This window comes from Oenanthe melanoleuca, chromosome 25, assembly GCF_029582105.1.
Source record: "Oenanthe melanoleuca isolate GR-GAL-2019-014 chromosome 25, OMel1.0, whole genome shotgun sequence".
Lineage (NCBI taxonomy): Eukaryota > Metazoa > Chordata > Aves > Passeriformes > Muscicapidae > Oenanthe > Oenanthe melanoleuca.
The window spans coordinates 8,795,515-8,865,002 of NC_079358.1; the positions used below are offsets into that span (position 1 = coordinate 8,795,515).

At 53.4% G+C, this 69,488-nt stretch overlaps 5 protein-coding genes across 5 annotated transcripts in view; 1 reads left to right on the forward strand and 4 right to left on the reverse strand.

Moving 5' to 3' along the window:
• Window positions 1–8,000: 8,000 nt before the first annotated feature.
• LOC130263096 (EVI5-like protein) lies at window positions 8,001–35,619 on the reverse strand. The gene is made up of 21 exons (XM_056510576.1): window positions 35,508–35,619; window positions 32,826–32,980; window positions 30,802–30,991; window positions 28,145–28,369; window positions 26,452–26,526; window positions 25,504–25,629; window positions 22,539–22,682; window positions 21,241–21,330; window positions 19,646–19,743; window positions 18,771–18,831; window positions 18,464–18,517; window positions 17,925–17,957; window positions 16,799–16,930; window positions 14,963–15,091; window positions 12,791–12,883; window positions 12,558–12,677; window positions 11,687–11,833; window positions 10,720–10,815; window positions 10,001–10,096; window positions 8,318–8,937; window positions 8,001–8,093 (listed from the first exon to the last, which is right to left on the reverse strand). The coding sequence occupies exons 2-20, from the start codon at window positions 32,966–32,968 to the stop codon at window positions 8,749–8,751; spliced, it is 2,241 nt and encodes a 746-aa protein (XP_056366551.1). The 5' UTR covers window positions 32,969–32,980; window positions 35,508–35,619; the 3' UTR covers window positions 8,001–8,093; window positions 8,318–8,748.
• A 1,304-nt stretch (window positions 35,620–36,923) lies between these two features.
• LOC130263084 (asialoglycoprotein receptor 2-like) lies at window positions 36,924–39,420 on the reverse strand. The gene is made up of 3 exons (XM_056510561.1): window positions 39,134–39,420; window positions 37,566–37,672; window positions 36,924–37,258 (listed from the first exon to the last, which is right to left on the reverse strand). The coding sequence occupies exons 1-3, from the start codon at window positions 39,404–39,406 to the stop codon at window positions 37,123–37,125; spliced, it is 516 nt and encodes a 171-aa protein (XP_056366536.1). The 5' UTR covers window positions 39,407–39,420; the 3' UTR covers window positions 36,924–37,122.
• Window positions 39,421–39,708: 288 nt separating this feature from the next.
• On the reverse strand, window positions 39,709–48,342 carry LOC130262647 (uncharacterized; the record flags this gene model as incomplete). The annotated part of the gene is made up of 8 exons (XM_056509964.1): window positions 48,220–48,342; window positions 47,978–48,077; window positions 46,943–46,993; window positions 44,257–44,331; window positions 43,188–43,433; window positions 41,349–41,411; window positions 40,610–40,678; window positions 39,709–39,800 (listed from the first exon to the last, which is right to left on the reverse strand). Coding segments are annotated over exons 2-8 (657 nt in total), but the record flags the coding sequence as incomplete, so codon positions are not given.
• Window positions 48,343–52,681: 4,339 nt separating this feature from the next.
• LOC130262648 (uncharacterized) lies at window positions 52,682–60,824 on the forward strand (the record flags this gene model as incomplete). The annotated part of the gene is made up of 11 exons (XM_056509965.1): window positions 52,682–52,887; window positions 53,589–54,341; window positions 54,637–55,227; window positions 55,282–55,335; window positions 55,426–55,776; window positions 56,633–57,063; window positions 57,992–58,118; window positions 58,845–58,996; window positions 59,421–59,678; window positions 59,709–59,994; window positions 60,205–60,824. Coding segments are annotated over exons 1-11 (3,711 nt in total), but the record flags the coding sequence as incomplete, so codon positions are not given.
• Window positions 60,825–62,360: 1,536 nt separating this feature from the next.
• ILVBL (ilvB acetolactate synthase like) overlaps window positions 62,361–69,488 on the reverse strand; it is a 21,352-nt gene continuing 14,224 nt past the window's right edge. Inside the window, 9 exon segments of the mRNA XM_056510488.1 lie at window positions 62,361–62,494; window positions 62,835–63,019; window positions 63,050–63,321; window positions 64,120–64,225; window positions 65,367–65,438; window positions 65,701–65,771; window positions 66,815–66,956; window positions 66,958–66,985; window positions 69,139–69,253. Of these exon segments, the coding sequence (XP_056366463.1) occupies window positions 63,077–63,321; window positions 64,120–64,225; window positions 65,367–65,438; window positions 65,701–65,771; window positions 66,815–66,956; window positions 66,958–66,985; window positions 69,139–69,253 (779 nt within the window). The 3' untranslated portion in view covers window positions 62,361–62,494; window positions 62,835–63,019; window positions 63,050–63,076.

Here is a 69,488-nt window from a genome sequence, read left to right on the forward strand (position 1 = left end):
CCCCGTGTCCCGCAGGCTCCGGCTCGTTCCTGCTCTACAACCAGCAGCACTCGGGCTGCGTGCAGCCCTGGGGCTCGTGGCTCACCGTGGCCGCCTGCGCCCCGTCCTCGCCGGCCCAGCGCTTCCAGTGGCTGCCGGGCGGGCTCCTGCGCCACGTGGCGAGCGGGCAGTGCCTGGAGGCGACCGCGGAGGCTCCGCTGGCGCTGGTGCGGCCGCGGCCGTGCCGGGCGGAGTCGCGGCTGCAGCGCTGGGAGTGCGGCGAGGGCGCGCTGCTGGCGCTGGCGGGCACCGCGCTGCACTTCAACTTCGGCCACGAGCGCCGGCGCCGCGTCGTGCTGTGCCGGGGCCGCGGCGACTGGAGCCGCTGGCGGCCGCTGGGCGGCGCGGGGGACGTCTGCTCGCGGCAGCGTGAGTGTGTTCTCGGGGTTTCCCAAAAAGTGCCTCAGTTTCCCCAAATTGTCCCAAAAATTCCTGATTTTTCCCCATTTTTTCCCAATTATTTCCCATTTTTCCCCCCATTTTTTTCCCAATTTTTTCTCATTTTTTTCCCAATTTTCCCCCAATTTGTTGTGATTTTCCCCCCAATTTTTCCTAATTATTTTCCAATTTTTCCCCAATTTTTTCCCATTTTTCCCCATTTTTCCCCATTTTTCCCCTAATTTTTCCCCAATTTCCCCCCAATTTTTTCCCATTTTTCCCCAATCTTTCCCCATTTTTCCCCAAAATTTCCCCCATTTTTTCCCAATTTTTTCCCCAATTATTTTCCAATTTTTCCCCAATTTTTCCCCAATTTTTCCCCATTTTTTCCCAATTTTCCCCCAATTTGTTGTGATTTTTCCCCCAATTTTTCCTCCAATATTTTCCCCAATTTTTTCCCAATTTTTCCCCATTTTTTCCCCTAATTTTTCCCCAATTTCCCCCCAATTTTTTCCCATTTTTTCCCCAATCTTTCCCCATTTTTCCCCAAAATTTCCCCCATTTTTTCCCAATTTTTCCCAATTATTTTCCAATTTTTCCCCAATTTTTCACCAATTTTTTCCCATTCTTTCCCCATTTTTTCCCCAATTTTACCCCATTTTTCCCCCAATCTTTCTCTAATTTTTCCCCAAGTTCCCCCAATTTTTCCCCATTTTCCCCCTAAGTTTTTCCCAAATTTCCCCCAATTTTTCCCCATTTTTTCCCCAATCTTTCCCCATTTTCCCCCAAAATTTCCCCATTTTTTTCCCATTTTTTCCCCAGTCTTTCCCCATTTTCCCCCATTTTTTCCCCAATTTTTTCCCATTTTTTTCCCCAATTTTCCCCCAAAATTTCCCCAATTTTTCCCCATTTTCCCCCAACTTTCCCCGCTGTTCCCATTTCCCGGCGCTGCTGGCGCTGGCGGGCACCGCGCTGCACTTCAGCTTCGGCCACGAGCGCCGGCGCCGCGTCGTGCTGTGCCGGGGCCGCGGCGACTGGAGCCGCTGGCGGCCGCTGGGCGGCGCGGGGGACGTCTGCTCGCGGCCGCGTGAGTGTGTTCTCGGGGTTTCCCAAAAAGTGCCTCAGTTTCCCCAAATTTGCCCAAAAATTCTGATTTTTCCCCATTTTTTCCCAATTATTTTCCAATTTTTCCCCCAATTTTTCCCCAATTTTTTCCCATTTTTTCCCCAATTTGTTGTGATTTTCCCCCCAATTTTTCCCAATTGTTTTCCAATTTTCCCCAATTTTTCACCAATTTTTTCCCCATTTTTCCCCCATTTTTTCCCCAATTTTTCCCAATTTTCCCCCAATTTGTTGTGATTTCCCCCCCAATTTTTCCCAATTATTTTCCAATTTTCCCCAATTTTACCCCATTTTTCCCCCAATCTTTCCCTAATTTTTCCCCAGTTTCCCCCAATTTTTCCCCCAATTTTCCCCATTTTTTCCCCAATTTTTCCCCATTTTTTTCCCAATTTTCCCCCAATTTGTTGTGATTTCCCCCCCAATTTTTCCCAATTATTTTCTAATTTTTTCCCAATTTTTCACCAATTTTTTCCCATTTTTTCCCCAATTTTTCCCCAATATTTCCCCATTTTCTCTCCAATTTTACCCCATTTTTTCCCCAATTTTTCCCCAATTTTTCCCCCATTTTCCCCCAACTTTCCCCGACATTCCCATTTCCCGGGTGCTCTCACCATTACCCAAAAATTTCCTGAGTTTCCCCAAATCTTCCCAAAAATTCCTGATTTTTTCCCCATTTTTTTTCCTAATTTTTTCCAATTTTTGCCCAATTTTACCCAATTTTTTGCCCATTTTTTTCCCAATTTTTCCCAATTTGTTACGATTTTCCCCCCAAGTTTTCCCAATTACTTTCCAATTTTTCCTAATTTTTTCCCAATTTTTCCCAATTTTTTTCCTAATTTTTTCCCATTTTTTTGCGATTTTTCCCAATTTTTTCCCCATTTTTTCACTAATTTTTTCCCAATTTTACCCAATTTTTCCCAATTATTTCCCATTTTTTCCCCATTTTTTTCCCCATTTTTTCCCAATTTTTCCCCCATTTTTTTCCTTTTTCCTAATTTTTTCCCAATTTTTCACAATTTTTCCCCAATTATTTTCTAATGATTTCCCTAATTTTTTCCCAATTTTTCCCCATTTCCCCCAAACTTTTCCCAATTTTTCCCCATTTCCCCCAAAAAATTTCCCCAAATTTTCCCCAGTTTTTCCTGAATATTCCCAAATTTCCCCAAATCTTTGGGATTTTCCCCATTCCCAACCCCAAATCTTTGGGATTCCCCCAATCCTGACCCCGAATTTTTGGGATTTTTCCCAGATTTCCCCCCCTGCTCCAAGGGTTGGGTTTTTTTCCGGAATTCCTGTTATTTCTTCTCCAAATTCGCCGCTTCCTGGGAGAATTCCCAAATTTTCTGCTCAGCTTTGGGGTCGCAGCTGCTCGAGGTCGACGATGCCGAGGAAAAGGTGAGATCCCAAATCCCAAAACAATCCCCAAAAAAATCCCCAAAAAATTCAAAAAATCCCAAAAAAATCGAAAAAAAAATCCCCAAAAAATCCCAAGAAAATCCAAAAAAAATCCCCCAAAAAATCCCAAAAAAATCCCCCAAAAAACCCCCAAAAAATCCCCCAAAAAAATCCCCAATTCTCCCAAAACCCCATAAATCCTGGAATTCCCATAAATCCTGGAAATCCCATAAATCCCAAATCCCATAAACCCCAAATCCCATAAACCCTAAATCCCATAAATCCCAAAATTCCATGAACCCCAAATCCCATAAATTCCCCAAATTTCCCAAAATCCCATAAATTCCCCTCAAATTCCCCCCAAATCCCTGAAATCCTGTAAATCCTATAAATCCCAGGGGGCCTTACTGGTTTATACTGGTCCACACTGGTCCATACTTGTCCATACTTGTCCGTACTGGTTTAAACTGGTCTGTACTGGTCCATACTGGTTTACACTGATCCATACTAGTTCATACTGGTTTATACCAGTCTATACTGGTTTATACTGGTTTATACTGGTCTATACTGGTTTATACTGCTCCATACTGGTCCACATTTGTTCGTACTGGTTTACACTGGTCCGTACTGGTCCATACTGGTTTATACCAGTCTGTACTGGTTTATACTGGTCCATACCGGTTTACACTGGTTTATACTGGTCCATACTAGCCCATACTGGTCCGTACTGCTTTGCCCATACTGGTTTATACTGGTCCATACTGGTTTATACTGGTCCGTTCTGGTTTATACTGGTCCATACTGGTTTATACTGGTTTGTACTGGTCCATACTGGTCCATACTGGTTTATACCAGTCTGTACTGGTTTATACTGGTCCATACTGGTTTACACTGGTTTATACTGGTTTACACTGGTTTATACTGGTCCATACTGGTTTACACTGGTTGATACTGATTTATATGGGTCCATACTGGTTTGTACTGGTTTATACTGGTTCATACTGGTTTATACTGGTCCATACTGGTTTATACTGGTCTGGTTTATACTGGTCCATACTGGTTTACACTGGTTGATACTGGTCCATACTGGTTTGTACTGGTTTATACTGGTCCATACTGGTTTATACTGGTTTACACTGGTTGATACTGGTCCATACTGGTTTGTACTGGTTTGTACTGGTTTATACTGGTCCATACTGGTTTATACTGGTTTACACTGGTTGATACTGGTCCATACTGGTTTGTACTGGTCCGTACTGGTTTACACTGGTCCATACTGGTTTATACTGGTCCATACTGGTTTACACTGGTCCATACTGGTCCATACTGGTTTACACTGGTTTATACTGGTTTACACTGGTTTATACTGGTCCATACTGGTTTACACTGGTTGATACTGGTCCATACTGGTTTGTACTGGTCCGTACTGGTTTACACTGGTCCATACTGGTTTATACTGGTCCATACTGGTTTCCCCCAGCACCACGTGCAGTCCCAGCTCCGTTCCCCGTCCTGGCTCGGGATCCGGGACCGGGAGCGGGAGGGGAGCTGGACCCGCGGGGACGGGACGGCGCTGAGCCCCAACAGCAGGTGGGACTGGGGTTTTTTATGGGGTTTGGGGTTTTTATGGGATTTTGGGATCATTTTTGGGTTTTGGGATGATTTTTGGGGTTTTGGACCCACGGGGACGGGACGGCGCTGACCCCGAACAGCAGGTGGGATTGGGGATAATTTATGGGGTTTTGGGATATTTATGGGATTTGGGATATTTATGGGATTTGGGATAATTTATGGGATTTTTTGAATCATTTATGGGATTTTTGGAATCATTTATGGGATTTTGGGATTGTTTTTGGGGTTTTGGACCCGCGGGGACGGGACGGCGCTGACCCCAACAGCAGGTGGGATTGGGGTAATTTATGGGTTTTTTTATGGGGTTTTGGGATATTTATGGGATTGGGGATAATTTATGGGGTTTTGGGATATTTATGGGATTGTGGATAATTTATGGGGTTCTTGGGATCCTTTATGGGGTTTTGGGATATTTATGGGGTTCTTGGGATCGTTTTTGGGTTTTGGGATATTTATGGGATTTTGGGATCTTTATGGGATTTTGGGAATGTTTTTGGGGTTTTGGACCCAGTGGGACGGGACTGAGCTGACCCCCAACAGCAGGTGGGGATTGGGGTTTGGGGTTTTTTATGGGGTTTTGGGATAATTTATGGGATTTTGGGATATTTATGGGATTTTTGGGATCCTTTATGGGGTTTTGGGATTGTTTTTGGGTTTTGGGATATTTATGGGATTTTGGGAATGTTTTTGGGGTTTTGGACCCAGTGGGACGGGACTGAGCTGACCCCCAACAGCAGGTGGGATTTGGGGTTTTGGGAATTTGGGGTAATTTATGGGATTTTGGGATATTTATGGGGTTTTGGGATAATTTATGGGTTTTGGGATAATTTATGGGTTTTTGGGGACTTATAAAATTTGGGGGAATTTATGGGATTTGGGGACAGTGCCATCCTCACCCCAAATAACAGCTGGGGATTTTCGAGGTGATTTATGGGAATTTTGGGATTATTCTTAAAATTTGGGGATTTATGGGATTTGGGAGACTTAAGAAATTCAGATAATTTAAGAAGGGTGGATTTTTTTAGACTTGAAGGAAATTTGGTGGAGATTTGGGTGGGATTTTCAGGATTTATGGGATTTGAGTGGAACTCAGGGCGGGATTTTTGGGATTTTTTGGGATACCAATCCCGATTTTTTTGGTTTTTTTTGGGATCAGTTGGTGGCACCGGGACGAGCCCAACGGGGGATCCCTGGAGAATTGTGCAGCCGTGGGGCTGGACGGGCTCTGGGCCGATTATCCCTGTGGGACAGCCCTGCCCTGGGTGTGCGAGGGACCCCCCTGACCCCAAAACCCCAAAAATTCACCCCAAAATCCCGGGAATTGGGAAAAAATCACAATAAATGTGTGTGTGCACTGGGATCCAACTGGGATTAAACTGGGATCAAACTGGGATCAAACTGGGGTTATCCCTGTGGGACAGCCCTGCCCTGGGTGTGCGAGGGACCCCCTGACCCCAAAACTCCAAAAATTCACCCCAAAATCCCGGGAATTGGGAAAAAATCACAATAAATGTGTGTGTGCACTGGGATCCAACTGGGATCAAACTGGGATTGAACTGGGAGCTGTGGGATCATCCTTGTGGTTCTCCCCATGGCCTGGGTGTGCGAGGGACCCCCCTGACCCCAAAACCCCAAAAATTCACCCCAAAATCCTGAAAACTGGGAAAAAAATCACAATAAATGTGTGTGTGCACTGGGATCCAACTGGGATTGAACTGGGATCAAACTGGGATTATCCCTGTGGGACAGCCCTGCCCTGGGTGGGCAAGGGACCCCCTGACCCCAAAACCCCAAAAATTCACCCCAAAATCCTGAAAACTGGGAAAAAAATCACAATAAATGTGTGTGCACTGGGATCAAACTGGGATTGAACTGGGATGCATTGGGATTGAACTGGGAGGGACTCAGATGGACTGGGAATGGGACTGGGATGAACTGGGATGCACTGGGAACGGGACACCCAAGGAGTTTCGGGGTCGGTTCGAGGCTTTTTGGGATCCTGTATTTCTGTACAGTGGGGGAGGGGAGGGCAGGGGTGTCCCCTCAGTGTCCCAGCCCGGGGGATCCATCTGGGATCCAGGATCCATCTGGGATCCATCTGGGATCTGGGATCCATCTGGGATCCAGGATCCATCCAGAACAGTCCAAGATCCGTTTAGGGGATCCATGATCCGTATGGGGGAGGTCCAGAGGAATCCAGGATCAATTTGGCAGCTCTGGGATCCATTTGGGGATCTGGGATCCACCCAGAAGAGTTCAGGATCCTTTTGGGGGATCCAGGATCCATTTGGGGGGGTCCTGAGGGGTCAGGGATCAGTTTTAAAGATCCAGGATCCACTGAGAAGAGTCCAGAAGAGTTCCCAATCCATTTGGTGCTCAGGGACCCTTTTTGGGATCTGGGATCCATCCAGAAGAGTCTGGGATCCATTTGGGGGATCCAGGATCCATCCAGAGGGTTCCAGGATCCATTTGGGGATCTGGGATCTGTTCAGTCTGGGATCCAGCCGGGGGGTCCTGAGGGATCTGGGATCCAGCTGTGTCCGTGTGTGTTCCAGGATCCATCTGGGGGGTCCCACAGAATCCAGGAGGGTGTCAGGGCTGGGATCCACCCAGGGGTCCGGCCGTGTCCAGCGCTGTCCTGGGACTGTCCCTGTCCCCATCCCAGGTGTGTCCCTGTCCCTGTCCCCATCCCAGGTGTGTCCCCATCCTGTCCCCATCCCAGGTGTGTTCCTGTCCTGTCCCCATCCCAGGTGTGTCCCTGTCCCCATCCCAGCTGTGTCCCCATCCCAGGTGTGTCCCCGTCCTGTCCCAGTCCCAGGTGTGTCCCTGTCCTGTCCCCATCCCAGGTGTGTCCCTGTCCCTGTCCCAGGTGTGTTCCTGTCCCCATCCCAGGTGTGTTCCTGTCCTGTCCCCATCCCAGGTGTGTCCCTGTCCTGTCCCCATCCCAGGTGTGTTCCTGTCCCTGTCCCTGTCCCAGGTGTGTCCCTGTCCTGTCCCCATCCCAGGTGTGTCCCTGTCCCTGTCCCAGTCCCAGGTGTGTCCCCATCCTGTCCCCAGTCCCAGGTGTGTCCCCATCCTGTCCCCAGTCCCAGTGTGTCCCTGTCCTGTCCCCATCCCAGGTGTGTCCCTGTCCTGTCCCAGGTGTGTCCCCATCCTGTCCCCATCCCAGGTGTGTCCCTGTCCTGTCCCATCCCAGGTGTGTCCCTGTCCTGTCCCCATCCCAGGTGTGTCCCTGTCCTGTCCCAGGTGTGTCCCCATCCTGTCCCTGTCCCAGGTGTGTCCCTGTCCTGTCCCCATCCCAGGTGTGTCCCTGTCCTGTCCCAGGTGTGTCCCCATCCTGTCCCTGTCCCAGGTGTGTCCCCGTCCTGTCCCCATCCCAGGTGTGTTCCTGTCCCTGTCCCAGATCCAGCTGTGCCCTGGGATGTCAGCTGTCCCACATGTGTCCCTGTCCCTGTCCCCATCCTGGGATCTCTCCATGTGTGGGATCAGCCAGGCCAGGCCTGTCCCTCGGTGTCACCTGCGTGTCCCTTGGTGTCCCCTAGATGTCCCAGGCATCTCTCAGTATCCCCTGGGTGTCCCTCATTGTCCCCTGAGTGTCCCTCACTGTCCCTTGGTGTCCCTCAGTGTCCCCTGGAGCTCTCTGGGTGCCCCCTGAATGTCCCTTTGCGTCCCTCAATGCCACCCAGAGTTCCCAGAATGTCCCCTGCTTGTCACCAGTGTCCCCTCAGTGTCCCCAAAATGCCACAGGGACCTGGCATGTCCCTGGGTGTCTCATTGTCCCCTGGCCTGTCCCCAAAGACCCCTGGGGTGGCCCCTGAGCCTGTCCCCAGTGTCCCCCGATGTCCCCATGGGTCATGGTGCCCCTTCAGGCTCGGTGTCATCATTGTCCCCAATGTCCCTGTGGGTCTCTGAGGTGTCACCTCAGGCTGTCCCCAGTGTCACAGTGCCGCTGATGCCACCTCAGGCTCGCTGTCACTGCTGTCCCCAGTGTCCCCAGTGTCACGGTGCCGCCGGTGCCACCTCAGGCTTGCTGTCACTGCTGTCCCCAGTGTCCCCAGTGTCACGGTGCCGCCGGTGCCACCTCGGGCTCGCTGTGACTGCTGTCCCCCGTGTCCCCAGTGTCACGGTGCCGCCGGTGCCACCTCAGGCTCACTGTCACTGCTGTCCCCAGTGTCCCCAGTGTCACGGTGCTGCTGGTGCCACCTCGGGCTCGCTGTCACTGCTGTCCCCCGTGTCCCCGATGTCCCCCGGGCTCAGGGCGAAGGGCGGGGGCAGCTCCTCGTCCGAGGAGCCCAGCGAGTCCTCGTCCCCCAGGCAGCGCGAGCCCAGCGGCACCGAGCCCAGCGACAGCGGCGCCCGCAGCAGCCGCAGCTGGGGACAGGGAAGGGACAGGGAGGGGACAGAGGGACAGGGACAGGGACAGGGAGGGGACAGAGGGAGAGGGACAGGGAGGACAGGGACAGGGGGACAGGGAGGGGACAGGGAGGGGACAGAGGGACAGGGACAGGGACAAAGGGGACAGGGACAGGGGGGACAAAAGAGACAGAGACAGAGAGGGGGGACAGAGAGGGGACAGAGACGGGATAGGGACAGGGATGCAGGAACAGAGAGGGGGGGACAGAGAGGGAACAGAGACAGAGGGGGACAGGGACAGAGGGACAGGGACAGGGACAGAGGGACAGGGGGACAGCGACAGGGACAGGGACAGAGAGGGGACAGAGAGGGGACAGGGACAGAGAGGGGACAGAGAGGGGACAGGGACAGGGACAGGGACAGAGAGGGGACAGGGACAGGGACAGGGAGGAGAGGGGACAGGGACAGAGACAGAGGGGACAGGGACAGAGGGACAGGGACAGAGAGGAAAATGGACAGTGAAGGAACAGAGAGGGGACGGAGGGGACAAAGGCCAACAGGGAAGGGCAGGAGGGAGGGGATATAGGAACACATTGTCACCAGCTGTCCCCAGGCCACGTGGCACTGAGGGGACATCACTGGTGGCACTGGGGCCAGCCCGGGGGCCCCCCAGCAACTCTGGGTGCCACTCATGTGTCCCCAACCCCAACCCCTGTCACCTCCCCCCGTGCCCCTGGATGCCACCCACATGTCCCCCAATATCCCCAGTGTCCCCAACGTCCTCGATGTCCCTGATGACCCCAATTCCCCCAATGTCCCAATGTCTCCAATGTCCCTGATGTCCTCAATGTCCCCAACAACACCAATGTCCCCATGATCCCCACTGTCCCCAACATCCCCCATGTCCCCCCAGTGCCCCCAATGACCCCAACACACACATACACAACATCCCCAGTGTCTCCAACATCCCCAACGCTCCCGCTGTCCCCATGTCCCCCCAGTGTCCCCATGTCCCCCCATGTCCCCATGTCCCCCCACTGTCCCCATGTCCCCCCACTGTCCCCATGTCCCCAAGTCCCACCTCGGCCTTCAGCTCCCGGATGTGTCCCCTCAGGTGCCGGATGTACTGCGCAGCGTCCGAGTGCTCCAGCTGCCCCTGCAGCCGCCCCTCCTCCCGCTGGGGACACGGGGACACGGGGACATGGGGACACGGGGACACCAGGGGACACGGGGACACAGGGGACATGGGGACACAGGGGACATGGGGACACAGGGGACATGGGGACACAGGGACACCAGGGGACATGGGGACACAGGGGACATGGGGACACCAGGGCACACTGCAGCCACCTGGCCCCTCCTGTGTCCCCGTGTCCCCTTCACATCCCCATGTCCCCCATCCCTTCCATGTCCCTGATGTCCCCATGTCCATGTGTCCCCTCCGTGTTCCCTCAATGTTCCCAATGTCCCTGCATGTCCCCCATGTCCCCAACGTCTGCAACATCCCCCCAATGTCCCCAGTGTCCCCATGTTTCCATTGTCCCCAATGTCCCCATGTCTCCACTGTTCCCAGTGTCCCCATGTTTCCATTGTCCCCAATGTCCCCATGTCTCCACTGTTCCCAGTGTCCCCCCAGTGTCCCCCATGTCCCCAGAGTCCCCATGTCTCCATTGTCCCCGATGTCCCCCCAATGTCCCCATGTCTCCACTGTCCCCATGTCCCCTCAATGTCCCCCATCTCCTCAGTATCCCCAATGTCCCCCCAGTGTCCCCACTGTCCCCAGTGTCCCCATGCCCGTACCTGGATCTCCAGCTCGGCCACGCGCTGCCGCATCTCTGCCAGGGCGGCCATGCTGTCGGCCTCGCGCAGCCGCACGGCCATCACCTCCTCCTTGCTCTGGGGACAGCGCTGTCACCGCGGGGACACCGGGGACAGCATGGGGACACCCGGGGACACCCAGGGACAGCACGGGGAGAGCCCAGGGACAGCATGGGGAGAGCCCAGGGACAGCCCAGGGACACCTGGGGACAGCATGGGGACACCCGGGGACACCCAGGGACAGCACGGGGAGAGCCCAGGGACAGCATGGGGAGAGCCCAGGGACAGCCCGGGGACAGCATGGGGAGAGCCCAGGGACATCATGGGGAGAGCGCAGGGACAGCCCAGGGACCGCCCAGCGACACCGGGGACAGCATGGGGACAGCCCGGGGACAGCCCAGGGACAGCACGGGGAGAGCCCAGGGACAGCATGGGGAGAGCCCAGGGACACCCAGGGACACCTGGGGACAGCATGGGGACAGCCCAGGGACACCTGGGGACAGCATGGGGACATCCCAGGGACACCCGGGGACAGCATGGGGAGAGCCCGGGGACAGCATGGGGAGAGCACAGGGACACCCAGGGACACACGGGGACAGCATGGGGACACCCACTGGACACCCCAAGGGACACCCCCAGGACAGCCCTGTCACCAGGGACAGAGTGGGGACACCCCAGGGTACCTCACAAACATCTTGGGGACACAACAGGCACAGCCAGGGACACCCTGGGGACACCCCATGGATGCTGGGGACATCCTGGGGACACTCCAGGGGCACCCCAGGACACTGTCCAAGACAATCCCAATTGCTGATATCCCAAATGTTCCCAGTGTCCCCAAAGTCCCTGATGTCCCCGAGTGTCCCCAGTATTTGCAATGTCCCCACTGTCCCTCCTGCTCCCAAGGTGTCCCCAGAGTGTCCCTGCTGTCCCCAGTGTCCCCTGTCACCTTGCACTGTGCCTCGGTGTGTTTGCGGTGGCTCTCGCTGAGCTGTGCCTGCAGCCCCTGGCTCTGCGCGGCGGCGGCGCGGAGCTGCTCCCTGAGCCCGGCACAGGTCTGCTCTGCCCGGCCTAGGACTGAGCGCTGGATCCGGCCCTGGAGCGGGATTAAACTGGGATTAACCCGGGATAAACCTGGGATTGAACTGGGGTTAAACTGGGATTGAACTGGGATAAACCCAGGCCCTGCTCCCTGAGCCCGGTGCAAGTCTGCTCTGCCCGGCCTAGGACTGAGCGCTGGATACGGCCCTGGAGGGGGATAAACCCGGGATTAACCTGGGATAAAACTGGGATAAACCTGGGATAAACCCGGGATTAACCTGGGATTAACCTGGGATTGAACTGGGGTTAAACTGGGATTGAACCAGGCCCTGCTCGCTGAGCCCGGCACAGGTCTGCTCTGCCCGGCCTAGGACTGAGCGCTGGATCCGGCCCTGGAGGGGGATAAACCCGGGATTAACCCAGGATAAAGCTGGGATTAACCCGGGATAAAACTGGAATAAACCCGGGATTAACATGGGATAAACCCAGTCCATCCCAGTCTGTCACCTGTGTCTCCAGCTGCAGCACCCTCTCTCTCAGCGCTCTCAGCTCCGTTCCCAGTCCCTCCCAGTTCAATCCCAGTGCTCCCAGTCTGTACCTGTGTCTCCAGCTGCAGCACCCTCTCTCTCAGCGCTCTCAGCTCCATTCCCAGTCCCTCCCAGTTCAATCCCAGTGCTCCCAGTCTGTACCTGTGTCTCCAGCTGCAGCACCCTCTCTCCAGCGCTCTCAGCTCCATTCCCAGTCCCTCCCAGTTCAATCCCAGTGCTCCCAGTCTGTACCTGTGTCTCCAGCTGCAGCACCCTCTCTCTCAGCGCTCTCAGCTCCTGGCTCTGGCTCTCCCGCAGCTGCACCCCCAGCACCTCGCGCAGCGCCCGCGGCTCCTGCCAGCGCCCGCACACCTGGCGGGGACACGGGGTCAGTGGGGGACACCTGGGACACACCCTAGGGACACACCTGGTGACAAAACAGGTGTCCCCCAGGTCACTCAGGTGTCCCCAGTGTCCCCTCTCACCTGCCAGGTGTCCCCCAGGTCACTCAGTGCCAGCTCCTGCAGCTCCTCCTGCAGCCGAACCACGCTGGAGTCATCGGGGAGCAACGGCTGGCGCTGGGGACAGGGACAGGGACAGGGACAGAGGGACAGAGGGACAGAGGGACAGGGACACAGGGACAGGGACAGGGACATGGGGACAGGGACAGAGGGACAGGGATAGAGGGACAGAGGGACAGAGGGACAGGGACAGAGGGACACAGGGACAGAGGGACAGAGGGACAGAGGGACAGGGAACAGGGACAGGGATGGGGACAGAGGGACAGGGACAGGGACAGGGATAGGGACATGGGGACAGAGGGACAAGGGACAGGGACAGGGGTATAGGGACAGGGACATGGGGACAGGGTACAGGGGACATGGGGACAGGGAGACATCAGTGGGGGACCTTCCCAGTCCTTGTCCCCAGAGCCACCCATGGGACCCTCCCTGTCCCCAGTGTCCCAGTGTCACCTGCTCCATGTGCAGGACCTTGTCCCTCATCTCTTTGAGCGCTCCCTGTCCCCAGTGTCCCCAGTGTCCCCCCAGTGTCACCTGCTCCATGTGCAGGACCTTGTCCCTCATCTCTTTGAGCGCTCCCTGTCCCCAGTGTCCCAGTGTCACCCCAGTGTCCCCAGTGTCACCTGCTCCATGTGCAGGACCTCGTCCCTCATCTCTTTGAGCGCTCCCTGTCCCCAGTGTCCCAGTGTCACCCCAGTGTCCCCAGTGTCACCTGCTCCATGTGCAGGACCTTGTCCCTCATCTCTTTGAGCGCTCCCTGTCCCCAGTGTCCCAGTGTCACCCCAGTGTCCCAGTGTCACCTGCTCCATGTGCAGGACCTTGTCCCTCATCTCTTTGAGCGCTCCCTGTCCCCAGTGTCCCCAGTGTCACCCCAGTGTCCCCAGTGTCCCCAGTGTCACCTGCTCCATGTGCAGGACCTTGTCCCTCATCTCTTTGAGCGCTCCCTGTCCCCAGTGTCCCCAGTGTCACCCCAGTGTCCCAGTGTCACCTGCTCCATGTGCAGGACCTTGTCCCTCATCTCTTTGAGCGCTCCCTGTCCCCAGTGTCCCAGTGTCACCCCAGTGTCCCCAGTGTCCCCAGTGTCCCAGTGTCACCTGCTCCATGTGCAGGACCTTGTCCCTCATCTCTCTGAGCGCTCCCTGTCCCCAGTGTCACCCCAGTGCCACCCCAGTGTCACCTGCTCCATGTGCAGGACCTTGTCCCTCATCTCTCTGAGCGCTCCCTGTCCCCAGTGTCCCCAGTGTCACCCCAGTGTCCCCAGTGTCCCAGTGTCACCCCAGTGTCACCTGCTCCATGTGCAGGACCTTGTCCCTCATCTCTTTGAGCGCTCCCTGTCCCCAGTGTCCCCAGTGTCACCCCAGTGTCCCCAGTGTCCCCAGTGTCCCCAGTGTCACCTGCTCCATGTGCAGGACCTTGTCCCTCATCTCTTTGAGCGCTCCCTGTCCCCAGTGTCACCCCAGTGTCCCCAGTGTCCCAGTGTCACCTGCTCCATGTGCAGGACCTTGTCCCTCATCTCTTTGAGCGCTCCCTGTCCCCAGTGTCCCAGTGTCACCCCAGTGTCCCCAGTGTCACCTGCTCCATGTGCAGGACCTTGTCCCTCATCTCTTTGAGCGCTCCCTGTCCCCAGTGTCCCCAGTGTCACCCCAGTGTCCCCAGTGTCCCAGTGTCACCTGCTCCATGTGCAGGACCTTGTCCCTCATCTCTTTGAGCGCTCCCTGTCCCCAGTGTCACCCCAGTGTCCCCAGTGTCCCAGTGTCACCTGCTCCATGTGCAGGACCTTGTCCCTCATCTCTTTGAGCGCTCCCTGTCCCCAGTGTCCCAGTGTCACCCCAGTGTCCCCAGTGTCACCTGCTCCATGTGCAGGACCTTGTCCCTCATCTCTTTGAGCGCTCCCTGTCCCCAGTGTCCCCAGTGTCACCCCAGTGTCCCCAGTGTCCCAGTGTCACCTGCTCCATGTGCAGGACCTTGTCCCTCATCTCTTTGAGCGCTCCCTGTCCCCAGTGTCCCCAGTGTCCCCAGTGTCACCCCAGTGTCCCAGTGTCACCTGCTCCATGTGCAGGACCTTGTCCCTCATCTCTTTGAGCGCTCCCTGTCCCCAGTGTCACCCCAGTGTCCCCAGTGTCACCCCAGTGTCACCTGCTCCATGTGCAGGACCTTGTCCCTCATCTCTTTGAGTGCTCCCAGCGTTTCGCTCTCGCGCAGCCGCGAGCGCTCCAGCTCCGTCTCCAGGTGCGCCACGAACTCCTCGGTCAGCCGGGGGTTACCCTGTCACCGATGGCACCAAGTGTCACCAAATGTCACCAGGTGTCACCAAATGTCACCAAACATCATCAGCCACGAACTCCTCGGTCAGCCGGGGGTTACCCTGTCACCGATGACACCAAGTGTCACCAAATGTCACCAGGTGTCACCAAATGTCATCAAACATCATCCCCCATCAGCCATGACCTCCTTGGTCAGCCGGGGGTTACCCTGTCACAATGGCACCAAGTGTCACCAAATGTCACCAGGTGTCACCATCTGCAGGCTCTGGGATTGTGCTCTGTGCCACTCAGGTGACAGTGTCACACAGTGACAGTGACACACACAGTGACAGTGTCACACACACAGTGACACACACAGTGACACACAGTGACAGTGACACACACAGACAGTGACAGTCTCACACACAGTGACACACACAGAGTGACACACAGTAACACACAGTGACAGTGACACACACTGACAGACAGTGACAGTGTCACACACAGTGACACACACAGAGTGACACACAGTGACACACAGTGACAGTGACACACACTGACAGACAGTGACAGTGTCACACACACAGTGACACACAGTGACACACACAGAGTGACACACAGTGACACACAGTGACACACAGTGACAGTGACACACACTGACAGACAGTGACAGTGTCACACACACAGTGACACACAGTGACACACACAGAGTGACACACAGTGACAGTGACACACACTGACAGACAGTGACAGTGTCACACACACAGTGACACACAGTGACACACAGAGTGACACACAGTGACACAGTGACACACAGTGACAGTGACACACACTGACAGACAGTGATAGTGTCACACACAGTGACACACACAGAGTGACACACAGTGACAGTGACACACATTGACAGACAGTGACAGTGTCACACACACAGTGACACACAGTGACACACACAGAGTGACACACAGTGACAGTGACACACATTGACAGACAGTGACAGTGTCACACATACAGTGACACACAGTGACACACACAGAGTGACATACAGTGACACACAGAGTGACACACAGTGACAGTGACACACACTGACAGACAGTGACAGTGTCACACACACAGTGACACACAGTGACACACAGAGTGACACACAGTGACACAGTGACACACAGTGACACACAGTGACACACACTGACAGACAGTGATAGTGTCACACACAGTGACACACACAGAGTGACACACAGTGACAGTGACACACACTGACAGTGACAGTGTCACACACACAGTGACACACAGTGACACACACAGAGTGACACACAGTGACAGTGACACACATTGACAGACAGTGACAGTGTCACACACACAGTGACACACAGTGACACACACAGAGTGACACACAGTGACACACAGTGACACACAGTGACAGTGACACACACTGACAGACAGTGATAGTGTCACACACACAGTGACACACAGTGACACACAGTGACAGTGACACACCTGCAGCTCTCTGATGGTGCTCTGTGCCACCCTCAGGCTCTCGGTGGCCGCGCTCCAGCGCTGTCACACAGTGACACACAGTGACACACACAGTGACAGTGTCACAGTGTCACACAGTGACAGTGACACACCTGCAGCTCTCTGATGCCACCCTCAGGCTCTCGGTGGCCGCGCTCCAGCGCTGTCACACAGTGACACACACACAGTGACACACACACACACAGTGACAGTGACACACCTGCAGCTCTCTGATGGTGCTCTGTGCCACCCTCAGGCTCTCGGTGGCCGCGCTCCAGCGCTGTCTCACCAGCGCCAGCTCCCGCCGGATCACGTCGTTCTCCTCGGCCTCCTGCGCCCGCGTCACCTGGCCCTGGGGACATTGGGGACACTGGGACACTGGGGACATTGGGGACACTGGGGACATTGGGGACACTGCTAACATTGGGGACATTGGGGACACTGGGGACATTGGGGACATGGGGACAGTATCACCTCCTGCGCCCGCGTCACCTGGCCCTGGGGACAGTGGGGACACTGGGGACACTGAGGACATTGGGGACACTGGGGACACTGGGGACATTGGGGACATTGGGGACATGGGGACAGTATCACCTCCTGTGCCTGTGTCACATGGCCCTGGGGACAGTGGGGACAGTGGGGACAGTGGGGACATGGGGACAGTATCAGCTCCTGTGCCTGTGTCACCTGGCCCTGGGGACAGCAGGGACATTGGAGACACTGGGGATATGGGGACAATAGGGACATTTGGGGACATTTGGGACAGTGTCACCTCCTGTGCCTGTGTCACCTGGCCCTGGGGACATTGGAGTCATCGGGGACCAAAGAGACATCTGGGATATTGGGGACATTGGGGACTTTGAGGACAATGGGGACACTGGGGGGTACTGGGGGCAGTGTCACCTCCTGCCACCATGGCAGAGCCAGCAGGGCTGTGGAGAAATTCAGGGGACAGGGAGGTGACACTGGGGGACAGGGAGGTGACACTGGGGACAGGGAGGTGACATTGAGGTGACACTGGGGACAGGGAGGTGTCACCACCCCCGTGGGAACCTCCAGAGCCATTTTTCCTTTCCCCCATCCCAAATTCCATCCAAACTCCTCCAATCGCTGCTTTTCACCCAAATTTACCCAAAATCCCCCAAATCCCAAAATTTCCCAAATTCCCCCCAGTTCCCGCCCCCAGGTGCTCGGGAGCCTCTGGAAAAGCAGGAAAAAAAAGGTGGAAAAAGGGAAAATTCACCCCAAAAATGAGGCTGGGGGAGGGGAGGAAAAGGAGGAATAGAAAATGGGGGGAAAAAGGGGAAAATTGGGAAAAATGAGGGAAACGGGAGAAGGGGCAGTACCTGGATGAGGCGATCGGCCAGGGCCGCGCTCTCCTGGGGGGGAGGGGACAGAGGCAGAGCCGGGTCAGGGACAGCGACAGCGACAGCGGCGACAGCGACAGCAGCGACAGCGAGAGAGGCAGCGAGCCCCGCCCCCACCCGGCACCGAGCCCCGCCCCCAGCCCCGGAATTCCCGAAATTCCCAAAGATTCGGGCACGGACAGAGGGTGTGGTCGGAAAATGTGAGATTTTGGCTCAAAATCGTGAGATTTTACATCAAAAATGAGGGATTTGAGCCCAAAATTTGGGGATTTTGTCCCTGAATGGGGAGATTTTACTTCAAAATGAGGGATTTTGGTTCAAAATGAGATTTTGTCCCTAAATGGGGAGATTTTGTCCAAAAGAGGGGGAGAGGATTTTTGGGTTGGTTTTTTTTTTTCTTTACAGCTTTTTTAGGGTTCCATGCATTTTTAAATTTTTTTTTTTTAATACATTTTGGGTTCCACGCAGAGTTTTGGGTTTTTTTTGGGGTCCCCCCGGGGGTTTTTTGGGGTCCTCACCTTCTCCAGGGTCTCGATTCGCTGCTTCAGCAAACGATTCTCTGAACGGAGACGCTGCGGGGACAGAGGGACAGGGAGGGGACAGAGGGACAGGGACGGGACAGAGGGACAGGGAGGAGACAGAGGGACAGGGAGGAGACAGAGGGAGATTAGCCCAGGAAAGGGGAGGGGATGTCCCCAAGTGTCACTGACTTTGGGGACAGCTGGGGACAATCTGGGGACAGCCAGGGTGGCTCAAGTGACCCTGGGGTGGCCCAAAGTGTCCCCAAGGTGCCCTGCATGTCCCCAGGTGTCCCCAGGGTCTCACCTTGATCTCGATCTGTTCCTCCATCTCTTTGCTCTTGAGGGCGGCGTATTCCTTCTCCAGCCTGGGGATGGGGACAGGTGGGGACAGGGATGGGGACAGGTGGGGACAGGGACATGGTAACAGGGAGGTGACACAGGAAGGTGTCCCCTGGTGTCCCCCGGTGTGCCCTGACCTTTTCATCTTTTTGGGGTTGTACTTGACCTGGCAGGCGCGCAGGGATGGTGACAGTGATACAGTGACAATGACACAGTGACACAGGGAGGTGATACAGTGACACAGTGACACAGGGAGGTGATACAGTGACACAATGACACAGGGAAGTGACACAGTGACACAGGGAAGTGCCCCCTGACCTTTTCATCTTCCTGGGGTTGTACTTGACCTGGCAGGCGCGCAGGGATGGTGACAGTGATACAGTGACACAGTGACACAGGGATGGTGACACTGACATGGTGACAGTGACAATGACACAGGGATGGTGACACTGACCTTTTCATCTTCCTGGGGTTGTACTTGACCTGGCAGGCGCGAAGGGATGGTGACAGTGACATAGTGACACAGGGAGGTGACAGTGACATGGTGACAGTGACACAGGGAGGAGACAGTGACATGGTGACAGTGACTGACACAGGAAGGTGCCCCCTGACCTTTTCATCTTCCTGGGGTTGTACTTGACCTGGCAGGCGCGCAGGGATGGTGACAGTGATACAGTGACAATGACACAGTGACACAGGGAGGTGATACAGTGACACAGTGACACAGGCAGGTGATACAGTGACACAATGACACAGGGAAGTGACACAGTGACACAGTGACACAGGGAGGTGACACTGACATGGTGACAGTGACAATGACACAGGGATGGTGACACTGACCTTTTCATCTTCCTGGGGTTGTACTTGACCTGGCAGGCGCGCAGGATCAGCGTGTCGGGGCAGGAGTCGAACTGGTGCGGGATCACCTTCTGGAAATACTGCGGGAGCAAAGGCGGGTCACACGGACTGGGGACAGTCACACCAACAGCTGGGGACAGCCACACCCAGCTCAGCAACAGCTGGGGACAGCCACACCCAGTTCAGAAACAGCTGGGTACAGCCACACCCAGTTCAGCAACAGCTGGGGACAGCCACACCCAGTTCAGAAACAGCTGGGGACAATCACACCCAGTTCAGCAACAGCTGGGGACAGTCACACCCAGTTCAGAAACAGCTGGACAGCCACACCCAGTTCAGAAACAGCTGGGTATAGCCACACCCAGTTCAGCAACAGCTGGGGACAGTCACACCCAGTTCAGCAACAGCTGGACAGCCACACCCAGTTCAGAAACAGCTGGGGACAGTCACACCCAGTTCAGAAACAGCTGGGGACAGCCACACCCAGTTCAGAAACAGCTGGGGACAGCCACACCAAATTCAGCAACAGCTGGGGACAGCCACACCCAGTTCAGAAACAGCTGGGGACAGCCACACCCAGTTCACACAAAATCGGGGAAAATTAGCTCAAACTGGGGAAAATTCACGCCAAATTGGGGAAATTTGCACCAAATTCACCCTGAATTGGGGAAATTCGCATCAAACCGTCCCAAAACCGTCCCACTGGCCAAATTCACCCCAAATCCATCCCACTGAATAAATCCACCCCAAATCCATCCCACTGACCAAACCCATCCCAAAATCCTTCCCATTGATCAAACCCATCCCAACCCCACACCAATCCCACCCCAGCCTGGTTGCCCGTGGCCAGCCCAGCCCATCCCTGTGGCCAGCCCAGCCCATCCCTGTGGCCAGCCCAGCCTATCCCCATGGCCAGCCCATCCCCATGGCCAGCCCATCCCCATGGCCAGCCCATCCCCGTGGCCAGCCCAGCCCATCCCCATGGCCAGCCCAGCCTATCCCCATGGCCAGCCCATCCCCGTGGCCAGCCCATCCCTGTGGCCAGCCCAGCCCATCCCATCCCCATGGCCAGCCCATCCCCGTGGCCAGCCCAGCCCATCCCCATGGCCAGCCCAGCCTATCCCCATGGCCAGCCCATCCCCGTGGCCAGCCCATCCCCATGGCCAGCCCAGCCCATCCCCATGGCCAGCCCATCCCATCCCCATGGCCAGCCCATCCCCGTGGCCAGCCCATCCCACCCCTGTGTCCAGCCCAGCCCATCCCTGTGTCCAGCCCAGCCCATCCCTGTGTCCAGCCCAGCCCATCCCCGTGGCCAGCCCATCCCACCCCTGTGTCCAGCCCAGCCCATCCCTGTGTCCAGCCCAGCCCATCCCCGTGGCCAGCCCAGCCCATCCCTGTGTCCAGCCCATCCCCATGGCCAGCCCAGCCCATCCCTGTGTCCAGCCCAGCCCATCCCCATGGCCAGCCCAGCCCATCCCTGTGTCCAGCCCAGCCCATCCCCGTGTCCAGCCCATCCCATCCCTGTGTCCAGCCCAGCCCATCCCCGTGTCCAGCCCAGCCCAGCCCCGTGGCCGTACCTGGGACATGCCCTCCATGTCCAGCTGCACCAGCTCGGCCTGGTTGAACTGCAGCAGCGCCATCCCCACGCGGAACACGATCTCCAGCCCCTGCCGGTCAGCGCCCGTCAGCGTGGCCACCAGGGGGCCACCGTGGCCACCACAGGCCAGCTTGGCCACCAGGGGGCCACCATAGTCACCATGGCCACCACAGAGCCACCACAGGCCACCATGGCCACCACAGAGCCACCATGGCCACCAGGGGGCCACCATGGCCACCACAGGGTCACCATGGCCACCACAGAACCACCACAGGCCACCATGGTCACCATGGGGCCACCATGGCCACCACAGGGCCAGCTTGGCCACCAGGGAGCCACCATGGTCAGCACAGGGCCACCACGGGACCACCATGGCCACCACAGGGCCACCATGGCCACCACAGGGCCAGCTTGGCCACCAGGGAGCCACCATGGTCAGCACAGGGCCACCACGGGACCACCATGGCCACCACAGGGCCACCATGGCCACCACAGGACCAGCTTGGCCACCAGGGGACCACCATGGCCACCACAGAGCCACCACAGGCCACCATGGCCACCAGGGAGCCACCATGGTCAGCACAGGGCCACCACGGGACCACCATGGCCACCACAGGGCCACCATGGCCACCACAGGACCAGCTTGGCCACCATGGGGCCATCATGGTCAGCACAGGGCCACCATGGCCACCACATGGCCAGCTTGGCCACCATGGCCACCACAGGGCCACCGTGGTCACCACGGGGCCACCTCAGGTCATCCTGGGGTCACCTGACTCATCCCCAGGGCTGCTTTTTAGATTTGGGTCCACCCCAAAATTTGAGGGATTTGGTTCCCACCCCAAACCCATTTCTGAGGGATTTGGTCAAACACCAAATTTTGAATTATTTGTTTCTCTCCAAGCCCCAAAGTTTGAGGAATTTGGTTCCATCCCAAATTTTTAGGAATTTGGTCAAACCCAAATCCATTTTTGAGGTATTTGATTCCCCCCAAACCCCAAATTTTGAGTGACTTGATTAAGCCCAAACTCATTTTTGAGGGATTTGCTCAAACCCAACCCAATTTCTGAAGAATTTCATCCATCCCAACCCCAAATTTTGATGATTTTGATCCATCCCAATCCCAGATGTTGGGGTACCTCGTACACGAAGACGTCGAGGACGATTTCACCCCAAACTCAATTTTTGAGGGATTTACTTAAACCCAAACCCATTTCTGAGGGATTTTGACCCCCCCAGCCCCAGATTTTGGGGTGAGAGAGGCCAATTTTGGGGTACCTCGTACATGAAGATGTCGAAGACGCGCGTGGCCACGGGCAGGGGGAAGGTGGTGAGGAACAGGGTGAGGAACCAGGAGGAGGCGTACATGGAGGTGAGGAAACTCTGCGAGCGGAAATGCACGTTCAGCTCGGGCAGCTGCTCCTGAAAACGGGGAAGAAATGGGAATTTGGGGAAAAAATGGGGGTTTGGGGAAAAAAACATGGATGTGGGGGGAAAAATGGGAATTTGGGGGAAAAAAATGGGGATTTGGGGGCCATGGAGGTGAGGAAACGCTCGAGCGGAAATGCACGTTCAGCTCGGGGAGCTGCTCCCAAAAATGGGAAAGAAATGGGAATTTGGGGGAAAAATGGGAATTTGGGATAAAAAACATGGATTTGGGGGTAAAAATGGGAATTTGGGGGAGAAAAATGGGGATTTGGGGGCCATGGAGGTGAGGAAACGCTCGAGCGGAAATGCACGTTCAGCTCGGGGAGCTGCTCCCAAAAATGGGAAAGAAATGGGAATTTGGGGGAAAAATTGGAATTTGGGATAAAAAGCATGGATTTGGGGGTAAAATGGGAATTTGGGGGAAAAAAATGGGGATTTGGGGGCCATGGAGGTGAGGAAACTCTGCGAGCGGAAATGCACGTTCAGCTCGGGCAGCTGCTCCTAAAAATGGGAAAGAAATGGGAATTTGGGGGAAAAATGGGAATTTGGGGGAAAAAAATGGGGATTTGGGGGCCATGGAGGTGAGGAAACTCTGCGAGCGGAAATGCACGTTCAGCTCGGGGAGCTGATCCTAAAAACGGGGAAGAAATGGGAATTTGGGGGAAAAATGGGAATTTGGGATAAAAAGCATGGATTTGGGGGTAAAAATGGGAATTTGGGGTTGAATGGGGGAAAAAATGGGGATTTGTGGGGCCATGGAGGTGAGGAAACGCTCGAGCGGAAATGCACTTTCAGCTCGGGGAGCTGCTCCTAAAAATGGGAAAGAAATGGGAATTTGGGGGAAAAAATGGGGGTTTGGGGAAAAAACCATGGATGTGGGGGGAAAAATGGGAATTTGGGGGAAAAAAATGGGGATTTGGGGGGCCATGGAGGTGAGGAAACGCTCGAGGGGAAATGCACGTTCAGCTCGGGGAGCTGCTCCTAAAAATGGGAAAGAAATGGGAATTTGGGGGAAAAATGGGAATTTGGGGAAAAAAACATGGATTTGGGGGTAAAATGGGAATTTGGGGGAAAAAAATGGGGATTTGGGGGCCATGGAGGTGAGGAAACGCTCGAGCGGAAATGCACGTTCAGCTCGGGGAGCTGCTCCTAAAAACGGGGAAGAAATGGGAATTTGGGGGAAAAATGGGAATTTGGGATAAAAAGCATGGATTTGGGGGTAAAAATGGGAATTTGGGGTTGAATGGGGGAAAAAATGGGGATTTGGGGGGCCATGGAGGTGAGGAAACGCTCGAGCGGAAATGCACTTTCAGCTCGGGGAGCTGCTCCTAAAAATGGGAAAGAAATGGGAATTTGGGAAAAATAACATGGATGTGGGGGTAAAAATGGGAATTTGGGGTCAGGTTCAGGGACAGAAATGGGGATTTGGGGTCAAGTTTGGGGATAAAAATGGGAATTTGGGGGGAAAAATGGGAAGTTGGGTTTGGGGGAAAAATGGGGCTTTCGGTTTGGATTCAGGGTCTGAAATGGGGATTTGGGGATTTGGGGTTTGGGGATTTGGGGTGCTTGGGGATTTGGGATTTGGGGATTTGGGATTTTGGGATTTCGGGTCAGATTTGGGGTGCCTGTGCCCACCTGCAGCAGGAACTCGAACTGGTAGATGCAGAGCCCCAGCTCGGCCGTGCTGGGCGGGATTTGGGGATTTGGGATTTGGAGATTTGGGGATTTGGGATTAGGAGTTTTGTGGTTTGGGGATTTGGGATTTGGAGATTTGGGGTTTGGGGATTTGGGGTGCCTGTGCCCACCTGCAGCAGGAACTCGAACTGGTAGATGCAGAGCCCCAGCTCGGCCATGCTGGGGCAGGATTTGGGGATTTGGGATTTGGAGATTTGGGGTTTGGGGATTTGGAGATTTGGGATTTGGGGATTTGGGGATTTGGGATTTGGAGATTTGGGATTTGGGGTCAGGTTTGGGGTGCCTGTGCCCACCTGCAGCAGGAACTCGAACTGGTAGATGCAGAGCCCCAGCTCAGCCATGCTGGGCGGGATTTGGGGATTTGGGATTTGGAGATTTGGGATTTGGGGATTTGGGATTTGGAGATTTGGGATTTGGGGTGCCTGTGCCCACCTGCAGCAGGAACTCGAACTGACAGATGCAGAGCCCCAGCTCGGCCATGCTGGGCGGGATTTGGGGATTTGGGATTTGGAGATTTGGGGTTTGGAGATTTGGGATTTGGGGATTTGGGGATTTGGGATTTGGGGATTTGGGGTGTCCCTGCCCACCTGCAGCAGGAACTCGAACTGGTAGATGCAGAGCCCCAGCTCGGCCATGCTGCGGGGGGGATTTGGGATCTGGGGTCAGATTTGGGATTTGGGGATTTGGTATTTTGGGATTTGGGGTCAGGTTTGGGGTGTCTCTGCCCACCTGCAGCAGGAACTCGAACTGGTAGATGCAGAGCCCCAGCCCGGCCATGCTGGGCGGGATTTGGGGATTTGGGATTTGGAGATTTGGGGTTTGGGGATTTGGGATTTGGAGATTTGGGGATTTGGGATTTGGGGATTTGGGATTTGGAGATTTGGGATTTGGGGATTTGGGATTTGGAGATTTGGGATTTGGGGTCAGGTTTGGGGTGTCCCTGCCCACCTGCAGCAGGAACTCGAACTGGTAGATGCAGAGCCCCAGCTCGGCCATGCTGGGGGGGATTTGGGGTTTGGGGATTTGGGATTTGGAGATTTGGGGTTTGGGGTTTGGGATTTGGGGATTTGGGATTTGGAGATTTGGGATTTGGGGTCAGATTTGGGGTGCCTGTGCCCACCTGCAGCAGGAACTCGAACTGGTAGATGCAGAGCCCCAGCTCGGCCATGCTGGGCTTGAAGAGCTCCCGCAGCCGGTACTCCTGCATCAGGCGCACGAAGACGCTGAACGCCTCCTCCTCGGGCATCTGGCACAGAATTCCCAGAAAAAAAATTGGGAATTGTCAAAAGAAATATCAGGGATTGGCATCAGAATCACAGAACTCCCATCAGAGTCCTGGTATTCCCAACAAAAATCCCGTAATTCCCATGGAACTGAGGGAATTCCCACCGAACGCTGAGCGCCTCCTCCTCCGGCATCTGGGACAGAAATTCCCAGAAAAAAATTGGGAATTGTCAAAAGAAATATCAGGGATTGGCATCAGAATCCTGGGATTCCCACTGAAATCCCAGGAATTCCCATAAAAAACCTGGGAATTGCCATTAAAATCCTGGAATTGCCAACAAATGCTGAGTGGCTCGTCCTTGGGCATCTGGGGCGGAAAAATCCGGAATTCCCAAAAAAAATACTGGGAATTGTCAGCAAAACCTTGGGAATTCCCATCAAAACCCTGGAATCCCCAGGAATTTATAAAAAAACCCCAGGAATTCCCACAAAAACCTCCCCAGTTCCCATCAAACCCACAGAATTCCCAGAAAAACCGAGAATTCCCAAAAACCCCAGAACTCCCAGAAAAAAAAAAACAGAATTGCAAAAAAACCCCTCCAAAATTCCCAGAAGAATCCCCTGGAATTCCCAGAAACCACCCCCCCACAAAATTCCTAGAAAATCCCAGAATTCCCAGAAAAATCCTGAAATTCCAAAAAACCCCTCTAAAATTCCCAAAAAAACCCCCCAGGAATTCCCACAAAAACCTCCCCAGTTCCCATCAAACTGGCAGAATTCCCATCAAACCCCCCAGAATTCCCAAAAAAACCCCAGGATTCCCAGGGTGCAGCTGCATTCCCACCTGCATGAGCAGCAGTCCCACGATGAAGGCGCTGCCCTGGCAGTAACCGACCTCCCGATCCACCAGCGAGTAGGCCTGGGGACATTCCCAAAATATCCCAAACAATCCCAAAAATTCATGGATTTGGGAAATGAGAACACCCAAAAAAATCCCCCCAAACAATCCATGGATTTGGGGAATGGGAACATCCCAAAAAATCCCCAAAAATTCCATGGATTGGGGAAATGGGAGCATCCCAAACAATCCCAAAAATCCTGTTGCTGTCCCACCTCAGATCCCTGTCCCTGTGCCACCCCCATGTCCCCAGATGTTGGTGTCACCTCCATGACGTTGAAGAGCTCCTCCTGTCCATGTCCCTGTCCCACTGCCACCCCCATGTCCCCGTGTGCCCAGATTTTGGTGTCACCTTGATGAGTTGAACAGCATCTCCTGACCCTGTTCCTGTGCCACCCCAGATCCATGTCCCAGTGCCACCCCCAAGTCCCTACGTCCCCAAAGTGTCACCTTCATGACACTGAAGAGCACCTCCTGTCCCTGTCCATGTCCCTGTCCCACCCCAGGCAGTGTCCCCATGTCCCTGTCACCTTCATGATGTTGAAGAGCACCTCCTGTCCATGTCCCACCTCAAGATCCCTGTCCTGTCACTTCCCTGTCCCCATGTCCCTGTCACCTTCATGACGTTGAAGAACACCTCCTGTCCGTGTCCCTGTCCCTGTCCCAGTGCCACCCCAGGCAGTGTCCCCAAATCGGTGTCACCTTCATGATGTTGAAGAGCACCTCCTGTCCCTGTCCCTGTCCCTGTCCATGTCCCTGTCCCACCCCAGACTCGTGTCCCCATGTCCCCATGTCCCTGTCACCTCCATGACGTTGAAGAGCACCTCCTGGCCCAGGCTGTCCCTGTCCCTGTCCCACCCCAGATTTGTGTCCCCATGTCCCTGTCACCTTCATGACGTTGAAGAGCCCCTCCTGGCCCAGGCTGTCCCTGTCCCAGCCCAGATTTGTGTCCCCATGTCCCTGTCACCTTCATGACATTGAAGAGCACCTCCTGGCCCAGGCTGTGCCTGTCCCACCCCCATGTCCCTGTCCCACCCCATGTCCCCAAAGTTTGGTGTCACCTTCATGACGTTGAAGAGCACCTCCCAGCCCTGTCCCTGTCTCACCCCCATGTCCCCATTTCCCTGTCACCTTCATGACGTTGAACAGCACCTCCCAGCCCTGTCCCTGTCTCACCCCCATGTCCCCATGTCCCTGTCACGTTCATGACGTTGAAGAGCCCCTCCTGGCCCAGGCTGTCCCTGTCCCAGCCCAGATTTGTGTCCCCATGTCCCTGTCACCTCCATGACGTTGAAGAACACCTCCTGTCCCTGTCCCTGTCCCTGTCCCAGTGCCACCCCAGGCAGTGTCCCCAAATCGGTGTCACCTTCATGATGTTGAAGAGCACCTCCTGTCCCTGTCCCTGTCCCTGTCCCTGTCCCTGTCCCACCCCAGACTTGTATCCCCACATCCCCATGTCCCTGTCACCTTCATGACGTTGAAGAGCACCTCCTGGCCCAGGCTGTCCCTGTCCCTGTCCCAGCCCAGATTTGTGTCCCCATGTCCCTGTCACCTTCATGACGTTGAAGAGCCCCTCCTGGCCCAGGCTGTCCCTGTCCCACCCCAGACTTGTGTCCCCATGTCCCCATGTCCCTGTCACCTTCATGACGTTGAAGAGCACCTCCTGGCCCAGGCTGTCCTGGCCCTTGAAGAAGTCGTGCTCGGGGTAGGTGCGGGCGATGTCCCTGCGGATGAGGCGCTCGCAGGGGGAGCTCATGCGCAGCAGCTCCGAGTACTGAGCCTTGAGCGGCAGCTCGGCCGCGCTGCACAGCAGCTGCCACACGATGGCGCGGAAGTGCTGCGGGATGCCCTTCCTGATCAGCTCCTGGGGACAGAACCCCAAATGTGATCCTAAACGTGACCCCAAACCCCAAACGGGACCCCAAACCCCAAACGGGACCCTAAACAGGACCCCAAACCCCCCCTGTCCCCGCCCCAGGGCACAGCAGCTGCCACACGACGGCGCGGAAGTGCTGCGGGACGCCCTTCCTGATCAGCTCCTGGGGATCAGAAATGTAACCCTAAATGGGACCCCAAAACCCCAAACCCATCCTATTGACCCCAAACGGGACCCCAAAACCCCAAACGGGACCCCCCTGTCCCTGCCCCAGGGCACAGCAGCTGCCACACGATGGCACAGAAGTGCTGCGGGATGCCCTTCCTGATCAGCTCCTGGGGACACACAGACCCCAAATGTGATCCTAAACGTGACCCCAAACCCCAAACGTGACCCCAAACCCCAAACGGGACCCCCCTGTCCCCGCCCCAGGGCACAGCAGCTGCCACACGATGGCGCGGAAGTGCTGCGGGATGCCCTTCCTGATCAGCTCCTGGGGATCAGAAATGTAACCCTAAATGGGACCCCAAAACCCCAAACCCATCCTATTGACCCCAAACGGGACCCCAAAACCCCAAACGGGACCCCAAACCCCCCGTGTCCCTGCCCAGGGCACAGCAGCTGCCACACGATGGCACAGAAGTGCTGCGGGATGCCCTTCCTGATCAGCTCCTGGGGAAAGGGGGATCCTAAATGTGAACCTAAACATGACCCCAAACCCCAAACGGGACCCCAACCCTCCTTGTCCCTGCCCCAGGGCACAGCAGCTGCCACACGATGGCACGGAAGTGCAGCGGGACGCCCTCCCTGATCAGCTCCTGGGGATCATAAATGTAACCCTAAATGGGACCCCAAAACCCCAAACCCATCCTATTGACCCCAAACGGGACCCCAAAACCCCAAACGGGACCCCAAACCCCCCGTGTCCCTGCCCAGGGCACAGCAGCTGCCACACAATGGCACAGAAGTGCTGCGGGATGTCCTTCCTGATCAGCTCCTGGGGACACACAGATCCTCAATGGGACCCTAAATAGGACCCCAAGCCCTAAATGGGACCCTAGACTCCAAATGGGACCCCAAATGGGACCTCTAACCCCAAACGTGACCCCTCATGTGGGATGGTTCAAAGCAGACCAAGCCATGAACTTGTGTTGGACAAATCCATCCCAAAACGTGTCCAGGTGACCAAATCGGCCCCAAACGTGACCCAGTGGGATAAATCCATCCCAAACCACAAGAAATTGGCCAAATCCATCCCCAAAAAAAATGACTTTTTGGGACAAATCCATCCCAAAATTCATCCTATTGGACAAAGTCACCCCAAAACTCATCCCACTGGATAAACTCACCCCAAAACACAGCAAACTGGATAAATCCACCCCAAAACTCATCCCACTGGATAAACTCACCCCAAAACACAGCAAACTGGATAAATCCACCCCAAAACTCATCCCACTGGACAAACCCATCCCAAAACACAGCAAACTGGATAAATCCACCCCAAAACTCATCCCACTGGATAAACTCACCCCAAAACACAGCAAACTGGATAAATCCACCCCAAAACTCATCCCACTGGACAAACCCATCCCAAAACACAATGAATTGGACAAACCCATCCCAAAAAAAAATGATCTTTTGGGATGAATCCATCCCAAAACACAACAAATTGGACAAACCCACCCCAAACCATGATGAACTGACCAATTCCACCCCAAACTGGCCAATTCCAGCCCAAAACTCATCCCATTGGATAAATCCACCCCAAAACTCATCCCTTTGGACAAACCCATCCCAAAAAATGACCTCTTTGGGATGAATCCATCCCAAAACACAATGAATTGGAGAAATCATCCCCAAAACACAATGAACTGGACAAACCCATCCCAAAAACGACCTCTTGGGATGAATCCACACAAAACACAATGAACTGACCAATTTCACCCCAAACTGGCCAATTCCACCCCAAAACTCATCCCATTGGACAAAGCCTCCTCAAACCACCCCAAACTGACCAATTCAGCCCCAAAACTCATCCCATTGGACAAAGCCTCCTCAAACCACCCCAAACTGGCCAATTTCACCCCAAAATTCATCCCATTGGACAAACCCTCCTCAAACCACCCCAAACTGGCCAATTTCACCCCAAAACTCATCCCATTGGACAAACCCTCCTCAAACCACCCCAAACTGGCCAATTCCACCCCAAAACTCATCCCATTGGACAAACCCTCCTCAAACCACCCCAAACTGGCCAATTCCACCCCAAAATTCATCCCATTGGACAAAGCCTCCTCAAACCACCCCAAACTGGCCAATTTCACCCCAAACTGGCCGATCCCCCCCCAAAACCCAACCAACTGACCGATCCCACCCCAAACCAGGACGAATTGACCGATTCCAGCCCACGCCCGCCGGACCTTGAGCAGCTTCTCCTTCTTCCTCCTCCACTCGTCCCACTCGTTGACGATGCGGCCCCAGAGGATCCAGGTGTCCTCCTCCAGGTGGCCCAGGTTGGACGAGGCCGAGGAGCTGGAGACCAGCGAGGAGCCGCTGCTGCGGCGCGAGCCGTTCACCGAGCGCAGCGACTTGGAGTCTGCCTCCAGCAGCCTGGGGTAAAACCGGGCCTAAAGTGAGCCTAAACTGAGCCTGGAGTGAGCCAGGGCTGAGCCTGGAGTGAGCCTGAACTGAGCCTGAACTGAGCCAGGACTGAGGCAGCACTGAGCCGTTCACCGAGCGCAGCGACTTGGAGTCGGCCTCCAGCAGCCTGGGGTAAAACCGGGCCTAAAGTGAGCCTAAACTGAGCCTGGAGTGAGCCAGGGCTGAGCCTGAACTGAGCCAGGGCTGAGCCAGCACTGAGCCGTTCACCGAGCGCAGCGACTTGGAGTCGGCCTCCAGCAGCCTGGGGTAAAACCGGGCCTAAAGTGAGCCTAAACTGAGCCTGGAGTGAGCCTAAACTGAGCCTGGAGTGAGCCAGGACTGAGCCTGGAGTGAGCCTGAACTGAGCCAGGACTGAGCCTGAACTGAGCCAGGGCTGAGCCAGCACTGAGCCGTTCACCGAGCGCAGCGACTTGGAGTCTGCCTCCAGCAGCCTGGGGGTAAAACCGGGCCTAAACTGAGCCTGGAGTGAGCCTGGACTGAGCCTGGAGTGAGCCTGAACTGAGCCTGAACTGAGCCAGGACTGAACCTGGACTGAGCCGTTCACCGAGCGCAGCGACTTGGAGTCTGCCTCCAGCAGCCTGGGGTAAAACCGGGCCTAAAGTGAGCCTAAACTGAGCCTGGAGTGAGCCTAAACTGAGCCTAAAGTGAGCCTGAACTGAGCCAGGACTGAGCCTGGACTGAGCCGTTCACCGAGCGCAGCGACTTGGAGTCTGCCTCCAGCAGCCTGGGGGTAAAACCGGGCCTAAAGTGAGCCTAAACTGAGCCTGGAGTGAGCCTAAACTGAGCCTGGAGTGAGCCTGAACTGAGCCTGAAGTGAGCCTGAACTGAGCCAGGACTGAACCTGGACTGAGCCGTTCACCGAGCGCAGCGACTTGGAGTCTGCCTCCAGCAGCCTGGGGTAAAACCGGGCCTAAAGTGAGCCTAAACTGAGCCTGGAGTGAGCCAGGGCTGAGCCTGAACTGAGCCAGGACTGAACCTGGACTGAGCCATTCACCGAGCGCAACGACATGGAGTCTGCCTCCAGCAGCCTGGGGGTAAAACCGGGCCTAAAGTGAGCCTGGAGTGAGCCTGGAATGAGCCAGGGCTGAGCCTGGAGTGAGCCTGAACTGAGCCTGAACTGAGCCAGGACTGAACCTGGACTGAGCCGTTCACCGAGCGCAGCGACTTGGAGTCGGCCTCCAGCAGCCTGGGGGTAAAACCGGGCCTAAAGTGAGCCTAAACTGAGCCTGGAGTGAGCCAGGGCTGAGCCTGGAGTGAGCCAGGACTGAGCCTGAACTGAGCCTGAACTGAGCCAGGACTGAACCTGGACTGAGCCGTTCACCGAGCGCAGCAACTTGGAGTCGGCCTCCAGCAGCCTGGGGGTAAAACCGGGCCTAAAGTGAGCCTAAACTGAGCCTGGAGTGAGCCTGGAGTGAGCCTAAACTGAGCCTGGAGTGAGCCAGGGCTGAGCCTGGAGTGAACCTGGAGTGAGCTTGGAGTGAGCCTGGACTGAGCCTAAACTGAGCCAGGACTGAGCCGGTTCTGCTCCTCGAGCTTGGCCAGCAGCTGCAGAAATGGAAATATTCCCTGAAATCCATCCCAAAAATGGAAATATTCCCTGAAAACCATCTGAAAAATAGAAATATTCCTCCCAAATGACCCCAAAAATTGAAATACTCTCCCCAAAACAGCCCCAAAAATCAAACTATTCCGCCTAAAACGACCCCAAAAATGGAACTCCTCCCCCCAGATGCCCCCAAACACGGAAATATTCCCTGAAATTCCCGAATTCCCGCTTGCTGACCGGTTCTGCTCCTCCAGCTTGGCCAGCAGCTGCAGCTCGCCGGGGCTCAGGCGCTCCTCGGGGCTCGGCCGCTCCCCCGGCGCCGCTCCCGGCTCGGGCCCGTCCCCGCCCTCGCTGCTCGGGGAGCTCTCGGGGGAGGCCATGCCGGGGATCACCTGCGGGCGGGCACGGGGGAAATTCAGTGTTTGGGGACAAAAATTCACAGCTGGGGACAAAAAATGTCACATCTAGGGACAAAACGTCACAGCTGGGGGGCAAAATGTCACAGCTGGGGGGCAAAATCCGGAATTTTGGGAACAAAATCCTGCATTTTGGTACCAAAATGTCACATTTAGGGATCAAAATCTCATCTTTGGGGAACTAAATGTCACATTTCAGCTCCGAAATTTCATTTCTCAGGGCCAAAATTTCACATCTCAGCCCCAAATCCTGCATTTCAGCACCAAAATGTCACATTTAGGGATCAAAATTTCACATTTAGGTAACAAAATGTCACATTTAGGGATCAAAAATCCCACATTTCAACCCAAAATCCTGCATTTCAGCACCAAAATGTCACATTTATGGACATTTATATACAATATGAATTTATATTTTATAATATTATATATATTATAATTATATATATTACAATTATATATAACTATAAATAATAATTATATATAATTATATAATATATAATATATATAATATATATAAAATATATATGTAATTACATAACATATAATAATATATATAATAATTATATATTATATATATTATATATTATATATATAATTATATTTATATATATAATATATATAATACTATATATTATAAATGTATATGTATATATTTATGTATATATAGATGCATTTATATATTAATAAGAAATTCCATATTTGGGGAAAAAAATGTCACATTTGGGGACCAAAATTTCACATTTAGGGAACAAAATCTTACATTTCAGCACCAAAATCGTGCATTTTGGTACCAAAACTTGGGGTTTCAGCCCAAAATTCCACATTTCAGCCCCTAAGAGCCACATTTAGAGAGTAAAATCCCACATTTAGGGACAAAATGTCACATTTAGGGACCAAAATCCCACATTTAGGGAACAAAATGTCACATTTAGGGGAGTAAAATCCCACATTTAGGGAACAAAAAGTCACATTTAGGGATGAAAATCCTGCATTTAGGGACCAAAAATGTCATATTTAGGGAGCAAAATTTCACATTTGGGAACAAAATCTGCATTTTGGTACCAAAATCCCAATTTAGAGACCAAAATCCTGCATTTGGGACCAAAAATGTCACATTTAGGGAACAAAGTCCCAAATTTAGGGACACAATCCCACATTTGAGCACCAAAGTCCTGCATTTTGGTACCAAAATTTGGGGTTTCAGCCCAAAATTCCACATCTCAGCACCAAAATGTCACATTTCAGCCCCCAAATCCCACATTTTGGTACCAAATTTTCACATTTAGAGACCAAAAACCCATAATTGGGGAACAAAATCTCACATTTAGGGACAAAATTTCTCATTTAGGGAACAAAATCTCACATTTCAGCCCCAAATCCTACGTTTCAGAACTAAAAGTTCACATTTCAGCCCCAAAATTCCACCTTTCAGCACCAAAATGTCACATTTCAGCATAAAATTCTGCATTTGGGGGACAAAATCCTGCATTTCAGCACCAAAATGTCACATTTAGGACCAAAATCCTACATTTAGGGATCAAAATGTCACATTTAGGGATCAAAATTTCACATTTCAGCCCCAAATCCACGTTTCAGCACCAAAATCCCACAATTAGGGACAAGAATGTCACATTTAGGGAAAAAAAATGTCACATTTAGGGAACAAAATCCCAGATCTAGGGGGAAAATTCGACATTTCAACACCAAAATGTCACAGTTTGGGAACAAATTCCTGCATTTTGGTACCAAAATGTCACATTTAGGGATCAAAATCCCACAATTAGGGATCAAAATTTTACATTTCAGCAGCAAAATCCCACAATTAGGGACCAAAATATCACATTTAGGGGAAAAAACCGTCACATTTTAGCATAAAAAGTCAAATTGAGGGAAAAAAATTTCACATCTAGGAAACAAAATCCTGCATTTCAGCCCCAAAATGTCACATTTAGGGGAAAAAATGCCCTCAAAGGGAAGAGATCCCAACATACCCACAAGGGGGAGGTCAGGGGAAAAAAAAAAAAAAAAAAAAAAAAAAAAAAAAACCAAAAAAAAAAAAAAAAAAAAAAATCAAAAACAAAGGGAGTGACCCCAAATTTCTCCAAAAATGGGGGTGACCCCAAATTCCCTCAAAAAATAGGGGTGACCCCAAAGCCCTCACAAACGGAAGAGACCCCAAAATCTCCACAAAGGGGAGGAGGGAGGGGGTCAGGCAAAAAAAAAAAAAAAAAAAGGGGTGACCCCAAATTTCTTCAAAAATGGGGGTGACCCCAAATCCCCTCAAAAAAATGGGGGTGCTCCCTCAAAGGGGGGGATCCCAAGCGCCCCTCAGGGCTGTTCCCCCTCACGAAAAAGGGCGGGAAACCCCAACCCTCACTGGGGGGCGCCCCCATTTTCCCCTCAGGGCGGCGATGCCCCGCCCCCCATCCCCTCACGGCTGAGGGGACACCCCGCCATTGTTCGATGACAGCCCCTCCATGGCTCCCCCCGCCCCTCGTACCTGCGCTCCGCGGCCATGGCGACCCCCGCCCGCCCTCCCGGGGGGGCTCCGCGCCGATCGCCCCTCACGGGCAGCCCCGCGCCCGCCGCCATCGCGGAGCCGCCGCCGCCGCCCCGGCCGGCACTGACTGACAGCGGGGCGGCCCCTCGGCCAATCAGAGCTCGAGTTCCGCGTCTGGGCCCGCCCACCCGCCGCGTCTTAGCCAATCACAAGCCCCGCCTGCCGTCTCGCTAATGAATGAATTGCGCAATACCGTTGATGGACAGGGGGTTTATCCAATGAGAGACAAGGAGAGGCTTGGCGCCCGCACCCCCGTGAGAAGCGGTGTGGAAGGAGCGAATGGCAGGTTCAGGTGTGGAGCGGTGAGAAGAGGTGTGGAGAACTACGAATGGCAGGCTTAGGTGGGAATGATTGATGGGTGAAACAGCCAATGAACTGCCGCGTCTCGCTTGGAGCGGCACCTGGCTGACAGGAGAGGACAGCAAGCCCCACCGCTCCACCTGAAGGCTTGGGTGTGATTGACAGCTGTCTCAACCAATTGCAGCGCAGAAGCTGCTGACAGCCAATGGCAGAGCGGGTACGAGCCGTAGTCCCGCCCCCAGGTGCTCGTCGCTGGTCCCGCCCTCCTGGGGAGATCGCTATTTCTATTGGTCGATGGCGATGATTGACAGGCGAATCCTCCTATGGGGCGTCGAGGAGCCGTGAGGGGAAGGGGAGCGGCGCCATTGAAGAGCCCAGAGATTGGGGAGAGCGGTGAGAGGTCACTCGGGATGGAGTCAGGATCCCTCATTCCCAAAGGGATCTGTGTGTTGGGATTCCCGGCTACAGGGTGAGGGGATCCCTCAGGGATCTGCGTCTGGGGATCCGGGATGGCGTGAGGACATCCCTCAGGGATTTGGGAATGGCGTGAGGGGACTCCTCAGGGATGGGGTGAGAGGATCCCTCAGGGATCAGGGTTGGCGTGAGGACATCCCTCAGGGATGGGGTGAGGGGATCCCTCAGGCATGGCGTGAGGACATCCCTCAGGGATCTGGGAATGGCGTGAGGAGATCCCTCAGGGATTTGGGAATGGCGTGAGGGGACTCCTCAGGGATGGGGTGAGAGGATCCCTCAGGGATCAGGGATGGCGTGAGGGGATCCCTCAGGGATGGGGTGAGGGGATCCCTCAGGGATGGCGTGAGGGGATCCCTCAGGGATTTGGGAATGGGGTGAGGGGATCCCTCAGGGACCAGGGATGGTGTGAGGAGATCCCTCAGGGATGGGGTGAGAGGATCCCTCAGGGATCTGGGAATGGGGTGAGGGGATCCCTCAGGGATGGCGTGAGGGGATCCCTCAGGAATGGGGTGAGGGGATCCCTCAGGGATCTGCAGTGGGGTTTTGGGGTTATTTTGGGGGATTAATTTTTGGAAGATTTTGGGTTTATTTTGGGTTTATTTTGAGAGAATTTGGGGTCATTTTCTTGGACACAAAACTCGCCATCACCGCCCCTCCCAATCCTTGCCATCGCTTCCCCAACCCTCCAATATTCCAGGAAAAATTCCATTTTCTGTTTTTTTAACAGATCCATTCCGAACCACCCCAAAACGGGTGAAAAAATGAAAAAAAAAAGCAGAATTCAACAATTGCCAGGTTTTTCACAGATCCAGCGTTGCCGTTCCCAGCAGTGCTCGTGCACCCAGCGCCCCTCGCCCCCGATGGTGCTGCAGTTCTTCAGCTGCCTGTGAGGATCCTTCCTCCAAATGTCCCAATATCTGCCCAAAAAAAGTGAAAAAAGGTAAAAAAAAATAATCAGGAATTAAAATATTAAAAAAAAAAAAAAAAAAAATCTACGTCCGAAAATTAAAATATCCCAAAAAAAAAATCCCAATTTTCAGGTGGGAAATGTGCCCAAAATCTCATTTTTCTGAGGTAAAAATAAAAAAAAAAAAAAAATCAGATTTATTGGCCTGGTTTTCCCATTAAATTTTGGGATTTTTTCCTAAAAATCCAGATTTTTTTTTCCCCAAATCACACTTTTTTCCCCAAATCAGATTTTTTCCCAAAATCTGTGTTTTTTACCTGAAATCCGAGTTCTCCCCGGTGACCCAGCTCCACATCCCCTCCTCTCCCTTGGTCAGCCCCAGCCAGTAGGAGGCGCCGCGCTCACTGTGCTCCAGCAGGAACTCCTGGCAATTCCCAAAAATCCCAAATCCTCAATCCCAAATCCCCAAAAAACCCAAATCCCAAATAAGCCCCGAACCCTGAATCCCCAAATCCCAAATAAACCCTGAATCCCCAAATCTCAAATAAACCCCTAATCCATAATCTCAAATCTCCTAATCCTGAATCCCAAATAACCCCAAATCCTGAATCCCAAATTCCCAAAAACCCCAAATCCCAAATAAAACCAAATCCTGAATCTAAAAAAACCCTGAATCCTGAATCCCCAAATCCCATCTGAACTCCAAATCCTAAATAACCCCAAATCCTGAACCCTAAATCCCAGATAAACCAAAAATCCCAGCTGAACCCCAAACCCAGAATCCTAAATCCCAAATCAGTCCCAAATCCTGAATCCCAAAAAACCCGAAATCCCGAATCTGAAATCAACACCAAATCCCAAAAACCCCCAAATCCTGAATCTCAAATAAACCCCAAATCCCAAATAACCCCAAATCCTGAATCCCAAAAAACCCAAATCCCAAATAAACCCCGAATCCTGAATCCTAAATCAATCCCAATCCCAAATCCCGAAACCCAAATCAGTCCCAAATTCCAAATCCCAAATAAATCCCAAATCCTAACACCCACATCAATCCCAAATCCCAGATCCCAAATCAATCCCGAATCTCAAATCCCAAATTCTGGAAATGGGGTTTTGGGGAATTTTTCCAGGTTTGGATTTGGGATTTGGGATTTGGGATTCATTCGGGATTCAGGATTTTGGATTTGGAATTTGGGATTTGGAATCTGGATTTTGGGATTGGTTTAAGTTTCGGGATTTGAGTTTTTTGATTGATTTGGGATTCGAGACTGACTTGGGATTTGGGATTTGGAATTTGAGACTCAGGATTTGGGGTTGATTTGGGATTCTGGATTGATTTAGGATCTGCAATTTGGGGTTTGGGATCTGGGATTCGGGATTTGGGGTTGATTTAGGGATTTGGGATTTGGGATGGATTCTGGATTTGGGGTTGATTTAGAAATTGGGCTTCAGGATTTGGGATTCAGGATTCGGGATTTGGGATGGATTTGCAATTCAGGATTTGGAATGGATTCAGGATTTGGGATGGATTTGCGATTTGTGATTTGGGATGGATTCAGGATTTAGGATTTGTGATTGGGGATGGATTTGCAATTCTGGATTTGGAATGGATTCAAGATTCAGGATGGATTTGGGATGGATTTGGGATTCGGGATTTGGGATTTACGGTGGATTTAGGATTTGGGATTTGGGACTGATTTGGGATTCAGGATTTGGGATGGATTCAGGATTTGGGATGGATTCAAGATTCAGAATTTTGGATTCAGGATTTGGGATGGATTTATGATTTGGGATGGATTGAGGATTCAGAATTTGGGATTTGTGATGGATTTGGGGACAGATTTGTGATTTGTGCTTTAGGGTGGCCGCGCCCGTGCCTCACCTGCTCCGTGTCGGAGCCGACCACGACCAGGTGCGCGCCCAGGTCGCTGCAGGCGTTGCGGGCCCCGGCCCAGGTGAGCGAGCGCCGCGAGAAGGAATAGCAGCTGTTCCCATGGAGGCGCCAGCCGGCCCCGCAGCGCCGCGAGCGCCCCAGCAACCGGCACAGCAAATCTGGGAAAAACACCGGGAATGATCCCAAAAAATATCCCCAAAACCCCGGGGGAACCGGCGGGAAATGGGGCCACGGCAGAGCAGGAATAGCAGCTGTTCCCATGGAGGCGCCAGCCGGCCCCGCAGCGCCGCGAGCGCCCCAGCAGCCGGCACAGCAAATCTGGGAAAAACACCGGGAATGATCCCAAAAAATATCCCCAAAATCCCCAAAACCCCGGGGGAACCAGCGGGAAATGGGGCCATGGCAGAGCAGGAATAGCAGCTGTTCCCATGGAGGCGCCAGCCGGCCCCGCAGCGCCGCGAGCGCCCCAGCAGCCGGCACAGCAAATCTGGGAAAAACACCGGGAATGATCCCAAAAAATATCCCCAAAATCCCCAAAACCCCGGGGAACCAGCGGGAAATGGGGCCGTGGCAGAGCAGGAATAGCAGCTGTTCCCATGGAGGCGCCAGCCGGCCCCGCAGCGCCGCGAGCGCCCCAGCAACCGGCACAGCAAATCTGGGAAAAACACCGGGAATGATCCCAAAAAATATCCCCCAAATTCTGGGGAAAACACTGGGAAACGGGAAAAATCCTGAGGGAAATCCAGGGGAAAATAGGGAAAAGTCCTGGGGGAAACGGGAAAAGTCCTAGAGAAATCTTGGAAGAAAAACACCAGGAAATGGGAAAAACCCAGGGAAATCCCAGGGAAATACTGAAAAATGGGAAAAATCCTGAGGGAAATCCCAGGGAAAATGGCGACAAATCCTGGTTAAAATCCGGGAAAATAAAATCCCAGGAAAAACATTGAAAAATGGGAAAAATCCTGGGGGAAAACCACCTGGAAATGGGGAAATCCAGGGGTAGAAATCCCCGAAATCCCAGAGAAAGCAGCAGGAAATGGGAAAATCCCAGGGAAAATGGGAAATCCTGGGAAAAACCTCAGGAAAAACACTAAAAAATGGGAAAAATCTTGGGGAAAACACTGGGAAATGGGAAGAATCCTGAGGGAAATGGGAAGAATCCTGAGGGAAGGTAGGGAAAAATCCTGGGGGAAATGGGAATAATCCCAGAGAAATGGGAAAAGATCCTGGGGGAAAACACCAGAAAAACCCCAAAATCCCAGGGGAAACATGGGGAAAATGGGAAAATCCTGGGGGAAATCCAGGAAAATCCAAGGAAAAACATTGGAAAATCCCCAAAATTATGGGGAAAAAACCAGAAAACGAGGAAATCCCAGGGAATTTTGGGATTTTTTGGGGGGAAATGTTTAGGGATTTTTTTTTTTTTAAATTTTTGGGAAATTTTGGGAATATTTTAGGAATTACCAGAGACTTCCTTCAGCTCCTGTTGGTGCTGGTGGATCCCGAACTGCAGCCGGGTCTGGTCCTGCTGGACTGGGAAAGACCCCAGTATAAACCAGTATGAACCAGTATGAACCAGTATAAGCCAGTACAGCCCAGTATAACCCAGTACAGCCCAGTATAACCCAGTTTAACCCAGTACAACCCAGTACAACCCAGTATAACCCAGTTTAACCCAGTACAACCCAGTACAGCCTAGTACAACCCAAATCCATTAATTAGTCAGTAAATAAGGTGTTAATTAATCAGGAATTAAAGAATTAATTAATCAAGAATTATGGAATTCATTGATTAATCAACAACTAAGGAATTAATCAAGAATTAGGAATTCGCCAGGAATTAAAGGATTTATTAATTAGGAATTATAGGAGTTCAATAATTAATCAGGAATTAAAGGATTAATTAATTAATTAATTAGGAGTTAAGGAGTTCATTAATTAATTTCTAAAACTGGACTTTTCTTTAAATTTCCCAATATTTGGATTCTTTTTAAAATTCTCAAAATTTGGAATTTTCTTAAAATCTTCAAAGTCGGGATTTTCTTAAAATCCCCAACATTGGGATTTTTTTTTAAAACCCCCAAATTGGAATTTTCATAAAATTCCCAAATTTGGAATTTTGTTGAAATTCCCCAGACTGGAATTTTTATAAAATCACCAAAATTGAAATTTTATTAAATTCCCCAAATTTGGAATTTTCTTACCCAAATCCTGAATTTCCGACAGATTCAATTTCAGCTGCTCCAGCTCCGCCCTCATTTCTGTGTCTGGAAAGGAAATTGGGGAAAAAATTTGGAATTTCGGGAATTCATCCCAAAATTCCCAACTTTTGGGTAAAATTCAACCCAAAATTCCCATTTTTTGATGGAATTAAACCCCAAATTTTCAATTTTTTTTTGTTAAATTTATCCCAAATTTTCCATTTTTAGGTGGAATTCACCCCAAAAATTCCCATTTTTTGATTTGATTAAATCCCAAAATTCCCATTTTTCAGTGGAATTGAATTCCCAAATTCCCTTTTTTAGGAAAGATCCCCAAATTTTCATTTTTAGATGGAATTTGCCCCAAAATTCCCATTTTATTGGTCGAATTCATCCCAAATTTCCCATGGATTTTGCAGATTTTGGATCAGAATTCCAGGAATTTGACATCAAAATTCCACAATTTTGGGTCTGAATTCCGGGATTTCAGGTGGAAGTTTCAGGATTTTTGGGTGGAAATTCTGGGATTCTGTTTTGGAATTCTGAGATTTTAAGTCAAAATTTGAGGATTTTGGGTCAGAATTGTGGGAATTTTCGTCAGAATTTTGGGGTTTTGGGTCAGAATTTTGGGAATTTTGGTCGGAATTTTGGGAATTTGGTTCAAAATTCCCAGATTTGGGATCGTAATTTTGGGATTTGGGGTTGGAATTCCTGGAATTTGGGTCGGAATTCCGGGATTTTTTGTCAAAATGTCAGGATTTTGGGTTGGGATTCTGGGAATTTGGGTTGGGATTTTTGGATTTTGGTCGAATTAATCTCAAAATTCCCATTTTTATTTGGAATTCACCCCAAAATTCCCATTTTTTGATGGAACCCACCCCAAAAATTCCCATTTTTAGGCAAAATTCGATCCCAAATTTCCCATTTTTGACACAACCGCCCCCAAATTTCCGGGTTTTGCCGAAATTCCAGAAATTCCAGAAATTCCCCCAATTCCTGGGGCTGCGCTCAGAATTCCGGGAATTGGGGTCGGAATTCTGGGATTTTTGGTCAAAATTTTGGGATTTTTGGTCAAAATTTTGGGATTTTGGGTTAGAGTTCCCGGATTTTGGGGTCGGAATTTTGGGAATTTGGGTCGGAATTTCAGGATTTTGGGTCGGAATTTTGATTCAGAATTTGGGTCAGAATTCTGGGATCTGGGCTCGGAATCCTGGGATTTTGGGTCAGAATTGAGGGAATTTGGGTCAGAATTTCTGGAATTCTGGATTTCGATAGCATTAACCTCAAACTTCCCATTTTTAGCTGGAATTCACCCCAAAATTCCAATTTTTTGATGGAACCAACCCCCAAATTCCCATTTTTTGCTGCAATTCCCCCCAAATTCCCATTTTTTGCCGGAATTCATCCCAAAATTCCAATTTTTTGATGGAACCAACCCCCAAAATTCCCATTTTTAGGCAAAATTAGATTCCAAAATTCCCATTTTTGACACCACCACCCCCAAATTCCCATTTTTTGATGGAACCAACCACCAAATTCCGATTTTTTGCTGGAATTCACCCCAAAATTCCAATTTTTTGATGGAACCAACCCCCAAATTCCCATTTTTTACTGGAATTCACCCCAAAATTCCAATTTTTTGATGGAACCAACCCCCAAAATTCCCATTTTTGACACCACCACCCCCAAATTCCAATTTTTTGATGGAACCAACCCCCAAATTCCCATTTTTAGCTGGAATTCACCCCAAAATTCCAGTTTTTTGATGGAACCAACCCCCAAATTCCCACTTTTTGCTGGAATTCCCCCCAAATTCCCACGTTTTGCCCAGTCCTGGCTCACGTTTGCCCAGGGCCGCCGCCAGGAGCCCGGCCCAGGCCAGGGCGCTCAGGGCCACCAGCAGCGCCAGCACAGCCACGGAATTCCAGAAATTCCCGAAACTCCCGGAATTCCGGGGGCCGCGCTCGGAATCCCGGGAATTGGGCTCCGAATTCGGGTCCAAATTTGGGGATTTCAGCTCCAAATCTTCCGGGTCCTTCGGGGACGGAGCTCGGGAAGAGCCCGGAGGCCCCGCCAGGAGATAAACGCCTGTGGGAGAAAAATTGGGAATTTTGGGGAAATTTGGGGATGAAACCCCCAAAATTCCCATTTTTCAATGAAATTTAATCCCAAAATTCCCATTTTTGGTGGAATTAATGCCAAAAATTCCCCTTTTTTTAAATGGAATGAAACCCCGAGATTCCAGTTTTTAGGCGGAATTAAAACCCAAAATTCCCATTTCTCGATGAAATTTAATCCCCAATTTTCCCATTTTTTAGATGAAATGAATCCCAGAAATTCCCATTTTAAAATGGAATTAAACATCAAAACTCCAATTTTTGGATGGGATTGAATCCCCAAAATTCCTATTTTTTAAATGGAATTAAATCCCAAAATTCCTATTTAGATGCAATTAAATTCCCAAATTTTAGGTGGAATTAAATCCTCAAAATTCCAGTTTTAAGATGAAATTTAATCCCAAAATTCCCATTTTTAGGTGAAATTAAATCCAAAATTTCATTTTTATGTGAAATTAAACCATCAGAATTCCCTTTTTTTAGGTAAAATTAATCCCAAAAATTCCCATTTTTGATGAAATTAAATCAAAATATTCCAATTTTTATGTGAAATTAAATCCCCAAAATTCCAATTTTTAGGCAAAATTAAACCCTGAGATTTCAACCCAAATTTTATCCATTTGTGGCCATTTTTGCCCCCTTTTTTTTTTTTAATTTTTCAGACTTTTGGGATTTTTGGGGATTTTTGTGATTTTTTTGGAGATTTTTTTTGGGTGATTTTTATGAGTTTTGTGCTTTTTGGGGTTTTAGGGGATTTGGGGATTTTTGGGAATTTTTGGATTTTTGGGATTCACCTTTTCCTGGCGGGCCCCGGTCGGATCCTGGCATGGAAACGTCGTCGTAATCGTCCTCAAAGCTGTCGGGAGAGGCTGGAAAATGGGGGAAAAATGGGAAAAATTGGGGAAAAATCAGGGGAAAAATGGGGGAGAAACGGGAAAAATGGGAAAAATTGGGGGAAAATCAAGGGAAAAAAGGGGGAGAAACGGGAAAAATGGGAAAAAATGGGAAAAATTGGGGAAAAATCAGGGGGAAAATGGGGGAGAAACGGGAAAAATGGGAAAAATTGGGGAAAAATCAGGGGAAAAATGGGAAAAATTGGGGAAAAATCAAGGGAAAAATGGGGGAGAAACGGGAAAAATGGGAAAAATTGGGTTAAAATCAGGGGAATAATGGGGGAGAAACGGGAAAAAATGGGGGAGAAACGGGAAAAATGGGGGAGAAATGGGAAAATGGGAAAAATTGGGGAAAAATCAGGGGAAAAATGGGGGAGAAACGGGAAAAAATGGGAAAAATTGGGGAAAAATCAAGGGAAAAATGGGGGAGAAATGGGAAAATGGGAAAAATTGGGGAAAAATCAGGGGAAAAATGGGGGAGAAACGGGAAAAAATGGGAAAAATTGGGGAAAAATCAAGGGAAAAATGGGGGAGAAACGGGAAAAATGGGAAAAATTGGGGAAAAATCAAGGGAAAAATGGGGGAGAAACGGGAAAAATGGGGGAAAAATGGGAAAAATTGGGGAAAAATCAGGGGAAAAATGGGGGAGAAACGGGAAAAAATGGGAAAAATTGGGGAAAAATCAAGGGAAAAATGGGGGAGAAACGGGAAAAATGGGAAAAATTGGGAAAAAATCAGGGGAAAAATCGGGAAAAATCAGGGGGAAAATGGGGGAGAAACGGGAAAAATGGGAAAAATTGGGGAAAAATCAGGGGAAAAATGGGGGAGAAACGGGAAAAAATGGGAAAAATTGGGGAAAAATCAGGGGAAAAATGGGGGAGAAACGGGGAAAATGGGAAAAATGGGAAAAATTGGGGAAAAATCAGGGGAAAAATGGGGGAGAAACGGGAAAAAATGGGAAAAATTGGGGAAAAATCAGGGGAAAATGGGGGAGAAACGGGAAAAAATGGGGGAGAAACGGGAAAAATGGGAAAAATTGGGGAAAAATCAGGGGAAAAATGGGGGAGAAACGGGGAAAATGGGAAAAATGGGAAAAATTGGGGAAAAATCAGGGGAAAAATGGGGGAGAAACGGGAAAAAATGGGAAAAATTGGGGAAAAATCAGGGGAAAATGGGGGAGAAACGGGAAAAAATGGGGGAGAAACGGGAAAAAATGGGAAAAATTGGGGAAAAATCAGGGGAAAAATGGGGGAGAAATGGGAAAAATGGGGAAAATGGGGGAGAAACGGCATAAATTGGGGAAAATGGGAAATGGGGGAAATGAGGGAAAGACTGGGGGAAAAGCAGGAAAAAATGGGAAAAATTGGGGGAAGTAGGAAAAAATGGGGAAAAATGGGGAAAAAAATGGGGGAGAAACGAGAAAATTGGAAAAAATGGGAAAAAATCGGGAAAAATGGGGGAGAAATGGGGGAGAAACGGGAAAAATTGGGGAAAATGGGAAAAATTGGGGAAAAATCAGGGGAAAAATGGGGGAGAAACGGGAAAAAATGGGGGAGAAATGGGAAAAATGGGAAAAATTGGGGAAAAATCAGGGGGAAAATGGGGGAGAAACGGGAAAAATGGGAAAAATGGGAAAAATGGGAAAAATTGGGGAAAAATCATGGGAAAAATGGGAAAATTGGGGGGAAATGGGGGAGAAATGAGAAAATTGGGAAAAACGGGAAAAAATGGGGGAGAAATGGGAAAAATGGGGGAAATGGGAAAAATTGGGGGGACAATTGGGAAAATCGGGGGGAAGATGGAGGAAATCAGGGGGAAAATGGGAAAAAATAGGGAAGAATTGGGAAATAATTGGGGGAAAAGGGAGAAAATTGAGGAAAATGAAAAACGGAAAAAATCAGGAAAAAACCGAGAAAAATCAGGAAAAAACCGAGAAAAATCAGGAAATATTGGGAAAAAATTGGGAAAAATGGAGGGAAATCAGGAAAAAATGGGAAAAATCAGGAAATATCGGGAACAAATTGGGAGAAAATTGGGAAAAATTGGGAGAAAGTTGGGAAACATTGGGGAAAAATGGAAAAAATAGGAAAGAATCTGGAAAGAAATGGGGGGAAAATGGAAAAAATTGGGTAAAAATAGGGAAAAATTTGGAAATAATTGGGGAAAAAATTGTGAAAAATTTAGGGAAGTTTGGGGGGAAGAGGGAAAAATGGGGAGATCGGGGGGAAATTGAAAAAATGGGGATAAATGGGAAAAATTGGGGAAGAATTGGGAAAAACTGGGAGGGAAATCAGGAAAAATTGGGGAAAATCGGGTGGAAAATGGGAAAGAAATGGGGAAAAATTGGGAAATAATGGAGGGAAATGGGAAAATTTGGGAAAAATTGGGAAAAATCCGTGAAAATTTGGGGGAAATGGGGAAAAATTGGGAAAAAATTTAAAATTGGGAAAATTGAGAAAAAAAATCGGGAAAATTTGGGAAAAATTGGGGAAAATCAGGAAAAAAGGGGGAAAAATTGGGGAAAAGTCAGAGAAAAATGGAAAAATGGGAGAAATGGGGAAATTTGGGGAAAAAAAAGAGACTTTACCTGGTCTGAAGTCGCCCACCGGGGACATCTTGGAAGCCACGGAGTAAATTCCTGCAGAAAATGGGAAAAAATGGGGTAAAAACAGGGAAAAAATGGGGGAAAAATGGGAAAAATGGGAAAAATGGGAAAAGGATGAGGGGAAATTGGGGATTTAAATTGGAAAAAAAGGAATTTAACCACCCAAAAATGGGGAAATTCGGGACTTTTCACCTTAAAAATGGGGAATTCAAGAATTTATCCTGGAAAAAAAAAAAAAAAAAAAAAGGAGAATTTGGGGACTTTTCCCTCCTAAAAAAGGGGAAATTCGGGAATTTATGCTGGGAAAAAAAAAAGAAGGAAATTTTGGGGATTTAACTCAGGAAAAAAATGGAATTTTGGGGAATTTTTTCCCCAAAAAAAGAGAGGGAATTTGGGGATTTAAGATGGAAAAAAATGTGGAATTCAGGGATTTACAAACCCAAAAAAAAGTGGAAATTCGGGGATTTAAGTCCCTAAAAGGAGAATTTGGGGACTTAGTCCCAAAAAAAAAAAAAAAAAAAAAAAAAAAAAGGAATTTTGGGATTTAACCCTGAAAAAATGGGATTTTCACACCCCCCAAAAAAGGGAATTTTGGGATTTGGGATTTTTTTTCCCCAAAAAAGGAGGAATTTGGGGATTTAACTCAGAAAAGGAAAATTTGGGGATTTAGCCTGGGAAAAAAAAAAAAAAGGGAATTTGGGAATTTATCCCGGGAAAAAAAGGGAATTTACCCACCCAAAAAAAAGGAATTTTGGGACTTTTTTAACCCTAAAAAGGGGGAATTTAGGAATTTTTTCCCCCAAAAGGGGAATTTGTAAAATTAGTCCCAAAAAAGGGAAAATTTGGGGATTTATCCCAAAAAAAGGAGATTTACCCTCCCAAGAATGGGGGAAAAAAAAGTAAAATTTTGGGATTTTTTTTTTCCCATAAAGGAGGAATTGGGGATTTTTTTTTTTCCCCAAAAAGGGAAATTTGGGGGATTTTCCCCAAAATCCCAAATTTGGGGTCTGGACTCACCCGGCTGCCGCCGCAGGCGCTCGGGGCCCAGCCAGTTCCCGTAGGTTTCCTGCTGGGCCATGGGCCCCAAAATCCACTGGGGGACCCCAAAATTTCCACTGGGACCCCAAAATCTGCTGGGGGACCCCAAAATCTGCTCGGGGACCCCAAAATCTGCTGGGGGAACCCAAAATCTGCTCAGGGACCCCAAAATCCGCTGGGGGACCCCAAAAATCTGCTCAGGGACCCCAAAAATCTGCTGGGGGACCCCAAAAATCTTCTTTGGGACCCCAAAATCTGCTGGGGGAACCCAAAATCTGCTCGGGGACCCCAAAATCTGCTCAGGGACCCCAAAATCTGCTGGGGGACCCCAAAAATCTTCTTTGGGACCCCAAAATCCGCTGGGAGAACCCAAAATCTGCTCTGGGACCCCAAAAATCTTCTGGAGACCCCAAAATCTGCTGGGGGACCCCAAAAATCTGCTGGGGGACCCCAAAATCTGCTCAGAGACCCCAAAAATCTTCTGGGAGACCCCAAAATTTCCACTGGGACCCCAAAATCCACTGGGGGACCCCAAAAATCTTCTGGAGACTCCAAAAATCTTCTTTGGGACCCCAAAATCCGCTGGGGGAACCCAAAATCTGCTCAGAGACCCCAAAAATCTTCTGGGGGACCCCAAAATCTTCCGGACGCCAAAATTTCCTCAGCGACCCCAAAATATTTTCCCCCGATCCCAAAATCTCCTCCGGGACCCCAAAAATCTCCTCAGAACCCCCAAAATTTTCTCCCCGACCCCAAAATTTTCTTCCCTGACCCCAAAATCTTTTCCCCGCCCCCCCCGCCCCGCCCCCCCCCCGCCCCTCCCCCCTCGTTTCGGTTCCTTCTCGTCGCGAGCTCGAGCGAAAAACCCAAAAATCCCGAGAGAGAAACGGGCTGGGGACGGAACTCTGAAATTTGGGGTCAAATCGGGAAATTTGGGTCAAATTCTGAAATCTGGGGTTTAAATTCTGAATTTTTGGGGTGAAATCCCGAATTTTTTGGGGTGAAATTCTGAAATTTTAGGGTGAAATTCTGGATTTTTTTTGGGGGGATAAAATTCTGAATGTTGGAGGTCAAATTCTAAAAGTTTGGGGTGAAATTCTGAATTTTTGGGGTCAAATCACAAAATTTGGGGGTGAAATCCCCAAATTTTGGGGTAAAATTCAGAATTTTTGGGGTCAAAACCTGAATTTTTGGGGTGAAATCCGAAAGTTTTGGGTCCAATTCGGAATTCTTGGGTGAAATCCCAAATTTTGGGGAGAAGTCCCCAATTTTTGGGTAAAATTCTGAATTTTTGGGGTGAAATCCCAAATTTTAGGGTAAGATTTTGAATTTTTTGAGGGGTAAAATCACAAATTTTTGCCTAAAAAAAATCCCAATTTTTTTCATAAAAACCCCCAAATTTTGACCTAAATCCCCCCAAATTTTTGGGTTTAAATCCTAATTTTTTTTTATAAAACCCCCAAACCTTTGCCCAAACCCACAACTTTTTAAATAAAAATTGCAAAATTTTAAATAAAAATCCTAAATTTATGTCTAACCCTCGATTTTTTACATAAAAATCCCAAATTTTTGCCTAAAAATCCCAAACTTTTATCATAAAACTCCCAAATTTTTACCATAACCCCCAAAATTTTTTATAAAAACCTCAAATTTTTACCTGAAAATCTCAATTTTTTTTACCTAACTCCCTCAAAACTTTGGGTTCAAACCGCGAATTTTTGGTAAAACCTCCAAATTTTTGCATAAAAATCCCAAATTTCTGCCTGAAAACCTGATTTTTTTTTAATAAAAACTCCAATTTTTTGCCTAAAAACTCCAAATTTTTTTTATAAACCCCCCAAATTTTGTTATAAACCCCCCAAATTTTCTCCTAAACCCCCCGAATTTTTGGGTTCAAGCCCCGAATTTTGGTTTTTTTCAGCCCTGGGCGTGTCCCCGGTGCCGCTTGGGCTCCCCCGAGCTCCGAATTTGCATTTCTGGCCCCAAAACGTTCCCGGCCTCCTTTTCCTTTCTCTCGTTTCCCCTTTTTCGGGTTTTTTTAACCCAAAAGTTGCTCCGAGGCGGCGCCGTCGCTTCCTCCGCTCGTTTCCGCCCGAATTTGGCCAAAAAAAAAAAAAAAAAAAAAAAAAAAAAAATCGGATCTGGAGAATTTCCTGAGTTTTTTAAAGGCACTAAAAGTTAAAAAAAAAAAATAAAGGGGAAAAATAAAAATTCTGGGGTTTTAATTTGATCGATGCCAAAAAAGCCACCAAAAAATCGCCCCTGAAAATTGCCAAAAAAGACACAAAAAAAATCCCCAAAAAAGAGAAAATTTGGCCAAAAAAAAAAGGAAAATCCAGTTTAAAAAAAATAAAGAAAATTTGGCAATAAGAAAAAAAAAGGGGGGGGGGGAAAGTAAAAAAAAAGGAACAAGTCATGTTTAAAATAAAAAATAAAATCTGGCAGGAAAAAAAAAAAAAAAAAAAAAAAAAAAAGGGAAAAAAGGGAAAAAAAGAAAAAAGAGAAAAATCCAGATTAAAAAAAGAGAGAACTTAAAAAAGAGAAAAATCCCGTTCCAGATGTGAATTTCCCCATTCCAGGGGTTCACAGCCTCACTCCAGGGGTCGAGATCCCAGATCCAGATGTGGACACACACACCCCCGATCCAGATGTGGACATCCCCCCCTCCCCGATCCAGATGTTCCCGACCCCAGCTGGACCTGCCCCAGGAGTTAAAACCCCGATCCAGATGTGAATTTCCTCATCCCAGGGCTCCATAACCCCGAAATCCAGATGTGAAACTCCCCAAATCCAGCTGTTCCCCCCATTCCAGCTGTTCCCCCCATTCCAGCTGTTTCCCCCCCCGGTCCCGCCCATTCCTGACCCCGGCTGGATCCGCTCCAGGAATTCCTCCCCCCATTCCAGATGTGAATTTCCCCATCCCAGAACTCCGTAACCCCCAAATCCAGCTGTGAAACCCCCAAATCCAGCTGTTCCCCCTAAATTCAATCGTCGTCGTCCCCCCCCAAATCCAGATGTTCTTCCCAGATGTTTCTCTCCCGCCCATTCCCGACTCCAGCTCGATCCGCTCCAGGAATTCCTCCCACCGTCCCAGGGCTCCATGCCCAAATTCCAGATGTGAATTTCCCCATCCCAGGGGTCCATACCCCCGAAATCCAGATGTGAAACCCCCCAAATCCAGCTGTTCCCCCCATTCCAGCTGTTCCCCCATTCCAGCTGTTCCGTTCCAGCTGTTCCCATTCCAGCTGTTCCCCCATTCCAGCTGTTCCCATTCCAGCTGTTCCCCCATTCCAGCTGTTCCCATCCCAGCTGTTCCCATTCCAGCTGTTCCCATTCCAGCTGTTCCCGTCCCAGCTGTTCCCCCATTCCAGCTGTTCCCCCGTCCCAGCTGTTCCCATTCCAGCTGTTCCATTCCAGCTGTTCCGTTCCAGCTGTTCCCATTCCAGCTGTTCCCCCCATTCCAGCTGTTCCCCCCATTCCAGCTGTTCCCCCCATTCCAGCTGTTCCCATTCCAGCTGTTCCCATTCCAGCTGTTCCCCCATTCCAGCTGTTCCCCCCATTCCAGCTGTTCCGTTCCAGCTGTTCCGTTCCAGCTGTTCCCCCATTCCAGCTGTTCCCGTCCCAGCTGTTCCCGTCCCGTCTGTTCCCCCATTCCAGCTGTTCCCGTCCCAGCTGTTCCCCCCATTCCAGCTGTTCCCATTCCAGCGGTTCCCCCATTCCAGCTGTTTCCCCATTCCAGCTGTTCCCATTCCAGCTGTTCCCCCCATTCCAGCGGTTCCCCCATTCCAGCTGTTCCCGTCCCAGCTGTTCCCCCCATTCCAGCTGTTCCCATTCCAGCGGTTCCCCCATTCCAGCTGTTCCCCCCATTCCAGCTGTTCCCATTCCAGCTGTTCCCCCCATTCCAGCGGTTCCCCCATTCCAGCTGTTCCCATTCCAGCTGTTCCCCCCATTCCAGCTGTTCCCATTCCAGCGGTTCCCCCATTCCAGCTGTTTCCCCATTCCAGCTGTTGTTCCCATTCCAGCTGTTCCGTCCCAGCTGTTCCCCATTCCAGCTGTTCTGTTCCAGCTGTTCCCCCATTCCAGCTGTTCCCATTCCAGCTGTTCCCATTCCAGCCGTTCCCATTCCAGCTGTTCCCATTCCAGCTGTTCCCGTCCCAGCTGTTCCCCATTCCAGCTGTTCCCATTCCAGCTGTTCTCATTCCAGCTGTTCCCCCATTCCAGCGGTTCCCGTCCCAGCTGTTCCCATTCCAGCTGTTCCCATTCCAGCTGTTCCCCCATTCCAGCTGTTCCATTCCAGCTGTTCCCATTCCAGCTGTTCCATTCCAGCTGTTCCCATTCCAGCGGTTCCCCCCATTCCAGCTGTTCCCCCATTCCAGCTGTTTCCATTCCAGCTGTTCCCATTCCAGCTGTTCCCCCATTCCAGCGGTTCCCCCCATTCCAGCTGTTTCCATTCCAGCTGTTCCCATTCCAGCTGTTCCCCCATTCCAGCTGTTCCCCCATTCCAGCTGTTCCCATTCCAGCTGTTCCCGTTCCAGCTGTTCCCCCATTCCAGCTGTTCCCCCCATTCCAGCTGTTCCCGTTCCAGCTGTTCCGTTCCAGCTGTTCCGTTCCAGCTGTTCCGTTCCAGCTGTTCCGTTCCGGACTACAGCTCCCGGCAGCGCCGCGGGCGCGATCCCGGGAATTATTTCGGGAATTCGCGGCCATCCCGGGACGGCGCCGCCGCCGCTTCGCTCCCGGGGGGGTTTTGGGGGATTTTCTGGGGGGTCCCGGGGATTTTTGGGGGTTTTTTTGGGGTCCCGCGATGGCGGAGCCGCTGCTGCGCCGAACTTTGTCCCGCCTGAGGCGGAGGGAGCGCCCCAGGAGCGGGAGGGCGGAGGCCGAGGAGGGAGGTAAAAAAAACCGGAAATTTGGGATTGGCTGTTTGGGGGGGTTTCCCTTTCTGGGGAGGGGGTCCCGTCTCGGGGTTCCCTTTTTGGGGAGGGGTCCCAGTCCCTGGGAATTTCCCTTTTTGGAGGGGGGGAATTTGGGGTCCCATTCCCGAAATTTCCCTTTCCCGGGTGTCCCATCCTGGAATTTCCCTTTTCTGAGGTGGGGTCCCATTCCCGGGGGTCCCTTCCTGGAAAATTCCCTTTTTTGGGGGGCAATTTGGGGTCCCGTTCCCGAAGTTTCCCTTTTTTGAGGGCCCCTTTTTGGGGTGGGGTCCCATTCCCAAATTTCCCATTCCCGAGGGTCCCTCCCTGAGAATTTTTTTTTTTTTTTTTTTTTTGGGAAGGGGGTTGTGATTTGGGATTGGGAATGGGAGGAATTTGGGGAGGGGGTGACCCTAAAAGGGACCCCCCACCCTCTACAGGGGTGGGATTCACGGGAATGGGAAATTTGGGAATGGGACCCCTCCCCCAAAAAGGGAAACCCCCGGGATGGGACCCCCACCCCAAATCAAGGACCCTGCCCCAAATCAGGGACCCCCCACCCAAAATCAGGGACCACCCCCCCCCCGCACTGTCCTGGACCCCCAAAATTGGGAAAGGACCCCTCCCCCAAAGGGCCCCTCCCCCACCGGTCACTTTTGGGGTCCCTTTTGGGATTTCAGGGAGCGGCTGCGGGGAGCCCCAAAATCATCGAGAGGAGCCCCAAAATCGCCTCGGGGAGCCCCAAAATCATCGTGGAGAGTCCGAAAATCGCCACGAAAAACGCCAAAATCGTCACGAGGAGCCCCAAAATCATCGCGGGGAGCCCCAAAACCATCGAGAGGAGCCCCAAAATCGCCTCGGGGAGCCCCAAAATCGTCTCGAGGAGCCCCAAAATCATCGAGAGGAGCCCCAAAATCGCTTAAGAAAGCCCCAAAATAGCTTCAGAGAGTCCCAGGATTACTTCGAGGAGCCCCAAAATCTTGTCGAGGAGCCCCAAAATCGTTTCAGAGAGCGCCAGAATTACCCTGGAGAGCCCAAAAATTGTCGTAGAGAGCCCCAAAATCGCCTCGAAGAGCCCCAAAACCGCCAGGAGAAGCCCCCAAAGCGCCGCCCGCACCCCGAGGGGCCCCAAGCCCGTGAAGACCCGAACCCCCGGGGGGGGTCCCCAGTTTCGGGGGGGCCCGGGAGACCCCCCGGGGCCGGCGCGTACCTGCAGAGCCTGGAGCGCAGCAGCCGGCGGTGGCTGCTGGCGGGGACACTGGGGACACTGGGGACACTGGGGACACTGGGGACAGAGGCCACCGGGCACGGCGACAGCGGCGACATCTGGTACAACCCCATCCCCGAGGAGGGGACACCCGAAAAACCGGGAACATCCGAGCGACACGGAGAGGAGGAGGAGGAGGAGGGAGCCGGGCGGGGACAGGAGAGCGGTGAGAGGGGACACTGGGGGGGGTTGGGGACACTGGGGACACTGGGGGGGGTTGGGGACACTGGGGACATTGGGGTGGGGTTGGGGTTGTCCCTCCCCACCATTCCCAGTGCTCCCAGTTCTGCCCCCACCCCTCCCAGTGCCCCTGAACTTCCTCCCCATCATTCCCAGTTCCCCCGCCCGAACCCACTCCCCATCATTCCCAGTGCCCCCAGTTCTGTCTCCGACCCTCCCAGTCCCACTCCCACCCCTCCCAGCGCCCCCTCCCCACTGACCCGTGTCCCCCCTCCCCACAGGAGCCCCTCCGGCCGCCCCCTCCCCGCCCAGCCCGGGCCGCCCCCTCCCCAAACCCCGCGGGCCGGGCCCGGTGCGGCGCCTGTCGCTGAGGATGCGGAAACTGCCGGAGCTGGGGCGGAAACTGAGCCTGAGGATCCCCCGGGCCCAGAGTCCGGAACCGCCCCGGGAAACCCCCCGGGAACCCCCCCGGGAATCCCCCCGGGAATCCCGCAGCGTCATCAGCCGCTACCACCTGGACACCAGCGCGGGCTGGGCGCTGACCAGTGCAGGGTCCGGCCCGCGGCTCACAGCGGGTCCTGGGGGTTCTGGGGGTCCAGAAAGTTCTAGAAGTCCTGGAAGTCCCAGAGGTCTTGGAGGTTCTGGAGGTCCCAAAGGTCCTGGAAGTCTCAGAGGTCCTGGAGGTTCTGGAAGTTCTGGATGTTTTGGAGGTTCTGGAGGTGCTGGAAGTCCCAGAGATCCTGAAGGTTCTGGAAGTCCAGAAAGTCCTGGCCGTTCTAGAGATTCTGGAGGTCTTGGAAGTTCTGGAAGTTCTGGAGGTCCCAAAGGTTCTGGAAGCCCCAAAGGTTCTGGAGGTCCTGGAAGCCCCGGGAGTCCTGGAGGTCCCAAAGGTCTTGGAGGTTCTGGAGGTCCCAAGGGTTCTGGAGGTCCTGGAAGCCCCAAAGGTCCTGGAAGTCCTGGAGGTCCTGGAGGTTCTGGAGGTCCCAAAGGTCCTGGAAGTCCTGGAGGTCCCAAAGGTTCTGGAGGTCCCAAAGGTCCTGGAAGTCCTGGAGGTCCCAAGGGTTCTGGAGGTTCTGGAGGGCCCGGCAGCCCCGATCCGGACCTGGGCTCGTTCCTCCCTTACCACGACCCCTCCCCCCACTCCTCCCCCGCGCTGTCCGCGCTGGTCAGTGTCCAGCTGCGCGGTTTAACCCCTGCCTGGCCGGACAGAATCTTCTGCGTCCTTCAAGTGGACGGCGAGAGCCGAGCCCGGACCTCGGCGCTGGCCGGAGCGGCCGAATTCGTGCGGCTGGAGCACAGCTTCAACCTGGAGCTGGACGGGGCGCGGGCGCTCAGCGCGGCCGTGCTGGCCTGGCACGGCTCGGCCGGCCGGAGCCGCCTGCTCGGACACGGCGCCCTGGGGCTGGCGAGGGTCTTTGGAGGTAATTCGGGGAGATTTGGGGGTTTTGGGGGTGGTTTTTTTGGGGAATCCCAAATGGGATGTCGGCCATGTCGGCTCGGACACGGCGCGCTGGGACTGGCGAGGGTCTTTGAAGGTAATTCGGGGAGATTTGGGGGTTTTGGGGGGTCTTTTTTTGGGGAATCCCAAATGGGATGTTGGCCATGTCGGCTTGGACACGGCGCGCTGGGGCTGGCGCGGCTCTTTGAAGGGAATTCGGGGAGATTTGGGGGTTTTTTGGGGGTTTTTTTTGGTGGTTTTTTGGGTTTTGGGGGGATTTGGGGAATCCCAAACCGGCGTGGCCATGTCGGCTTGGACACGGAGCCGTGGGGCTGGCGCGGCTCTTTGAAGGGAATTCGGGGAGATTTGGGGGTTTTGGGGGTGGTTTTTTGGGTTTCTTGGGTATTTGGGGAATCCCAAACCGGCGTGGCCATGTCGGCTCGGACACGGCTCCCTGGGGCTGGCGCGGCTCTTTGAAGGGAATTTAGGGTATTTTGGGTTTTTTGAGTTTGGGGTTTTTTGAGTTTTTGAGGTTTTTTGGGAATTCCCAAACCAGAGTGGCCGTGGTGACCAGAAGCCGCCTGCTCGGACACAGAGCCGTGGGGCTGGCACAGATCTTTGAAGGGATTTTTGGGGTTTTTTGGGGTTTGGGGATTTGGGTTTTTGGGGATTTGGGGGGCTCAGCTGATTCCCACCCTTGGGTGTCCTGGTGTGACCCTGGGGGTGTCCTGCTGTGCCTCTGTCCCCATGACTGTCCGTCTGTCTGTCTGTCCATCTCTCCATCAGTGTCCATCTGTCCCTCTGTCCCCCTGACTGTCCCTCTGTCCGTCTCTCCCCAGGTGGCCGGACTCGGTCCCTGGCCCTGCGGCTCCACCCCCGCGGTGTCCTGTACTCGCGGCTGACCCTCGTCCAGCTCCGGCCGTGTCCGGCCCCGTGTCTGTGTCCAGCGCAGTGTCCATCCCAGTGTCCATCCCCGTGTCCATCCCCGTGTCCATCCCAGTGTCCATCCCAGTGTCCAGCCCAGTGTCCAGCTCCGTGTCCATGCCCAGCCCAGTGTCCGTCCCCGTGTCCGTGTCCATCCCCGTGTCCATCCCAGTGTCCGTGTCCATCCCCGTGTCCATCCCCGTGTCCATCCCCGTGTCCATCCCCACGCCCCCCGCGGGTGTTCGGGGCGGATCTGGGGGCGTTGCTGGCTCGGGAGCGGCGCCCCGGGGGGATCCCGCTGATCCTGGAGAAATGCCTGGGGGAGATCGAGCGGCGCGGGCTGAGGGTGAGTGACCGGAGTGACCAGAGTGACCGGGGGTGACCGGAGTGACCAGAGTGACCGGAGTGACCAGAGTGACCGGGGGTGACCAGAGTGACCGGTCAGGGTGACCAGAGTGACCGGAGTGACCAGAGTGACCAGAGTGACCGGAGTGACCAGGGTGACCGGGGGTGACCACAGTGACCAGGGGTTACCAGGAGTGACCGGGGGTGACCAGAGTGACCGGGAGTGATTGGGGTGCCTGGGGGAGATCGAGCGGCGCGGGCTGAGGGTGAGTGACCGGAGTGACCAGAGTGACCTGAGTGACCAGGAGTGACCAGGGGTGACCAGAGTGACCAGGGGTGACCAGAGTGACCAGGGTGACCAGGAGTGACCAGGGGTGACCAGGAGTGACCGGGGGTGACCAGAGTGACCAGGGGTGACCAGAGTGACCGGGGGTGACCAGAGTGACCAGAGGGAGCAGAGTGACCGAGAGTGACCAGGAGTGACCAGGAGTGACCAGAGTGACCGGAGTGACCAGGAGTGACCAGAGTGACTAGGGGGTGACCAGAGTGACTGGGGGGTGACCAGAGTGACCAGGAGTGACCATGACTGGGAGGCAACCAGAGAGTGACCAATGGCCGGAGAGTGACCAATGTCCAGTGATGACCAGTGGCCGGAGAGTGACCGGCGGTCCCCCCCAGGTGGTGGGGCTGACCCAGGACCAGGGGGTGACCAGCAGCTGGGAGTGACCATGACTGGGGGGATGACCAATGATGACCGGTGGCCGGAGAGTGACCGGTGGCCGGGAATGACTGGGAATGGGAGGTGACCAGTGATGACCCGTGGCCGCAGAGTGACCAGTGGCTGCAGAGTGACCATGATGGGGAGGTGACCAGTGATGACCCGTGGCCGCAGAGTGACCAGTGGCCGCAGAGTGACCAGTGCCCCCCAGGTGGAGGGGCTGTACCGGCTCTGCGGCTCGGCCGCGGCCAAGAGGGAGCTCAGGGAGGCCTTCGAGAGGGACAGCGCGGCCGTGACCCTGTCCGAGCGCCTCTGGCCGGACATCAACGTGGTGACCGGTCAGTGCACGCTGGGGACACCTGGGGACACCTTGGGGGCATCTGGGGGGGAATTTGGGGGTGAAAAGGGGATTCCAACACCAAAAACGGGTTCCCAGTATAAAAATGGGATCTTGACCCCAAGTGAGGATCCTGGCCCCAAAATCACATCCTGATCCCAAAATGGGGATCCCAGCCCTAAAAATGGGATCCCAGTACCCAAAATGGGGATCCCAGTACCCAAAATGGGGATCCCAGTACCCAAAATGGGATCCCAGTACCCAAAATGGGGATCCCAGTACCCAAAATGGGACCCCAGCCCCACAATGGGGCCCCAGCCCCAAAGGGGGATCCCTACCCCAAACTGGGATCCCTGACCCCACGATGGGACCCCAGCCCCCCGATGGGACCCCAGCCCCACAGTGGGACCCCAGCCCCACAATGGGATCCCAGCCCCACGATGGGACCCCAGCCCCACAATGGGATCCCCAACCCCGTGATTTCCAGGGGTGCTGAAGGATTTCCTGCGGGAGCTGCCCTTGGCCCCAATCCCAGCCCACAATGGGACCCCAGCCCCACGATGGGGCCCCAGCCCCACAATGGGACCCCAGCCCCAAAGGGGGATCCCTACCCCAAACTGGGATCCCTGACCCCACAATGGGACCCCAGCCCCACAGTGGGACCCCAGCCCCACAGTGGGACCCCAGCCCCACAATGGGATCCCCAACCCCATGATTTGATTTCCAGGGGTGCTGAAGGATTTCCTGCGGGAGCTGCCGTCCCCGCTGGTGCCGCCCCGGCTGCAGCGCTCGGTGCTCGAGGCCATGGCCCAGAGACCCCCCCGGGACCCCCCCGGGGACCCCACGGCCCTGCTGGAGAGCCTGGGACCCCCGGAGAGGGTGGGAATGGGAATTTGGGAATGGGAATATGGGATTGGGAATGGGGTGGGAATGGGAATGGGGGATTGGCAATTTGGGATTGGGGTGGGAATGGGAGATTGGAGTGCCTGAGACCCCTGGAGAGGGTGGGAATGGGGATGTGGGATTGGGAATGTGGGATTGGGGTGGTAATGGGGGAATTGGGGTGGGAGTAGGAAAGTGGGAATGGGGTGGGAATGTGGGGTGGGAATGGGAATGGGGGATTGGGGGAATAATGGGAATGGGATTGGGACTGAGAATGGGAATGGGAGTGGGGAATGAGGAATGGGGATAATGGGAATAATGGGAATGATGGGAATAATGAGAATGGGAATGGATTCAGAAAGGGAATGGGACTGCACAGGTGCCACTCCAGGTGACACCAGCGCTGTCCCCGTGTCCCCAGGCCACCCTGGGGCGGCTGCTGTCCCACCTGAGCCTGGTGGCCGCCCTGCAGCGCTGGAACCGCATGGGAGCCCAGAACCTGGCGCTGTGCTTCGGGCCCGTGCTGCTGCCCCGGCACGGCTGGGAGCCGGGGGGACAGCGGGGACAGCAGCGGGGACAGCGGGGACAGCACCAGGGACAGCAGCAGGGACAGCGGGGACAGCACCGGGGACAGCGGGGACAGCCCCAGGGACAGCAGGGACAGCGGGGACAGCACCGGGGACAGCAGCAGAGACAGCAGCAGGGACAGCAAGGACAGCCTCAGGGACAGCACCATGGACAGCCCCAGGGACAGCGGGGACAGCCCCAGGGACAGCACCAGGGACAGCGGGGACAGCAGCAGGGACAGCAGGGACAGCAGGGACAGCAGCAGGGACAGCAGCAGGGACAGCAAGGACAGCAGCAGGGACAGTGGGGACAGCACCAGGGACAGCCCCAGGGACAGCGGGGACTCCGCCCCGGAGAGGATGAGGATGGAGGTGTGGATTTCAAGAGGCACCTGGAGGTGCTGCATTACCTGCTGAGGGTGTGGCCAGGTGAGGGGACACACCTGGGGGGGAGAGAACACACCTGGGGGGGTGACAAGGGGGGACACATCTGGGGAGGGGACACACCTGGAAAGGAGAGGGGACACCTGGATGAAGGAGGGGACACTGGGGAGGTGACAAGGGCGGGGGTGTGACACACCTGCACAGGTGACAGAGACCCCTCCCCACTGACCCCGTGTCCCCTTTCTGTCCCCGCAGCCCCCCCGCTCCCAGCGTGGGCCGAGTCCCCCCAGAGTGACCCTGTGGTGGCCCAGGGTGACCCCCCGGTGGTGGCCCAGGGTGACCCCCCGGTGGTGGCGCGGTCGCGGCCGAGGGGTCCCGAGAGCCCCCCCAGCAATCGCTACGCGGGGGATTGGAGCGTGTGCGACCCCCGGGGAGAGCGCGGGGACAGCGGGGGGACAGCGCCCCAAAAACCGCCCCAAAAACCGCCCCAAAACCGGGAACTGCCCGGGGACAGCGGGGGGACAGCGCCCCAAAACCCGACCCAAAAACCGACCCAAATCCTGCCCCAAAAACTGCCCCAAAAACCGACCCAAAACCGGGAACTGCCCAGGGATAGCGGGGGGACAGCGCCCCAAAACCCGACCCAAAAACCGCCCCAAAAACCGACCCAAATCCTGCCCCAAAAACCGACCCAAAAACCGACCCAAAACCGGGAACTGCCCGGGGACAGCGGGGGGACAGCGCCCCAAAACCCGACCCAAAACCCGCCCCAAAAACTGCCCCAAAAACCGACCCAAAAACCGACCCAAATCCTGCCCCAAATCCCGCCCCAAAACCGGGAACTGCCCGGGGATAGTGTGCGGACAGCACCCCAAAATCAGTCCCTAAGTCCGACCCAAAACCTGCCCCAAAAACTGCCCCAAATCCCGTCCCAAAAATCGTCCCAAAACCTTCCCCAAAGCTCGTCCCAAACCTTGCCCCAAGTCTCGCCCCAAATCCCGCCCCGGGAGCAGCCCCAAAACCCGCCCCAAAGTTTGTCCGGGACTCAAACTCGGCCCTCATCCCAAAACCCACCCCAAAATTCGCTCCAGACCCCGCCCCAAAGCCCTCCCAGTACCCGGACCCTGCCCCAAAACCTGTCCTGGACCCAATCCCAAAACCTGCCCCAAACCCCACCCCAAAATCGGCCCCAAACCCCGCCCCACACTTTGCTGGGGGATTTGGGGCGGGGGGCGGGTTTGGGGCTGGGAGAGGATTTGGGGTCGGATTTGGGGTCAGTGGCAGATTCGGGGTCGGGGCTGCATTTGGGGTCGGGGTCTGATTTGGGGCCAGGGTCGGATTTGGGTCTGAGGTTGGATTTGGGGTCAGGGCCAGGCTTGGGGATGGATTTAGGGTTGGGGTTGGATTTGGGGTCACGGAGGGATTTGAGGTCAGATTTGGGGTCAGGACCAGATTTGGGGTTGGGGTCAGATTTGGATTTGGGGCTGGATTTGGGGTCGGAGTTGGATTTGGGGTCAGGACCAGATTTGGGGTTGGGGTCAGATTTAGGTTTGAGGCTGGATTTGGGGTCAGATTTGGGGTCAGGGCAGGGTTTGGGGTCGGGTTTGGGGTCAGATTTGGGTTTGAGTTTGGATTTGGGGTCAGATTTGGGGTCGGGGCCAGGTGTGGGGCCAGATTTGGGGTTGTGTCCGAGTTTGGGGTCAGGGTTGGATTTGGGGCCGGATTTGGGGTCAGGGTTGGATTTGGGGTCAGATTTGGGGTCGGGGCTGGGTTTGGGGTCAGATTTGGGGTCGGGGCTGGATTTGGGTTTGGGGTCAGGGCCGGATTTGGGGTCGGGGCCGCGTTTGGGGTCAGATTTGGGGTCGGATTTGGGGTCGGGGCCCCGGGTGACCCTGAAGGATTTCGATGCTCTGATCCGGGAGCTGGAGCGGGAGCTGGGGACCCGCCCGGACGTGGGGCTGTGACGGGGGGGGGGGACCCCAAATCCCTCCCCAAAAAACCCACCCCATAATCCAAAAAATCTCCCCAAAAAAATCCCCCAAATCCACCCAAAATTCTCCTCCCAAAATCCCTCAAATGCCCCCCAAAAAAAAAAAAATTCCACCCCCAAAATCCCCCAATCCCCCCCAAATTTTCCCCAAAATTCCACTCAAAATCCCCAAATTTTCCCCAAAAATTCCCCCAAAGATCCCCCACAAAATTCCCAAATTCCACACGAAACTTCCCCCAAAAAATTCCAGCAAAAAATCCCCAAAATAAAAAAAATTGTGTCAAAAATCCCCAAAATCCCCAAAATTTCCTTTGTCCCCTCCCTCGCCTTTGTCACTGTCCCCAAATTGTCACCGGCAATAAAGGACACGGCTCTTTATTCCCACGGGGGTGGCAGTGCCAAAAATGTCCCTGAAATGTCCCCAAAATGTCCCCAAGGGGGGGTGGCAGTGCCCAAAGTGTCACCAAAGGAGGGGACAGTGCCCCAAGTGTCACCTGCCACCCCCTGGGACCAGTCCAGGGTGGCTCTGGTGACACTTGGTGACACTCGGTGACACTGAGGGCACTGTGGTGACATTTGGTGGCACTCAGTGGCAACTGGGGACATTTGGGGACACTTGGGACAGTCTGGGGACAGTCAGTGACACTTGGGGACACTCAGGGACACTGGGGCCAGTGTGGGGACACTGGTGACACTTCAGTGACACTCTGGTGGCACTTGGGGACACTCAGTGACACTGAGGCCACTCTGGTGACCCTTGGGGACACTCAGTGACATTTGGTGTCTCTCGGTGACACCTGGGGACCCTTGATGACCCTTGGGGGACACTCAGTGACACTCGATGACCTCAGTGACATTTGGTGTCCCTTGGTGACACTCGGTGTCCCTTGGTGACACGTGGTGACATTTGGTGACCCTCAGTGACCCTTGGGGACACTCCATGATCCTTGATGACACTCGATGACCCTCGGGGACACTTGGTGACTCTTGGGGACACTGAGGCCACTCTGGAGACCCTTGGGGACACTTGGGGACATTCAATGACCCTTGGGGACACTCAGTGACACTCGATGACCCTCAGTGACACGTGGTGACACTCGGTGTCCCTTGGTGACATGTGGTGACACTCGGTGTCCCTCAGACGGACACGGATCCCTGCCGGAAGTCGCTGGGGCCCAGCAGGGCGTTGACAAGGACGGGGTGGCCGCGGTGACACTCGGCCTGCGCCGCCCTCAGCACGGCCACCACCCTGGCCTCGGTGTCCCCGGTGTCCCCGGTGTCCCCCCCAGTGTCCCCAGTGTCCCCCCCAGTGTCCCCAGTGTCCCCAGCGCTGTCCAGCACGAAGCCTCGGCCTCCCAGCGCCGCCGCCACCAAGTGGTAATCTGGGGACAGAGAGTGGCAGTGTCACCAACATGGGGGTGGCAGTGTCACCAGGGGGGTGGCAGTGTCACCAGGGGGGTGGCAGGGTGACCAGGGAGGTGGCATTGTCACCTCTGGGGGTGACATTGTCACTGCTGGAGGTGGCAGAGTCATTGCTGCAGGTGGCATTGTCACCGACACGGGGGTAGGATTGTCACCAGAGGGACAAGAGAGGTGGCGTTGTCACCTCTGGGGGTGGCATTGTCACTAAGAAGTGTCACTGTCAACAGGGGGACAGTGGGAGTGGCATTGTCACTGTCACAGGGATGGCACTGTCACCTCTGGGGGACAGGGAGGTGGCATTGCCATTGCTGGGGGTGGCACACGGACAGGGAGGTGGCACTGTCACCACCGAGGTCCCCTCAGTGTTCCCCGGTCACTGGTCAGTGGTCAGCAGTCACTGGTCACTCACTGGTCAGTGGTCACTCAGTGGTCAGTGGTCACTCAGTGGTCAGTCTGGTCACTCTGGTCACTCAGTGGTCACTCAGGGTCACTCAGTGGTCATTGGTCACTCAGTGATCAGTTGGTCACTCAGTGGTCACTCAGTGGTCACTCTGGTCAGTGGTCACTCAGTGGTCAGTGGTCACTCACCGCTGTAGCTCAGCCTGCAGCCCACGGCGCTGCCCAGCAGGGGGAGCTGCTGTGCCTGTGCCACAGGCTGTGCTCACTGGGGGTCAGTGCTCACTCAGTTGGTCAGTGGTCAGTGGTCACTCAGTGGTCAGTGGTCACTCAGGGTCACTCAGTGGTCAGTGGTCACTCACCGCTGTAGCTCAGCCTGCAGCCCACGGCGCTGCCCAGCAGGGGGAGCTGCTCGCGGCTGATCTGAGTCCAGCCGGCGTCGTTCCCAACGAGCGCGATCACCGGGACCTGGCACGGGACAGAGTGACACAGGGACAGGGGGACACAGGGACAGAGTGACACAGGGACAGAGACAGAGAGTGACACAGGGACAGAGTGACACAGGGACAGAGTGACACAGGGACAGAGTGACACAGGGACAGAGTGACACAGGGACAGAGTGACACAGGGACAGAGAGTGACACAGGGACAGGGACAGGGAGACAGAGTGACACAGGGACAGAGAGTGACACAGGGACAGTGACACAGGGACAGGGACAGGGAGACAGAGTGACACAGGGACAGAGTGACACAGGGACAGAGAGTGACACAGGGACAGAGTGACACAGGGACAGGGACAGAGTGACACAGGGACAGAGTGACACAGGGACAGAGAGTGACACAGGGACAGAGTGACACAGGGACAGTGACACAGGAGAGAGACAGGGACAGGGACAGGGAGACAGAGAGTGACACAGGGACAGAGTGACACAGGGACAGGGACAGGGGGGACAGAGTGACACAGGGAGAGAGTGACACAGGGACAGAGAGTGACACAGGGACAGTGACACAGGGGACAGAGAGTGACACAGGGACAGGGACAGGGGGGACAGAGAGTGACACAGGGACAGGGGGACAGAGTGACACAGGGGACATAGAATGACACAGGGACAGGGACAGTGGGGACAGAGAGTGACACAGGGACAGGGACAGAGGGGACAGCGGGGACAGAGGGGACACAGGGGACACGGGGGACAGAAGGGACACTGGGGGGACACGGGACAGGGAGTGACACAGGGGACACTGGGAACAGAGGGGACACGGGTGACACGGGACAGGGACACGGGACAGAGGTGACACCCTTGGGGACAGGGACAGGTCCCACCCTCAGGAGAGGGACAGGTGACACCCCAGAGACAAGGACAGGGAGGGGACAGGTGGCACCCCTGGGATGGTGACAGGGACAGGTGACAGGTGATAATCACAGTGGTGACAGTGACAAAATGACAATGACAGGTGACAATGACACAAGGACAGTGACACAGTGACAACCAGGGTACAGTGAGGTGACAGTGACAATGACAGGTGACAGTGACAATGACAGGGTGACAGTGACAATGACAGTGACAGTGACAATGACAGTGACAGTGACAATGACAGTGACAGTGACCTTGTGGCGCACGAAGGTGTCGAACTCCATCAGGCTGAAGCCCAGCGAGCCGTCCCCGTACAGCACCCACACCTGGGGATGTCCCCAAATGTCACCTGTGTCCCCAGCGGGTGGCACTGGGACCCTTCAGCCCCCCAGTGTCCCCAGTGTCCCCAATGTCCCCAGTGTCCCAACGCCCCCAGTGTCCCCAATGCCCCCAATGTCCCCATTCTCCCCTTGTCCCCTCCAATGTCCCCAGTGTCCCCATGTCCCTCCCAACATCCCCAACGACCCCCCAGTGTTCCCATTGTCCCCAAACCCCCCCAGTGTCCCCCCAGTGTCCCCAGGGTGTCACCTCAGCCTCGGGCCGGCACAGTTTGGCCCCGAGTGCGAATCCTCCGCCCACGCCCAGAGTGCCAAAGGGACCTGAGGGGACACAGGGACATCAGGACACCATCACTGGGACAGAGGGACACAGGGACAGAGGGACAGAGGGACACAGGGACACCATCACTGGGACAGAGGGACACAGGGACAGAGGGACACCATCACTGGGGACAGAGGGACAGAGGGACAGAGGGACACCATCACTGGGACAGAGGGACACCATCACTGGGGACAGAGGGACAGAGGGACACCATCACTGGGGACAGAGGGAAACAGGGACACCATCACTGGGACAGAGGGACATCAGGACACCATCATTGGGGACAGAGGGACAGGGGGACATCAGTGTCACCGACAGAGGGGACAGAGGGACATCAGTGCCACCATCACTGGGACAGAGGGACATCAGGACACCATCACTGGGGACAGAGGGACAGAGGGACAGGGGGACAGAGGGACATCAGTGCCACCATCACTGGGACAGGGGACAGTGGGGACGTTGTGGGGACATCAGTGCCACTACACCATCCATGTCCCCACGTGTCCCCACGTGTCCCCACTCTGTCCCCAAGTGTCCCCAGGTGTCCCCACACTGTCCCCACGAGTCCCCAAGCCGTCCCAACTCTGTCCCCATGGCCTGGCCATGTCCCCACTCTGTCCCCACATGTCCCCACGTGTCCCCACATGTCCCCACTCTGTCCCAACGTGTCCCCACTCTGTCCCCAAGTGTCCCCACTCGGTCCCCACTCTGTCCCCAAGGGTCCTCAAGTGTCCCCAAGGGTCCCCACATGTCCCCACTCTGTCCCCAAGGGTCCCCAAGTGTCCCCACTCTGTCCCACCGTGTCCCCACGTGTCCCACCGTGTCCCCAGGTGTCCCCACTCTGTCGCCATGGTCTGGCCATGTCCCCAGGTGTCCCCATGTGTCCCCAAGCTGTTCCCATGCTGTCTCCACTCTGTCCCCAGGTGTCCCCACGTGTCCCCACTCTGTCCCCAGGTGTCCCCGCTCTGTCCCCACTCTGTCCCCAGGTGTCCCCAGGTGTCCCCAGGTGTCCCCAGGTGTCCCCCCGTCCCCGGTGCCGTACCCGGGTCCAGCCATGCCCGCGGCCGCCGTGGCCGCACCGTGTACGCGGCCGTGGCCACGAAGTCGCCGCCGTCGGCCACGAGCAGCGCGTGGGGCGGCAGGAGCCGCTCCAGGGCCTGCAGCAGCGCCAGCGGGTTCAGGTGGCACGGGGGGGGGCACGGCCGCCCTGGCCCTGGGGGAAAACAGACTAAATTAGCAATTAACAGCGGGGGAGAGACCCAAAATAGCCAAAATTAGCAATTAACAGGGGGGAGAGACCCAAAATACCCGAAACTAACAATGGGGGAGAGACCCAAAATAGCCAAAATTAGCAATTAACAGCGGGGGAGAGACCCAAAATAGCCAAAATTAACAATGGGGTAGAGACCCAAAAATAGCCAAAATTAACAATTAACAGTGGGGGAGAGGGGAACCCAAAAATAGCCAAAATTAACAGCGGGGGAGAGACCCAAAATAGACAAAATTAGCAATTAACAATGGGGGGGAGAGACCCAAAATAGCCAAAATTAATAATGGGGGAGAGACCCAAAATAGCCAAAATTAATAATGGGGGGGAGAGACCCAAAAATAGCCAAAATTAACAATGGGGGAGAGACCTAAAATAGTCAAAATTAATAATGGGGGAGAGACCCAAAATAGCCAAAATTAATAATGGGGGAGAGACCCAAAAATAGCCAAAATTAATAATGGGGGAGAGACCTAAAATAGCCAAAATTAACAATGAGGGGGAGACAAAATAGCCAAAATTAACAATGGGGGAGAGACCCAAAATAGCCAAATTTAATAATGGGGGAGAGACCCAAAATAGCCAAAATTAACAATGGGGAACCAAAAGAGAGACAAAATAGCCAAAATTAATAATGGGGGAGAGACCCAAAATAGCCAAAATTAATAATGGGGAGAGACCTCAAAATAGCCAAAATTAACAATGGGGGAGAGACCTAAAATAGCCAAAATTAACAATGAGGGGGAGACCTAAAAATAGCCAAAATTAATAATGGGGAGAGACCCAAAATAGCCAAAATTAGCAATTAACAGAGGGGAGAGACCCAAAATAGCCAAAATTAATAATGGGGAGAGACCCAAAATAGCCAAAATTAACAATTAACAGCGGGGGAGAGATCCAAAATAGCCAAAATTAACAATGGGGGAGAGACCTAAAAATAGCCAAAATTAACAATGGGGGTAGAGACCCAAAAATAGCCAAAATTAACAATGGGGGAGAGACCCAAAATAGCCAAAATTAGCAATTAACAGGGGGGAGAGACCCAAAAATAGCCAAAATTAACAATTAACAGCGGGGGAGAGACCCAAAATAGCCAAAATTAACAATGGGGGAGAGACCCAAAATAGCCAAAATTAACAATGGGGGAGAGACCCAAAATAGCCAAAATTAACAATGGGGAGAGACCCAAAATAGCCAAAATTAACAATTAACAACGGGGGAGAGACCTCAAAATAGCCAAAATTAATAATGGGGGAGAGACCCAAAATAGCCAAAATTAATAATGGGGGAGAGACCCAAAATAGCCAAAATTAATAATGGGGGAGAGACCCAAAATAGGCAAAATTAATAATGGGGGAGAGACCCAAAATAGCCAAAATTAATAATGGGGGAGAGACCGAAAAATAGCCAAAATTAACAATTAACAGCGGGGGAGAGACCCAAAATAGCCAAAATTAACAATGGGGGAGAGACCTAAAAATAGCCAAAATTAATAATGGGGGAGAGACCCAAAAATCCTGGGAAAAGGGGACATGGGGGTGGCCCCAAAATTGGGAATGGGATTCCCACCCCCCCAATCCTCCTCATTGGGGCCACCCCTGTCCCTGTCCCCACCCCGTGTCACCCCTGTCCCCACTGTCCCCAATACCCCAGTGTCCCCAATGTCCCCAGTGTCCCAATGTCCCCAGTGTCCCCAATGTCCCCAATGTCCCCAATCCCCTCAATGTCCCCAATGTCCCCAGTGTCCCCAATGTCCCCCCTGTCCCCCTGTCCCCTGTCACTCACCGGTTCTGCTGCTCTTTGTCCCCACTGTCCCCAATGTCCCCAAAGTGTCCCCAATGTCCTCAATGTCCCCACTGTCCCCAAACTGTCCCCAGTGTCCCCAATGTCCCCAGTGTCCCCAGTCCATCCCCAATGTCCCCAAAGTGTCCCCAATGTCCCCAATGTCCCCAGTGTCCCCAATATCCCCAGTGTCCCCAGTGTCCGCAGTGTCCCCAGTGTCCCCAATGTCCCCAGTGTCCCCCGAGTGTGTCCCCTCAATGTCCCCAATGTCCCCACTGTCCCCAGTGTCCCCCTGTCCCCGGTCCCCTGTCCCTCACCGGTTCTGCTGCTCTTTGTCCCTCTCTCTGTCCCGCAGCCGCTGCAGCCACTCGGGGGGACACGAGAACCCGGGCAGGGCTCGGGCCAGGGCCAGCAGGAAGGAGGCAGGGTCACCTGGGGACACAAAGTGTCACTGGGGACACAAAGTGTCACCTGGGGACACAGAGTGTCACCTGGGAAACCCCAAAGTGTCACCTGGGGACACAAAGTGTCACCAGAGAGACCCACAGGGTCACCTGGGGACACAGAGTGTCACTGGGGGGACCCCAAAGTGTCACCTGGGGACACAAAATGTCACCTGGGGACACAGAGTGTCACTGGGGGGACCCCAAAGTGTCACCAGAGAGAC

What these genes read in the sequence shown, in the direction of transcription:
- LOC130263084 (XM_056510561.1), bottom strand. Translation starts at nt 39,406, where the DNA reads ATGGGAACAGCTGCTATTCCTGCTCTGCCGTGGCCCCATTTCCCGCCG. An exon ending in TCGGCTCCGACACGGAGCAG is followed by an intron (nt 37,673 to 39,133) that starts GTGAGGCACGGG and finishes GGGAATTGCCAG; the next exon opens with GAGTTCCTGCTGGAGCACAG. An exon ending in GGGGAGAACTCGGATTTCAG is followed by an intron (nt 37,259 to 37,565) that starts GTAAAAAACACA and finishes TTTTTTGGGCAG; the next exon opens with ATATTGGGACATTTGGAGGA.
- LOC130263096 (XM_056510576.1), bottom strand. Translation starts at nt 32,968, where the DNA reads ATGGCCTCCCCCGAGAGCTCCCCGAGCAGCGAGGGCGGGGACGGGCCC. An exon ending in AGGAACAGATCGAGATCAAG is followed by an intron (nt 18,518 to 18,770) that starts GTGAGACCCTGG and finishes CTGTCCCCGCAG; the next exon opens with CGTCTCCGTTCAGAGAATCG. An exon ending in ACACCGAGGCACAGTGCAAG is followed by an intron (nt 10,816 to 11,686) that starts GTGACAGGGGAC and finishes CGCTGTCCCCAG; the next exon opens with AGCAAGGAGGAGGTGATGGC.